The sequence below is a fragment of the Xenopus laevis genome, chromosome 7L, assembly GCF_017654675.1.
Source record: "Xenopus laevis strain J_2021 chromosome 7L, Xenopus_laevis_v10.1, whole genome shotgun sequence".
Classification (NCBI taxonomy): domain Eukaryota; kingdom Metazoa; phylum Chordata; class Amphibia; order Anura; family Pipidae; genus Xenopus; species Xenopus laevis.
The window spans coordinates 130,141,086-130,213,174 of record NC_054383.1 but is presented as its reverse complement, the minus strand read 5'-3'; the positions used below and the strand labels follow the sequence as shown (position 1 = coordinate 130,213,174).

At 40.2% G+C, this 72,089-nt stretch overlaps 3 protein-coding genes across 3 annotated transcripts; all 3 read left to right on the top strand.

Annotated features, from left to right (window-relative positions):
* The first annotated feature begins 35,308 nt into the window (after nucleotides 1-35,308).
* LOC108695952 (free fatty acid receptor 3) lies at nucleotides 35,309-36,292 on the top strand. The gene has a single exon (XM_018224899.2). The coding sequence runs from the start codon at nucleotides 35,330-35,332 to the stop codon at nucleotides 36,290-36,292; it is 963 nt and encodes a 320-aa protein (XP_018080388.2). The 5' UTR covers nucleotides 35,309-35,329.
* A 6,449-nt stretch (nucleotides 36,293-42,741) lies between these two features.
* Nucleotides 42,742-44,252, top strand: LOC108695951 (free fatty acid receptor 2). The gene is made up of 2 exons (XM_018224898.1): nucleotides 42,742-42,884; nucleotides 43,223-44,252. The coding sequence occupies exons 1-2, from the start codon at nucleotides 42,742-42,744 to the stop codon at nucleotides 44,250-44,252; spliced, it is 1,173 nt and encodes a 390-aa protein (XP_018080387.1).
* A 24,793-nt stretch (nucleotides 44,253-69,045) lies between these two features.
* Nucleotides 69,046-70,550, top strand: ffar2.L (free fatty acid receptor 2 L homeolog). Its single transcript, XM_018224897.2, has one exon. The coding sequence runs from the start codon at nucleotides 69,046-69,048 to the stop codon at nucleotides 70,003-70,005; it is 960 nt and encodes a 319-aa protein (XP_018080386.1). The 3' UTR covers nucleotides 70,006-70,550.
* The last annotated feature ends 1,539 nt before the right edge of the window (nucleotides 70,551-72,089 follow it).

Below are 72,089 nucleotides of genomic sequence, written 5' to 3'. Positions count from 1 at the left end.
ATTTATAATTAAGTCTGCTCCATCTGTAGTTACCCAGTCTGTGATTGCCGGGAGACCCTTGATCCAAGAGTTTTCAGATCAATCTGTAGAACACTATTCCCTTCTCCTAGTGCAATAGACTGATTTATTGCTGTTGCTGTAAATATACATTGTTGGTGGATTTAATCATCTACTGATGGATCATTTTGCATTTCAAAAAACCTATGTTCCATTTCCCAGTCTGATAGTGAAACTCCAATACAAGACCATCCTGCCATTGTATCACTGTGATGGGTAGTTGGGATATGCCAGCCACCATCTCTATGTGACAAATAGAGGCCCATGTACCAGCCAACAGTCTCATTTTAGTAGTTTTGGAGATTTTTGAAACCATGAAAAAGCTTGTTTTGTGTAAAGCCATGAATGCCATGAAATTCAAATATGAATACACACATAAAAAACGCTGAATGTTACCCTAAAGGTTACAAAAACTTTGAAAGCTTTGAGTTTTTCTGGCAATTACAGGTATGGGATCCATTATCCAGAAACCCGTTATCCAGAAATCTCCAAATTACGAGAAGGCCATCTCCCATAGACAAATAATTTTCAAGTATTCTAGATAACAGGTCCCGTACCTGTAGTAATGGAAAAAAAATTAGAATACCTCTTAAAGCTTGAATGGCTTAAAAAAGGTCCAGGAGGATCAGAGCAGCTCCCATTGAGGCTCATTTATCAACACTGGGCAAATTTGCACCTGGGCAGTTACCTATAGCAACCAATCAATGATTAGCTTTTTAAAGCCAGCTGCAAGTAGAACTATGAATGCAGCAATCTGATTTACATCTCTCTATCCAACTATATCCTTCAATCTCTGCAGGTGGCAGTATGATATTGGCCATTTACAGTAGCAATGTGTGGGCTGGACCGAAATTCATGGGACCCACTGATTTGGGCTAAGAATTTGGCTACTACTTTGGATTCAGATGTCCTAGAGGAAAGGTACATATCTCACAGAATGCTCTGCAAACCTTAGCAGATTTAAAAAAGGTGCTTTTTTCAGTGTGGACGAAATTGTCCCGTGTCCTGTGAAATTCGCGAAACGGGCGAAAAATCAAATTTTGACACCAGCATCAATTAGAGGTAGTCAAAATTGACTCAGGCGACAATTCCGAAATTGATTTTCAGATTCATGTTTTTTGCAGCATCAGGGTATAATAAATCTCGACAAAATTTCAAGTTTTTTTTTCCTCTAAAAATTTGTGTTTTTTAGTGAGAAAAAACTCATTTTTTTGAGATTTTAAAATTTTAATAACTAATCCCCAAGATTATTCACAAAAAAAGTGCTATAGTTATTCCAAGAAACATTTCAATTCTACATCTAAACCCCTTTTTGATGTTCCTAATGTGTTTAGCGAGGCACATTTTAGTTACCTAGTGGTCTTCCCTCTATATTGCTTACCACAGGCAACCAAGAAAGTAAACAACATTCTTCATATTGCAATTTATATGCTGTTTAACAAGGTATTCTCTTCATGGCGGTTGGTAAAGGAAAGAAGTTGTTTTCTTCCCATGTTTGGTCTTACATGCAACACAGTTACAATATGAAAAACTAAATAGACCCTTTAACCAACTAGCATTTTTTGGTTCACAATCTTTAAAACTAGGTACTGTCTGATGTTCTCAGACCTCTTATACACTAGTTGATCCTATAACAGTATCTAGATCAGAATTTAAAATATCCCAATGTTTATTTGCTCCAGTTTCCTATGTTCAATACTATACTGTGTAATAAGTCTCACATAACCCGTTCTGCTTTTTGCCCTTTCCTATCTTACCCCACATAGCCACTTCTATCATGAAAGTCTATCCTCATTTTACTACCCTGAATGATCTCCTCATCGAAGCCCCTTACACATAATTTGTGGGTCAGATTATTACATGCACTTACATAATCTGTCTGCCCTGTGCTGTTTCTTTTAATTTGACCAAATTGGCCTGCAAAAATCAAGTTGTCTTTTTTAAACCAAAAATGTGAGTTTTGGATGAAAAAATCAACTGGAAAACTTGAATTCTTGTGAAAAATACGACTCGAACCTTAATAAATAAGCCCCTAAATGTGCAGCATTTGTTTTTAGATGGGGTCAGTGAAAGGGTGCCTGAAAAGCCTGAAAGGGTCAGAAGAAGAAGGTAAATAATTGAAAAACTATAAAAACTAAAAAATGAGAGCCATTTGAAATGTTGCTAGAAATTAGCCATTCTATAACATATTAAACATTAACTTAAAGGTCACCATCCCCTTAATTAAAGGGATACTGTCATGGGAAATTTTCAAAATGAATCAGCGCTGCTCCAGCAGAATTCTGCACTGAAATCCATTTCTCAAAAGAGCAAACAGATTTTTTTATATTCAATTTTGAAATCTGACATGGGGCTAGACATTTTGTAAATTTCCCAGCTGCCCTGGTCATGTAACTTGTGCCTGCACTTCAGGAGAGAAATGCTTTCTGGCAGACTGCTGTTTTTCCTTCTCAATGTAACTGAATGTGTCTCAGTGAGACATGGGTTTTTACTATTGAGTATTGTTCTTAGATCTACCAGGCAGCTGTTATCTTGTGTTAGAGAGCTGTTATCTGGTTACCTTCCCATTGTTCTGTTGTTTGGCTGCTGGGGGGGGGGAAGGAGGGGGGTGATATCACTCCGACTTGCATTACAGCAGTAAAGAGTGATTGAAGTTTATCAGTCACATGACTTGGGGCAGCTGGGAAATTGACAATATGTCTAGCCCCATGTCAGATTTCAAAATTGAATATAAAAAAGTCTGTTTGCTCTTTTGAGAAATGGATTTCAGTGTAGAATTCTGCTGGAGCAGCACTATTAACTGATTCATTTTGAAATTTTTTTTTTTCCCATGACAGTATCCCTTTAACCACCTTTGATAACTGAGGAGCAACAGTTATGCCCTAAATATGGAAAAGTCCCATAATATGGTTTGCCAAGAAATTTAGGTTTCTGAAGGACAAAGTAAGCGTGTGGCCTATTTTTTAACAAAAGGGGCTGAGTAAATAGCTGGCTAAACTGCCTATCTGCTTGTATTAGAGGCCAGTATTTACTAAGTGCCTTCTGCATCCTTCCACTATGCTTGTTGAATGTTGAGACAATGGTAAGTTTCTGATTCTTTGATAGTTTCTGATTCTTATTAGGGAATGTAAGACTACTGAAACTTTTTGCGTGTTATAGATTCTTCTTATCTACAGTTTTCCCGTAGAACATTCCATAATTCCCACAAATTATTCCAGGCTATTCCTAACCTGGCATAGCCATGATATTCCTCAGGCCCTGGCTCATTCCCCAGGCATTCTGAGGAAGAATCAATCACTGCAGGGACCAATTTGTAAGGCAGTCTAATCCCACACCTCTTATTCTGGGCTGGTGCTCCCCTTTAGAAAGTACCAAACCAAGGTACTTCCATGCTGAGCAGGATTTTTCCATCTTGACCCAGGATCCCAGAAGTTCATGATTGGTACAAAGCAAAGGTTCTCTTCTTGCTGTAAGGATATGTCTGCCCCTTTTCAAGATGGTGCCTCCAGCTTCGTGACCAGCACCACGTCATACGCAGGCGCCCGTTTTCGTCGCGGTTACGTCCGTCGCGGGCGCCTCGCGGGCGCTCAGTTTCGACGCGTGCGTCGCGGTCGCTCTGCGGGCGTCACGCCGGCGTCCTGACGCTGGCGCTTTTTCGCGCCCTTTTCGACGCCGGCGCTATAGGTTAAAAGGTCACCTTGAACTTTGTTGCATTGCGAAGTGATCATCGCTCCTGTGTTGATTCCTAAGATATTTTCTTCAAACTTGATTTCTGTGATTCGACTCGGCCTGTTTTGACTTCTGCTGTTTGCTGCCTGCATTGACCTTGGACTCGTCTTGACCATTCTTCTGATCATCCCTGCCTGCTTTGACGTTTTGGATTTTCGGCACTCCTGCCCACTCCGCTACTGAGGTACAGTCCTGTTCCCATTTCCAGTGACTGTTACTTTCGGAGGGAGGCGTAGGTGAGGTCAGTTTTCATCAAAAACCTCTTCCATTCGGTGAGTTCTGATAGTATCACTTCGCCAAAAAGATGGAAGAGTCCGAAACTGATTCCGCCATGGATCGCCTTACTCAGCAATTGGCAGCCCTCACCCAGGTGGTTCAAGATCTCCAAGGGGGTTATCAGCAAATCCAAACCCAACTCCAGAATTTGCCTGGTCCCTCTGTTTCACCTGCTGTTGCAGCTGCTCCTCCTGAGTTTTTTGGAGCCGCGGCGGCTGTTCCTGTCATAGCTGCACCTCCTCCTGCTTCTTCGCCTGTCAAGATTAAATTGGCTACACCTGAACGATTCTCTGGAAATCGTAAAAAATTTCGGTCCTTTGTAAACAGCTGCAAATTGGAGTTCCTGTTGAACCCACATATCTATTCCGCTGAACAATCCAAGGTGGGATTCCTCATCTCCTTCCTCTCTGATGAACCTCAGACCTGGGCACACCGCCTGCTTGAGCAACATAGTCCGTTGTTGGGGAACTTCAACGACTTCGCATCAGCCATGGCCCAGCTCTATGATGATCCTAAGAGAGAGGTAACTGCAGAGGCCGGTTTGAGAGGTCTAACCCAAGGGAAAAGACCAGTGGAAGACTATATTACAGACTTTCGTAATTATGCTGCTGATACCCGTTGGGGTCCCATTGCCCTCAAACACCAGTTCCGCATTGGTCTCTCAGAGGCCATAAAAGATGAACTATCTCGTGTGGAGCCACCTGATGAATTGGAGCCCTTCATTAGACTTGTTATCCAGATTGATCGACGTATCAAGGAGAGACGTCTGGAGAGGGCTGGAGCCTTTTCCCCCAGTTGGCTTGTTCCTAAGGCCTTACCTCCTGTCAAGTCCGTACCCACATCTTTTGCAACTTCCACGGACCCAGAGCCAATGCAGATCAGTCTCATTCGTCCTCCCCTATCCACTGAGGAGAGACTCCGAAGACGGCGCCTAAACCTGTGCATGTATTGTGGAGCTGCGGGTCATCTCCTGCTTACCTGCCCACTCAAGCCTGCCAGTAAGATGGTTAAACCTGTTCTTATAAAGACTGGTGCTAATAATGGTCAATCTCTTATCTCCATTAATGTTGTTTTACAGTGGTCAAAGGGAAGTCTCCAGATTCCAGCTCTAATTGATTCCGGAGCGTGCGGATGTTTCATTGACCAAGACCTGGTTGTTCGGCATCGCATTCCTTTGTTACCTAAGACTAACCCATTGGTGGTGAGATTGGCTGATGGCTCGAACATTTCTTCTGGTCCTGTGTTGCATGAAACTGTTCTCCTGTCAATAAAAATTCAACAGCATACTGAGTCCCTGTCCTTTGATGTTGTTTCTTCCCCATTATATCCTGTGATTCTAGGATACCCGTGGCTTCGAGTTCACAACCCAATTATTGATTGGCACACTAAGCAAGTCAAGTTTTCTTCCAATTTCTGTTCTCAGCATCTTCCGTGTAAAACTTCCTTACATATGGTGTCTCAGGATGCTTGATCGTCACTGGTTCCTGAACCTTATCATGAATTCCTTGACGTGTTTGATGCAAAGGCAGCGGATATTCTTCCGCCCCATCGGATCTACGACTGCCCAATTGACTTATTACCTGGAGCAGCTATTCCTTTCGGTAGAATCTACCCCCTATCTGAGCCTGAGCTCAAAGTTCTTAAAGATTACATTGATGAGAACTTAAAGAAGGGATTCATTCGTTCTTCCACGTCGCCTGCTGGGGCTGGCATATTCTTTGTGGAAAAGAAGGATCGTTCTTTGCGACCTTGTATTGATTACAGGGACTTGAATAAAGTTACAATCAAAAATCGATATCCTCTGCCCCTAATTCCAGAACTCTTTCAAAGGCTTCGTTCAGCATGTATTTTTACCAAATGAAATAATTTCTGACCGAGGGTCACAATTTACTTCCAAATTCTGGAAATCTCTTTGCCAAGGTCTTCATATCCAGCTTTCTTTATCTTCTGCTTTTCATCCCCAAACCAATGGGCAGACTGAAAGAACCAATCAAACCTTAGAACAGTATATTCGGTGTTTTACTTCTTTCTCACAGGATGATTGGGCTTCATTATTACCGTTAGCAGAATTCTCATATAACAATGCAGTTCATGATTCAACTAAACAGTCTCCATACTTTGCAAACTTTGGGTTTCATCCTACGTCCCTTCCAGGTATTACTGAAGTTCCGGTTCCAGCTTCTCAAGAGAGACTTTTGTTTCTGAAACACAATTTTGAAATCCTTCAACAAAATATTCAAGATGCGCAACGGTCTTTTAAAAAATTTTCGGACAGAAGGCGCTTGAAGAATTCTAATTTTCAGGTCGGTGATTTGGTGTGGCTCTCTACACGTAACTTGAAATTATCTTGTCCGTCTAAAAAATTAGGACAGAAGTTCCTGGGTCCTTTTTCTGTTATTAAACAAATTAACCCAGTTGCTTTTAAATTACAATTACCTGCCAAATACAAGATCCATCCTGTATTCCATGTTTCTTTACTGAAGAAATTTATTAAGAATGTGTTTCCTAATCGGGTGAGACAACCACCGAAACCTTCAATTGTCCAAGGAGTTCAAGAATTTGTGGTTCAAAAGATTTTGGACTCTAGGATCTATAGAGGCCAACTTCAGTATCTGATCCAATGGAAAGGATATCCACCTGAAGATAACTCCTGGGAACCAATTAACAATGTCCATGCTCCTCGGTTGATCAAGACTTTTCACCTTAGATTTCCAAGTAAACCTAATCTTCAGGTCGTCCAGAGGCCGCCCGTCGAGGGGGGGCAATGTAAGGATATGTCTGCCCCTTTTCAAGATGGTGCCTCCAGTTTCGTGACCAGCACCACGTCATACGCAGGCGCCCATTTTCGTCGCGGTTACGTCCGTCGCGGGCGCCTCGCGGGCGCTCAGTTTCGACGCGGTCGCGTGCGTCGCGGTCGCGTGCGTCGCGGTCGCTCTGCGGGCGTCACGCCGGCGTCCTGACGCTGGCGCTTTTTCGCGCCCTTTTCGACGCCGGCGCTATAGGTTAAAAGGTCACCTTGAACTTTGTTGCATTGCGAAGTGATCATCGCTCCTGTGTTGATTCCTAAGCTATTTTCTTCAAACTTGATTCCTGTGATTCGACTCGGCCTGTTTTGACTTCTGCTGTTTGCTGCCTGCATTGACCTTGGACTCGTCTTGACCATTCTTCTGATCATCCCTGCCTGCTTTGACGTTTTGGATTTTCAGCACTCCTGCCCACTCCGCTACTGAGGTACAGTCCTGTTCCCATTTCCAGTGACTGTTACTTTCGGAGGGAGGCGTGGGTGAGGTCAGTTTTCATCAAAAACCTCTTCCATTCGGTGAGTTCTGATACTTGCCTCATTTCAAAAATGGTGCTGGGGAGCAAGTTTACTAATATACAATATGTGCTAAAATGCAAAAAATCTGAAAATGATTGTTCTTCCTTTCCCTTTGCCTGAATCTGACCAGCCAGTGGGTGAGTCACTGAGAGAGCAATTGATTAATGGCCTGTGGCTAAGTTGTTGTGACAGAGCAATGGAAAAGCCATAACTTACATTAGAATTCGATGTGCTCATGAACAAAGTCCATTTATTGCATTTCTTATTGGGGGTTACAAATAAATATAACAACGAGCAGATATTCAGGTTCTCTGTTTGGTTATAATTAAGGCTGGGATTTATCTTTTAAAGAAAATTAGTTTGATCCAGATTAGAGACATATTTATCAAATCTGCACTGGTTCCCATAACACAGACTCCAAAAGCTGGTGCACATCAAGAGCAAGTGGCTCCACATCAGTAGGACATATCTTGGATTTGACATTGACTTCTTTTCGGTCTGTTGCCCTACAACAATTATAAGATGAGTAATGGGGTCTCACTGAAAGTTATGGTAGCCCCTGGATTTCCCAGTGACATTTGCTGCACTTGCGTGTGATTCATCCAAAAATACTAATGGGGCACATTGCTGTCTGGCTCCAAACCAAGGAACCGATTTGGACACAAGAAAGTGAGATTCTCTAGGCAGAACAATTCTATTTTTAATAGTTATCTTTAAAATGAAATGTATTGATTTCTCATTTAAACATACAACTTGCTCTGGGGGCCATGAAAAGGAGTTTTAAAAATGTAATTGTTCATCGTTTGGTATCATGTATAACTTGAGGATTTACATATTACATATACAGGCAATTACTTCAATATATCTATGCAATGCACACTTTCCCATATGTAGTCATGAAAATATCTCTCTTATAACTCTCTTCTACCGGTAATTCACTTTCACCCACTCTTTTCAGCTTCACCCCTAATTGACTATGGATCTTGTGCCCTCTGTAAGTGCTATTATGTCCCAGTTATACCAAACTTATCAACCATATCATGTTTCAGTGTCCATTCTATATGCATATCTTTATATGATGGGGGTTCTTCGCTATCAGTCCGCTGGTTGGTGTCAGAATATGATTGTCCATTGTTTGTTGTAGTGATGAGAGAACTTTGTTGTCATGCATTAGTTTGTACTTCAATGCATTTGAAGTTAGAAGAAATGCCCATTGATAATGCATTTGGAGTGAGGAAAAATGTCGCCCATATATTTTTTTTACAAAAAACGACACAATAAAGTTGCCACAACAAAAAAGCCGCCCATATACAAAAAAGTTGCCCACAGACAATGCATTCATGAATAATGCATTTCTTAAATTTTTTGCTGTTTGGCGAATTTTCCAGCAGTTTCATGAATTTTCACCAGTGTCGGACTGGGATACCAGGGGCCCACCTGAGGGCCCACTTTCCAAACTACTATACCTCCTCTCCTCATTCAACGTCTTTATTCTCCTAGTCTCTTTTCTCTGCATACTATACTATATTCTTCCATTATTAAGCCTCTTTGTTCTCATAAAGAAATAAGGAATGACCATGAAATAGGCCAAATGGTTAGAAGCAAGAGGCCCACTGACCCCTGGGCCCACCGGGAGTGTCCCTGGTATCCCGGTGGGCCAGTCCGACACTGCTTTTCACAAATCACTAGTATTTGTGGGGGATTTTTTAATTTGGGAGCTTTATTTCTCAAAATGAATCTCATAGGGTCTAGTTATACTGTAGACATAGCCACTCTCTCCACCCATCCCAATATCTGGTTAATTTTCAACATCCCCCAAAACATGTGTAATAATGAGCCCTCTTATTAATATCAATATATTAGGGAACAGATACGCCAATGAAGAAACTATGTTATAACATGTTTCTAGCTGTGGGCTCTTTCTCAAATTTTCCTCTCATCTCCAATTGTTCCTCTCATCTCCAACATGCAGAACCTGATATATCCAGAAACAACAGGGAGGTATGATACTACTAATAGTTTTATTTTATGGCAGCACAGCTTGACATTATCCTAAATGCTCTCCCAAGGGGGAGGGTGCCAATACATTTTCCCCAAAATCTCTTCCCAGTGGGTCATATATATATGGTGCTGTTGTATGACATCTTTCCTGTTAATAACCATATACCATTATAAACCACTCAAAAAGTTCTCTATACTACCAATTTTTTCCATCTTTCTTAAACAGGGAGAGAAGCTGGGTTATCTTAGAAGTTGCCAATATTTCCCTATAAACTGGAGACATTCCTGGAGGAAGTCTGGATTTTGGAGCAGTGGGATTAGTGGAGATTCCTTGAGGATAAATCCCAGATCACCTTATTCCAGTTTTTAGTATTTATCTACATCAACATAATTCCTCTCTTCACAATTTCATTAAATGTTTTAGAAAATAATGTCCTTTGTGTTGTGATATCAAAGTTATCACCCCCCCCCTAATTTCCAGGGAAAAGGTCACTCTTAGTTTCAGCGCCAATAACTTCATCAATCTTTGTTTTTTTCTGCTTGCAAAAAAGTAAAAATGTTTGGTAGCTTAAAGCCGCCAAACTTTATTCTTTTTTTAAACCGTCATGGTAAAAAAAGAGAGTTAATGAATTTAATGGCCCAAAACCCAGAGTGAGATCATTAACTCACACAGTTTCCTTAAAGATTGCTTGAGTCCAAAAGATCAAGTAATCCTAAATAGGCCCTTAATGTGTCACTGTCAGACCCTTTCCTAACAATTTATTTTTTTCTCTCCCCCTTATCAACCTAACAGTGGCTACTTTTAGGGCAGAGACACAAGTGGAGATTTGGTGAGGTTAGTCACCCGGCGACAAATCGCCTCTTCTTCGGGCCACTTATCTCCCCGAACTGCCTTCCCGCCGGCTAGAATCTAAATCGCCGTCAGGATGGCACTCAGAGCACTTTGTTTTCCTAAGTTGCCCAAAGTTGCGAGGAAGCTTCGGATGACTTCGGAAAACGAAGTGCTCTGAGTGCCATCCCGATGGCAATTTAGATTCTAGCCGACAGGAAGGCAGTTCGGAGAGATTTGTTGCCCGAAGAAGAGGTGATTTGTCGCTGGGTGACTAAATCTCCCCAAATCTCCATGTGTCTCTCTGCCCTTAGAGAATAATGCATCTGTTTGTCTTTGTTGAACCAGCCAACGATCTTTTAGTGTCACTTTCAGAGATAATATCTCAAGCTCTTGCACAACTTTGCTCTATACAAGCTTAAATGCAGTATGTAATGGATAAATTACAGCTCTTGTTGCATAACAACCAACAAGAATTATGACAGGACGATAAAAGTTGTCATTAAAACTTCATAGAAAATGAAATTATTCATTGTTATGTCAAATGGTTTCCAATAGAAATCTACTTGTTAGGCTTGTCTCAATCAATTCTAAGGATTTTTCCTGCTTGGTCGAATAGAGAGTGTCTAAAGGGTCAGTGTCAGACCAGAACAATCACAGATGAAGCGACGCTAGGGAAGAGGAGGCACTGTCCAAATGGATGAGTTTCTCACTAATTTTACAGAAGATTCTTGCTTACAGGACTTTTTCCGCATTTATTTATTTTTCTTAGATTTATACTCCAGGTAATGATTCATTTAATAGTTTTTTATTGTTTATTTTCTCTCTGTGTTGTTATTAGATCATGTTTATTTTATTTTGACACTTCTCATACATACTGTGCTTATACATATTCTCTGTACATCGTACAAAGCTGAGCCCCTTGAATAATGCAACAGAGTTAGACAGCAGGGATGTCAACAAGAAGCCAATAGCATTTAGCAAATGGAATTTCTTTGTCTGGGTGAAAAATGGTATTAATCATATATGGCTGGATATATCTGCTTTTTGGAGGAGTGAGCTTATAGAGAACTTATATACTATACTCTCTGAAGGTTCTGCCCTAGCTGGTATTGAACCTAGGACTATAGATAGATACATATACAAGCAGAGATTAAGTATTTGGATAGATACAGTAGATAAAACAACAGATTATGATGAAGAATTATGGGGTTTCTGTTGACTGCTTCTATGATTCCCCACATAACCTTCAATGTCTGACTTCCTGGTGGGGACAAAGACAAAAGGTCCTCTGCATTTAACCCATTATAAGGACATTGAGACATTTTGTGCCTTAAGCTACTGTACTAAAAATGCAAAAAGGGATTGTTTGTATATATATTTATATACATATATTTAAACTGGCCAACTATGTCAAAGTTGTCACCTGGTCTGGCCAGTTCTACACTCACTCAAGGGGATTAATATATTGATAATGGGTTCAGAGCAGAAGACCTTTTTGGTGGAGAGCTAGACCAAATTCATGTATACTGGAAGCCAGGACTAAATTGGACTCTCCTGCTAGGCAGTTACTGCCTAAGATCCAGACACCAGCAGCCAAACATGGCAGCCTCAAACCCCATTATGCAATTGCATTAACAGACCAGGGGAGGTGGAGTCTTGTTGGGGTTTTGTGTGTCACACATTAATTTGAAACATTTGTAACATCTTGCAAAAGAGCCTGGCACTGGGCTCCATAGATACAGCATATATGGTGTCCCTTTGAATACCTCTCATGGCTTTCATGAGGAAGGTATAGTGTTAATTAATAATTACATTCAATAACAGAAATAAAGAGAAGTACATTGGGTTCGTGATTTTTTTAAGCATATCTGATTCTATTTACAGGACTGCAAGGAATGGATTCCACCATACGCATCCCCGTGGTACTATTTTTCTTTATAGTTATATTTGTGACTGGAGTTCCATCCAACATCCTGGCTTTATATACTTTCCTTGTCAAGGTGCGTCAGAAACCTACCCCAGTAGGAATCCTTCTCCTCAACCTTACGATCTCTGATCTTCTTCTCCTGTGTCTCCTCCCTTTCAAGATGGTTGAAGCTGCCTCTGATATGCACTGGCCAATGCCTTTTATTTTATGCCCCATTGTAGCCATGGCATGTTTCTGCAGCATATATCTTAGTGTCCTCTTTCTAACTGCAGTGAGTGTGGAACGGTATCTGGGGGTCACCTTCCCCATCAAGTTCAAAGTCAACAGAAACACTAGCTACACTGTTGGCGCTTGTTGTTTAATTTGGATTTGTACAGCTTTCCAAGGAAGCATCTTATTCTTTGACCTGGAATTCTTACCCAGTAATGACACAAGTGAGGGCACCTGCAATATAAACTTCTCTGAGGAGCAACTCTACATTATTCTGCCATATCGACTAGAATGCTTTATTGTCCTCTTCTGCATTCCATTCCTCATAACCACTTTTTGCTACGTTAACTTCGTCAGGGTGTTGATGTCCATGCCAAACATTGGTAGAAGGAAGAAATACAGGGCTATAGGGTTGGCTGTGGCAACTCTGTGCAATTTTGTAATTTGCTTTGCCCCCTTTAACATTTCTCATATCATAGGATTCATCCAGAGACAGAGTCCATATTGGAAGGTCTATACTTTACTGCTGAGCTCACTCAATGCAAGTCTTGATCCCATTGTGTTTTATTACTCTTCCAATGCTGTGCAGAGAGCCTTTGCCAACTGTGCCAGAGGCATCAGAATGAAGCTAACTGCCTTGTGTGCCAGTGCAAATTGCTCAGCACGTGACCAGTATGATATTGGGGTGTAAAGGAAGGGAGAGCTCAATATTTAACAATGACAAAAAAATTGTAATAATAGCTTAGTTAAAAGCTGTGATTTTAGAGGAGGAACCAAAGGAAAATCAAGAAATTTGTCATCTTTACCACCACCACCAAGTTTAAAGGGGATATCTAACCCAAAATAGCTTGCATAATGAAAGGAAATTTAATACAGGTGTGAGAACTGTTATCCAGAATGCTTGGGAACTGGGGTTTTCCGGATAACGGATTTTTCCATAATTTGGATCATCATACCTTGAGTCTGCTAGAAAATCATGTAAACATTAAATAAACCCAATGGGCTGGTTTTGCTTCCAATAAGGATAATTATATCTTATCTGGGATCAAGTTCAAGGTACTGTTTTATTATTACAGAGAAAAAGGAAATAATTTAAAAAAATTTAAGTCTATGGGAAACAGCCTCTCCATAATTCAGAGCTTTCTGGATATCCCATACCTGTATCAGGTAAGCAGGTGCTTTATTGAGTGTGATTGGTCTGACCCTCCTATAAAATCAAACTGTTGTGGTTTGATAGGTAGGTAAATAGAAAGAGATAGGGTCGGACTGGGCCAGATCCACTCCCTGTCAAGATTTGTGCAGCGTGGGGATTGCATCTGTTGGATTGGTAAGGTATGCAGAGGGGTTAGAGCGGAGGCCCAAATGGTTTGCGGTTGGGACAGAGACTCATTGCGCCCACAATTAGGAGGGTATTTGGGGGAGGGGGTGTGTTGTGGAGCTGGAAAGGGATCTGCAAGAGGGTAGCACATAGTGTTATTACAATGGGAAAGAAAATATGTTAACAAAAATGTAAGGAAAAAAGGAATGCAAAGAAAATTGCAATATTTACACATATAGCAGAATCTCCATACTATATATCATTATGTAACTTCATATATGAATTAACCTTAGAAATAAATATTTGTGGTCCCTATAATGATGTTTAGTTCTATTTTCCACTGGAGGGCAGTACAACACAGTGTATCCCTGTTGTCTCTTCCGTGATGTTGGACACAATGCTCAGGGCACTATATTCCAGGCAACTGGCATATGGGGAAATGATTCTCAAGGCATTATTATTATTATTATTATTAATATTATTATTATTAAGCTGCTACTGTATAGAAGCATCATCAAATATTTAATAATGTGAAGTGTTATATTTGTTTGTATTTGACCATATTATTATTATGTGAAGTTCCAGTTATAGTTTTGGAAATATTTTAAAAAGGCAATTGTGGTTATGCACTATGTCAGTACTTTCATCAGCTGGCATTGTTGGCGTGATTTTAAGCAGTTTATTGGATCATTTCCTGCACTGCTGTGTTGTCTTTACTACTCATCAATGAGTCTCCCTCCCACCCCCAACAAACCTAGTGAGCAAAAAAACATTGGGGCTTATATGCCAATGTAACCCCCCTGTGCCAAAAGGTTATACATCACATATTCCTTACAAATGCAGGTCCTGAGTCCCAGTTGGTAAGTTAAAGAGTCCTGGGAAGAGGCAGAGCCTCCACCTAATGGGATCCGGGAATACACCTACTGGTGGCTCCATTAGGAAACATTCAAACACACACTTTATTGTGTAACAAATATAACTTTATGCAAAATTTTAAAGGCAAAGTAAATCTTAATTTATATCAACATAAATGACACACTAACCTGGGAATCTGTGGCAGTCCATTCTGGCACCTCCTTGCCAGGCAAAGTCCCACACTACACCCTTTGGCAGACAAAGAGTCTCAGTCCCTTTTCCCTAAAAAGTACCAGTGTCCCCAGGTAGTGCTACCTGTCCAAATACCTTTCCCGCTGGACGCTTCCACATGGCAGGCACACAAAAAGCCTATATCATAACAGGAGACACTCTATATCCTTTTCTTTTTCTACCCTTCCTTGGGCACAACTCACCCTGTGGATTCACTCAGATGGGCAGAGCTGGAACAGGCATCCACAGCGATGACATCCTCAAAAGCTCCAGGCTCTCCTAGCCAAGCACAGGGTATTGATCACAACACTATCAACAGTGTGAGCACAATAAACCCTCTTTATTCCTTACAGCACAGCTCCCAGCACTCTCCATAGCGCGAGCACACAAGATGTCCATCCAAGCTCCAAACCGGCATGGTTGAGCTTACCAGGAGAACCCTGGATCAACCCGCAGGGCTATCAAACTCCTTTTGGCCCCTTACATCTTTGCAGCAGTTCTGTCCACCCTCTATCAGTGAAAACTAAAGCAGCAATCCTCCTGTGAGCACATGGCTCTCCTATATATTCAAAGTGATGCAGTAGTGACACTTTGTGACACTTCTGGTATCTGCCAGACATGCTGCACAGGGACAAGGGATCCTGCCCCTCCCAAGACTCTAGGAGACCCTATAGCTGCACAGGCAGGGAATTTCCACCATGTGTTTTAAATTTTCAGGAACAGATGGTTAATTCCACAGGAGGATTTCTGCTTTTAGTACCCTGAGCACTAAAGCATAGAAATGCTGTTTGTATTTTATACACAGAACTTACTGTACCAGATCAAAGATTCAATAACCCTATACCAGTAATGATCCAGGCCTTCAAAGTTGTCCACAGGAGGTCGCCATCTTGGATCTTGCTAGGCCATCTATTGAGATACTGCACATGCTCAGTGTGCTCTGGACTGCAGGGATTGTTAAAAATCAAAAAATGAGGTTCATCTAAAAATTTGATGTTATGGGATTACTTTTCAAATTCTGATGCTGAATGCACTGATTTCAACTCTGATGTAATGAGAATCTGAATTAATTACTATTTAGTAGTGAGTTGCGTTTGATACACATACAGTATATTGTGAGTGGGTCACTAAGCTCAGTTAAGTGACAGTGGCCCAGAACACATGCTGGGAATCTTCCCTCCTACAAGGCTGGGATGACTCTGGGCCGATACATAAACTCAAAACATAGAAGTACCATTTAGGATTAAAATCAGTATGTTTTAACCTTAATGTGGCTTTTTTACCATAATTTCAGGGTAAATGTGGTAGCATAGGGAATTACACTATAGTGAAGTAAATGAAATTGTTTGTGCATCACAAACAAGTTTGCATGTGATCTCTGTGTGCTTATTGATGAAATCTTCTGTCGGAGTTACATTCAGGTTACTCCAAGGTTCCACAGCATCAATAGGAACACTTTTGTAAAATTTAACAACAGACATAGGATGGATCCATTGGTGTTTGGTGCAACTGCATGAGTTCATATTTAGCAAAAGGACCATACAACACATGGACTGCTCCTTGTACTACTCAACTCCCGTCTTGGCTTGACTTCTCCACCTGCCTCAGTGGTTAATTCTGCTGAAGAGATGATGGAGATATTGATGGTGTTCTGTTTGGATTCCAGTTTCCTGGTTCTTACACCAGCAACCTGGTTTCTCTTTCATGTCTCTGCTTTATGGGCTGTTTGTTGAGGGAGCAATATCCGCTAACCTTTTACTTAATACTCTTGGATTTAATATTAATGAACAAGGGTTTTCCAATAATAAACCTCAACAGGATCCTCATTACTCCAGAGATAGAACTAGTAATAACCACCATACTTGCATCCTAGCTCCTTAATGTAACACGGGTGGATACACAAGTGTCTCATTGTTGTTTTCTTCAAACAAATAGTTCCCCATTCCACTCCAAAAACAAAGTGTGTATATATATTCTAATTAAAATGTTAATAATGGTGTGATGCAACAAAAATGCAAACTTTACAACAGAGGTTTAATTTATCAAGATTAGAACGGTCACAAAACTTTAGCCATTTGCAGTTGTTGCACAAATGGGCACCATTCAGTTAAGGTACCTTCATCTAAAGCTGCTGCTTTCAGTTGTGCATTCTGATGCAAAGCACCAATGCACCCCACCAGTCTGTTCAGATGAATCACACACAGCGCACCAACTGATGATGAGGGACTCTGGAGATAACGCAACCTCAAAGGCGTGGTCACTTTAAGGTCTCACATAGGCGCCATGAACTTTTCGGCTCAGACTGTCTCTGATTTGTTTCAAAGGACACACGCAGTGTCAGACTGGGACACCAGGGGCCCACCCAAAAACCTTAGACCAGGGGCCCACTTTCAGAACTAATATTCTTTATCTCCTCAATCAACCTCTATTCTGCTAGTTTGTTTTTTTTTACATACTATAATCTTATTATTATTACATCTATTTAGCCTCTTTGTTCTCATAGAATAGGGAAAGGCCATGGAATATGCCAAAAGTTTAGCAGCATGAGGGACCACTGACACCTTGGCAACTGGGAGTTTTCCTGGTATCCGGGTGGGCCAGTCCGACACTGGACACACACAATTGTGGGTGTGTTTTATTGCACTGGCCACAGTTGTGTCTGCCTCAGTTGTGCCCAGTGCATCAAAATGGATACAACAATGCTTGTGTTTGTAATGTACACGTTAGATGTAAGTTGCATTTTAAGAGCAGAGGTTGTGTCATTTACAGAGTACACATCTGACACAACTGGACACAAGTCTAGTAAACCTACTGGCACAACCTGCTGTGGGAACCATGGAGCTTCTGCCAGGTCCAGAGGGATTCCTCAGTAGGCCCAGTTGTGCACCATACATCAGAAGAGGCAACATGGATATACTATGTTAACGTGCAACCGCATGTTTGGATACAAGTATCTTAATGATTAAAGTCAATTTGTGCTCCCATTGTGTCTATTTTTGGGGTTATAAAAAGACACATGTCCTCTAAATTCAACCTTTTTACCTCAATGAAACCTGTAAACACATCAGGAAAAGATTCCCACAACTTCACAGCTCTTGTGGCAGTTGAAAGGACCTACGGGTAAATAACGCATTAGGGAGTTTATAATTCTACATAGTTATCATGTCACCCCTTAAGCGCCTCTTCTTCAGTGTGAACATCCCCAATTTGGCCAGTCTTTCCTCATAGCTAAGATTTTCCATACCTTTTACCAGCTTAGTTGCCCTTCTCTGTACCCTCTCTAATACAATAATGTCCTGACCGATGGAGACCAAAACTGTACGGCATATTATAAATGGGGCCTTACCAGTGCTTTGTGCTCCTCCATCAATTTATACCTCTATCTGATGGCGTTCTTGGCCCTTCCTGCTGCTGATTGGCATTGCTTGAAACAGTTTGTTATCCACAAATACCCCCAGGTCCTTCTCCTTTAAGGATTTGCCTAACCCAGTCCCATTAAGGGTATAAGTGGCTATATATTATAAAAGAGGAGGTGCTTAATCTTACATTTATCAACATCCTTAGCGTTCGACGGGACGATATATCTTTTCTTAGGTAAATTAAATTCCTTCATTGAAGTGACCTGAGTTTCAAGCTGGGGCCCTTCTTTGCTTCTTGTGCATTGTTTGTATTTCGGTTCAAGAAGTAAAAATCTTTTCTGGCTCCTGGAAGGAAACCACAAATAAAATAAAGGCTACAGCTCAATGGAAAATAGTCAGACGCCATCCTTATCTACATGAGACTAAAAGCTCATTTATAATAAATTTTCCACATAGGACTTTTAAGTCTGTTTCTGTGATGGTTGCTACTTTTTGTAAGAGGTGGAGGCAAATTTCTCCCATAATGCAACATAACACACTCACTCACACACTGAATGGACTTTGATCTCATTCAGCAGAATGCATGCAGAGAAGATTGTTGTGAGGTTAGTATCAACTGTAAAAGAAGTAAGGACTCATTTATCAATGGTACAGGTGTCAGTGGTGGAGACCCATAGAGGCCATCAATCAAGCACTTGTGCCCATAGAAGCTGTAGGTGCAACTGGGCTCTTCATCTTGTCTAGCCCTGTACTTATCTCCTGCTATAAGACTCCCCAGTGCTCATCAGCTTGCACATTCTAAATGAAACTAAAGATGGCCATACACATGCAGATTATAGCCTATGTCAGACGAACGATTGTCCATCTTCCAACCTGCAACTAACCATTCAGATTAATATGCATGCAGAGATATTATTGGTAGCCAATCCAAATCTTTTAACCTGTCCTGAATGAGCAATTGCCATGGTATGAAAAATGTTAGGACAATCCACACACAGGCCGAAATTTGTGTGAACCTTTGTTTTGTACAACAGTATCTTTGCGTCTATGGCCAGCTTAAAGCTAGAAGGTGTTCTGGGTATGCCCATCTGCTGCCTCCTGTCATTGACCGAAATAACAGGCAGTTTTTTTAGTCCAAAAATGCTCATTTGTACATATAAGGGATGAAGACCTCCTGTTGCAAACAGTGACGATAAACACAAGGGGGGAAGGTAGGTATTTCCTACAGAGAAATGCCAGGGGGATATTTACTTAAACTTGCATTTCTCTAATTTTTTTATAAAAACAAAATCGACCTAACTCCCATCCCCAAATTGAACTCATTTATTAAAAGATCAGCTTGAAAAAGTCAGTGCAAAAAAACATCATGACAAAATAGCGTGTCAATTTGAATCGTGCAACTTTTTGCTGCAAAAATGTGATTTTATCGAATTGTCCCACTACAACTAAATTTTTCGGATTATTGGACAAAAACCAGAGTGGATCACGATGTCAAGAAACAACTTTAGGGACATGTGCCATTGAATTCTACATGGCCTAGGTTTTAGCTGGAGTATTTTCAGATTCGGATTTTTAGCAGCTGTGGGGTGTAATAAATCTCTAAAAATAAGAGGTTTTTTTTACTCAAAAAATTCACATTTTCCCCTTTAAAAACTTGACCAGAAAAATTCAAGGTTTAATAAATAGGCCCCTACATGTGCCATTAGCAAATCCAAGACTTTGGGGGTTATTTTCTAAACTCTGAATGCAAAAAATCACAAAAAAATCGTGATTTTTTTTTTTATAGAATCAGACTTTCAAAAAATCACGAATTTTTCAGGAATTTATTAAAAGCTGAAGATGGAAAGTCTGAATCTGAAAATCGGGCATCTCAGACCTGTCAAGGTTGCATATAAGTCAATGGGAGAAGTCCCAATGATTTTTTGTGCAATACCCCGAAGTTTTCGGGTGAAAATTCAGAAAAAAATTTGAAATCCGTCAAAATTGGATTAAATAATCCAAAAAATTGTCATAATCTGATTTTTTTTCCTGCAAAGCAAAATTTTTGGGAAAATGTAATAATAAATAAGCGTAAAAAACCCCAGCGGATTTGATCAGAGTTTCAATAAGAGGTCCCTTTCTCAACATTCTGATTTTAGTGATTTAGAGGTTTTAGAAACCCCGTAAAAACTCAATTTCTCTAAAACCACCAATGCCAAGTAACGTATTTAAACAGACTACTATAAAAAGCATGAATAAATAAAAATGCAGATCTAATCTGAAAACAAAAATCTTTTTTCATGCAAATACAAATGGGAAAAAAACTGAAAAACCTCTAAAACCTTGAGTTAAAGAAAGTTTTTACAATTGGAAAAGGACCGATCCCATTGACTTCTACATGATCGTGACAGCTTCTAGATGGCAAAGTTTTATATTAGTGTTTTTGTGCTTTTTTTTCATTTAATAAATTACAAATTATTTTGCAATTTAAAGTAATTAGTATAATCCACAATTATTAATGAACACAAATGAAATACAAATGTTATTGTAATTGTAATGTTAACACCTTACCCTCCACTTAAAGTGCTGTGAGTTTCCTGGGGCTCAGATCAACAGGAAGAAGGAACAGCAGTCAGGAGGGCAGTCGATCCTGGCAGGACTGGACTGGAAATAAAAATTGGCCCTGGCATTCCTAGTACACAGAGGCCCAAACAGCCCCCCCCCCACCAGCCCACCTAATAGTCACTCTATGCCTCTATGGCATCTTACAGCAGCCCCTCTGGCATTTGCCAGAACCCACAGATTGCCAGTCTGCAATATTCAATGCAGACAGTGAAAACCCTCCACACTTAGGGGCAGATTTATCAAGGGTCGAATGTGAAAATAAGAATTTTTAAATAGTGTAAGTAAATAGTGTAAGTCGACTAGGGAATAGCTTAATTTTGATTCAAATTTTGAAATTTATCATGTATGGTCCCTTTAAGAATTCGTATTTGACTATTCGCCATCTAAAACCTGCCAAATTGGTGGTTTAGCCTATGGGAGACCTCCTACAATCAATTTGGAGTCATTTGGTGTACTTTTTTTTTTTTTAAAAAAAATTTATTCGATTCTAATTTGCAGCTTGATCCTATTCACCGTTTTTAAAAAAATTTGATTTTTTTTTTAAATAATTTTTGTTTGGTCATTTTTTTTTTGAATTTTGAGTTTATGGGTTTAGAAACTCCCATAAATTCGAAATATCAAGGGTCGAATTTCAAGTTTATGGGAGTTTCTAAAAACTCCCATCAACTCCCATAAACTCAATATTAAAAAAAAAGACCAATTGAAATTTATTAAAAAGAAAAAATGTAAAAAATGGGTGAATAGAATCGAGCTGCAAATTTGATTCAAATTCAAATAAAATTGAATTTGATCAAATTCAATTCAAGTTTTTTCACCAAAGAATATTTAAAAAAAAATAATTCTTTTTTCAAAAGTCCACCAAAGATTTCAAATTGATTGTAGGAGGTCCACCATAGCCTAAAACACAAAACCTACAGGTTTTAGACTGTGAATAGTCAAATTTTAATTCTTAAAAGGGACAGTACATAATCATTTTCAAAATTTGAATTTTGAACTTTGTTTTAAATTCAAATCGAATTTGGACTATTCCCTATTCGAATTACACTAAAATAAACTCAAAATTTAAAAATTTAATTCGACCCTTGATAAATCTGCCCCTTAACTCAGTCTCTCTTTGGGTGGTTCAGCCTATTTTGATGATTTTCCCCAGAACTAGGGATCCCACGTGGTATCTTGCTCTGTGACACTTCGCAACTCCATCATTGCAGAAGTTTCTTGCTCTGGTCATCTTCACAAGGAACCTAAATTAAGGGGCAGATTTATCAAGGGCTGAATTTAGAGTTCATGGGAGTTTGTAAAAACTCCCATAAACACTCAAGAACTCGCAATAGAAAAAAATCAAAACATTTTTAAAAATTTTTTAAAAAAATCATAATTTTCAAACGCGGGTGAATGGGATCGACCCACAAACTTGAATTTGAATCAAATTTTTTCTCCTTGATTTTCAGGAAGGCTGCAAACAACTCCAAATTGATCCCAGGACATCCCCCATAGGCTAATATAGCAATTTGGTTGGTTTAAGGTGGTGAATAGTCGAATTTAAATTCTTAAAGGGCCAGTACGTGATAAATTTCAAAAATCGAATTTTTTTAAAAACTCATTTTAACTATTCCCTAGTCGAATTCGACAAAAAAATCCAAAATACGAATTTCAAAATTCGAAATTCTAATTTTCACTTCGACCCTTGATAAATCTGCCCTTAAGTGTGAATATTTTTTTTGCTTATTGTTTCAATTAAGAAAAATCAATGGTTCTTGAGAGAAACTATGAGAATTTGAAGAAGGTGCTTTATAAGATTCCCAGTGTACAGATAAACCCTCTGAATAATGGGCATCTTATCTTTAAGCCATAACAGACTCATCAAAGAGGGTAGAGGGTTGTTTAAAGAGACAATATTATCTCTGGGTGGGAGATGGGCACTGAAAAGGGGCTAAACAGATTAGGGGTTAGTATGTGAACCACATAATTCTCCCTAAAACTCTTTAATTTTCTTTGTAGTGAACAGTGGCTGATGAAGATTGTTCATGGTATTACTGCAGGACGAGTCTGGTATCTACAACTTTCCTTGTAATAAAGCTGGTTTTGCTTAGAGGAAAGCAGGTATGTGTCAGACAAAAGGTGTTTATAGGCCAGATATACTGCATTGCTCACACACCTCTATTTGTTTAAGAGAAATTAGTCATTGCAGGAGGCATTTCTAATAATGTGCGACTGTGAGGTGAAGAAGGCCAATTTGCTTTATGCAAAATAATCTATTTGTAGTTCCTTAAAAAATGACTGTAGAAAAAACACTTTGATTAGGCACAGGTTTATAAAAGGCTGGGGGAAAATTAGCTTTTTTTCACATTTTATCACTGGTTTATCACCCATTTCAGCACTTGCCTTATAAATAGTTGGCCCTATCCACCATGGCTGATGAACGCAGAGAACCTCTGATGCCCTGTGAGAAGTTTACCTGGTAGTCTAGTGGGGGTGCGATGGAGACACCCATCGCACCCATGACAGGGACATCCGTTGCGTCAGCACCCTACTTCCTGCGTGCCAATGTGTGCTCTGTAGATCTGCCGTGTGCTCGGACATCATCACAAAAATATTTAAAGGGGCCATGGATAATAACACACTGCCCAGCATAGGTCTATTTTCATAGATCCTGGGTGTGTTTTCTAGTGTTCCTGATCTGTTCTTGACCCTGCCTGTCCCTGACCAAGTCTAGTTTGCTGCCTGTCCTGACCTTTGCCCGTGCACTGACTATTCTCTTGGAACCTGTTTTGATACTGGGATATTCGTGTGTTGACTAGTGATGGGTGAATTTGTCCCGTTTCGCTTCGGTGCGAAATTCATGAAAGGGGTGAAAAATTTTCGAAATGCAATTCGCAGGTGTCAAAAGTTACTCCGGCGACAATTCCAACATTTGACAGAGACATGTGACACACATTAAAGTGAATGGGCGTCCGTTTACTTGTAGTCAGTGTCGGAATTGGCACTGGCGTCAAAAGAACTTTGACGCCGACGAATTTTTGCCTGTGAATTTTTGCTGCATCACTAGTGTTGACCCAACTTCTGACCTGGACTACACTCTCGTCTCCCGATTGTGTACTACATTGCCTGCTTTTCCCTCAATCATGCTTCTTGTTCTCCGTTTCAGCACTACGTTCGGTTCCCTTGCCTGCCCAGAACTCTGTCCTTGGGCCTCTCACAATAAGACCTGGCAGCACCGGAGTAGCTGAGGGCTCCTCCTGAATTGAAAGGTATTTGTTATAGGTGGAAGAGCCACAACAGGGATCTTGGCATTAGTTCTGGGTTTAGGACTCTGTACGTAACACCAAGGGCCAGAAGTACAATAATGCAAATAATTGCCTGATGACAGTATTGTAATTCAATATAATTTACAGGCCAGCTCATGTTAGGGCAGCAACTATTGAACTGGCTTTAGCTGGTGACACATAGGAGTAGGCCAACTAGCTGAGCAGCTGAGGTTCCATAAAGGAGGAAGTTCCAGTTCCAGGGTCGAAAGACTATTTAGTTCTCTCTGTTCTGCTTAGATTGCTACTCATTTGATGTTGGCTACACACTGAGTAAAGGAGATGCTTAGGGCAGAGGGACAGGCCAAACACACTAGGTAACCTTGCCCTTGTCTTATTAGTAATACTGTAATTGAGACCATCTTATATATTGATGTGAAGCTCTATTAGTCACTGTGAATAAAATCTGGTCCAGATTTTTTCACTTTTCACCATTTAAAAAAAAAAGTGTCTGCCTGTAAAGGTGGAGTGAGGGTCTAAAGCAGCAATCCCCAACCTGTTTCTCACCAATCCACTGGATGTTGCTCTCAGTGGCCTCAAAGCAAGTGCTTATTTTTGAATTCCTGGCTTGGAGGAAAGTTTTGGTCATATAAAAATCAGGTGTACTGTCAAACCCCTGTGGGGTGCCAGTCCACATAGATGATAGCTACCAAGTGGCCTATCAAAGCCCTTATTTGGCACCCCAGGGTGCTTGTGTTGCTCCCCAACTCTTTTTACTTTGGAATATGGTTGACAGGTTTAAAAGTTGGGGACCCCCAGTCTAAAGGGTCAATTCCACCAAACAACAGAAAAAGTTATCAGTCCACCAGTACCCCTCATTGCAAGCTCCCTTAGTAACCAATGGAACAATTTCCAGTCAACTTGATTTTTTAAAAAACATTTTTTATCGGTTAGCTATTATGTAAAATTATAAGGTCTGAAAGTCTGTCCCTCTTCCATCTAAAGAATCACAAACCTGTGCCATCTCAGGTAGAACTAAACCCTCAGTGTCCAGAAGGGCAGAGACACACGTGGAGATTCGAGGAGATTAGTCATATGGCGACAAATCACCTCTTCTTCTTCGGAATTGCCTTGTGGAAACTTCAGGCGACTTCAGAAAACGAAGCGCTCCTAGTGCCATCCCGCTGGCGATTTAGATTCTAGCTAGCAGGGAGGCAGTTCGGGGAGATTAGTTGCCTGAAGAAGAGGAGATTTGTCTCCGGACAACAGAATCTTCTCATCTGTCTCTGCCCTAAAGGGGAGCTAAAGCTGAATGGTATTTACTCCACCTCCTTCCCTCTCCACAGAGGTACATGACAGGGCTGCCCCTTATCCCCGATATTGTTTTCCCTAGTGATAGAGGCCATACTAGCCATACTAATTAGAACCTCCCCACAGATCACAGGCCTTCGCTATAAAACTACCGAACAAAAGATATCACTATATGCTGACAACACACTCCTCTATTTATGTCACGGTGTAGCCTCTCTGCAGTATGCACTCCAAGTAATAACTGAATTTAGTACTCTGGACTTCTAATTAATTGGAGTAAATCTCAAATTCTCCCACTAGATGAACACATACCAATAATTTTACCTCCAGATTGCCCACTACAGATAGTGTCTAAATTTAAATATCTGGGAATCACTATAGACAAATCCCCTTTAACGTTCATTGAACATAACCTCCAGCCAATATTACAAGAACTATCGTCAGTCCTAACACACTGGGATAAACTCCCCCTATCTCTTATAGGTAGGATCAATATAAAAAAAACGCTATATTTACCCAAGATTACATATATACTACGTTATACACCTATAGAGATACCAAAGACATTGTTTCACCGTATAGATAAAATTATCTCCCCTTTTATATAGGCACATAAAAATCCCACACTATCACGCAGCAATCGTAACGCACCAACTTCAAAACTAGGGTTGGCAGCCCCAAACTGCTATGTGTATTACTTGGCGGCTCAGCTGTGCAATGCGCATGCCTGGCTGCACTTTGAGGCGGATAATCCAGCCACATTACTTGAAGCTTTGTACTTTGATTCAATAGAAGATCATAGAAATGTTCTGTTTAGACCAAGGAAAGATATAAAGCCTTTGATTCCAGTGTTAGTGGCCACAAAGAAAGCATGGGATCAGACACAGAAGATAGTGGACCCCCACTCGAATAATATATCACCAGAGTCCCCCTTATGGTTTAACAGCTCACTGACACACTTTTAAAACCTACCAAATGTGTCGCTATGGGCAGGGGCAGGTGTTAAGAGGCTCAAGCACCTTTTACAGGAAGGTACCTTTATGACAAGACCACAGAAAAGCGAGCACATATACCCCTATATGCATATTTTCAGATTCGCCATGCCTTTCAGATGCAATTCCAAGTAGGCCACAGAATATACAACAATCTTCACTTGAAAAATCTCTACTAAACCCATCTAAAAAGAAATGAATGTCCTGTATATATACTGTACTGCTAGGTAATATTTGTGACCCTCTCCCACGAGTGAAACTTAAATGGGAAGCTATTACAACCCCCTTGGATGAGGAGGAGTGGGGAGAGGTAGTAGACACTATGCAGGTACCCTTTGTTAGTGCAAGGGACAGACTAGTGCAAGTCAAAATTTTGCAGCAAACATACCACACCCCAGTGAAATTACACTGTATGGAGAAACTGGCCTCCCTGAACTGCTTAAAGGGATACTGTCATGGGAAGAAAAAAAAATTTCAAAATGAATCAGTTAATAGTGCTGCTCCAGCAGAATTCTGCACTGAAATCCATTTCTCAAAAGAGCAAACAGATTTTTTTATATTCAATTTTGAAATCTGACATGGGGCTAGACATTTTGTCAATTTCCCAGCTGCCCCAAGTCCTGTGCTCTGATAAACTTCAATCACTCTTTACTGCTGTACTGCAAGTTGGAGTGATATCACCCCCCTCCCTTCCCCCCACAGCAGCCAAACAAAAGAACAATGGGAAGGTAACCAGATAGCAGCTCCCTAACACAAGATAACAGCTGCCTGGAAGATCTAAGAACAGCACTCAATAGTAAAAACCCATGTCCCACTGAGACACATTCAGTTACATTGAGAAGGAAAAACAGCAGCCTGCCAGAAAGCGTTTCTCTCCTAAAGTGCAGGCACAAGTCACATGACCAGGGGCAGCTGGGAAATTGACAAAATGTCCCATGTCAGATTTCAAAATTGAATATAAAAAAATCTGTTTGCTCTTTTGAGAAATGGATGTCAGTGCAGAATTCTGCTGGAGCAGCACTATTAACTGATGTGTTTTGAAAAAAACATGTTTTCCGATGACAGGATCCCTTTAAGATGTAACAAAGAGTTGGGTACTTTTATGTATTTATTGTGGGAATGTCAAGATATACAGGGTTTCTGGTCACAAATCATAGCCTTCATGGCAGAGGAACTGTCTCTTCCAAGAATCCTAGATCCCAGAGTGTGCCTATTGGGACTGCTTCAAAATATACCAAAACACATTTTCTTCGGCACACCACTTACTTTCTTTCCATAGTGTGTATTCAACTCCTCCAGCTACTTCCAAGCCAATTTCTCATACAAAAATTCCCATAGGGAGGAAGCACAGCAGACACTTGGCTTTGCCTTTCAGAACATTTATTCCAGCAGAGTTGACCTCTTACTCCATCATGTATCCATCCATATATTAAAGCAAACTGACACACAGGCCTGTTTTGGGTGCTTTAAAGGAAAACTATACCCCCAAAATGAACACTTAAGCAACAGATAGTTCATATCATATTAAGTGGCATATTAAAGAATCTTACCAAACTGGAATATATATTTAAGTAAATCTTGCCCTTTTACATCTCTTGCCTTGAGCCACCATTTCGTGATGGTCTGTGTGCTGCCTCAGAGATCACCTGACCAGAAATACTGCAGCTCTAACTGTAACAGGAAGAAGTGTGGAAGCAAAATACACAACTCTGTCTGTTAATTGGCTCATGTGACCTAACAAGTATGGTTTGTTGGTATGTTTGTGAGTACAGTGAATCCTACGATCCCAGGGGGCGGCCCTTATTTTTTAAAATGGCAATTTTCTATTTATGATTACCCAATGGCACATACTACTAGAAAAGTATATTATTATGAAAATGGTTTATTTACATGAAGCAGGGTTTTACATATGAGTTGTTTTATGCAATATCTTTTTATAGAGACCTACATTGTTTGGGGGGTATAGTTTTCCTTTAAGTGCCAGATTTATAATCAGACCTAATACACATCACTTAAGTGCTCACAACAGTCAGGAGGACCTAGACTGAGCTGAGATATCGATTTTATAACCCAGTAAATTGGTTTGGAACAGTTACGCACCTCACTTTTTCTGTAAGTGCCAACTCTGCTGGAATAAATGTTCTAAAAGGCAAAGTCAAGTGTCTGGTGTGCTTCCTACCTATGGGAATTTTCCTATTGGGACTGGTACATTCAGTGGCTCCTTTGAACTGTACTAGGACTTTGCTAAGACTTCTTTTATTCTATGGGAAGAAGACAATAGCCATGCACTGAATGAACTCTCCGCCACCTACCATCCACCACTGGAAGAACATGGTTAATGCACAATTGGAGTTGTACAAATTGACTTACCTGTCCAGAGGAGCCTTGGACAAATTTGATAAAGTCTGGGATCCATGGACATCATCTTTAGCAACAAACTAGTTGTTATCTGTTTGCATATAACTAATATGTATTAGTCTGCCAATCTTGTTAGATTGTTTGTTTCCTTTTTTTTTCTCTTTTATGTTTTAATAAAATAAATAAAAAGATACATTTTAAAAAAAGGGGGGGAGCTAAAGCTATGTTAGAGTTTAATCGTCTTTATGTAGGAAGATCTAGAGCTTTGGGGAGGATATGATCCTTGGGTGCTAGAGGTGTTTTCTTCTATATTACTTTAATGCAGAACTTACAGTAAGCTTAACTAAAGAAGTAGACTATAAATGTTGTACATGATGTTTTGTGCTTTTGTACCAGCCCAAGGCAACCACAGCCCTTTAGCAGTAAAGATCTGTGTCTCCAAAGATGCCCCAGTAGCTCCCTATCTTCTTTTCTGCTGATTCACTGCACATGCTCTGTGCTGCTGTCACTTACTGAGCTTAGGGACCCACTCACAATATACAGTACACATAGAATAGAAATGTCACAATATAAGGCTGATTAGTAATTAATACACATAATTACTACATGGCAGCACAGAAACCAGTGCAATTAGCATCAGAATTTAATAATCAGCAAACCTGTAGCATCAGCTTATATTACAGCCAGGGAAGCTCATTTTCTGCTGGATAATTAGTGACGAGCCCTAAGCTTAGCTTCTCAACAGCCAATCAGAGCCCACTGAGCATGTGAGTGTCACAGACACTTTCCAAGATGGTGACCCCCTGTGACAAGTTTGAAGTCCTGGATCATTGCTGCTATTGACAAGCTGAAACTTTAGCCTTGTGCAATAAGTTCAGTATATAAATTATGGCATTTCAAGCCATATTCATTTTTAGGGCTTAGTTCTCCTTTAATGTATTAAACAAAAAAAATCTATCTGTTTTAAATGGCTCCAATGCGATACCCTCTCTGCCTGACTCTAGAACTGACCATACTAGTCTCTCACTGATCTCTATTTTCTCCTTTAATATATAGTGCTTTCAATGTTATTTATGTATATTATAATATTTTTCAAGGGACTAGAACAAAATGGTGTAAAACCCAGAAAAATTTTAAATCAGGGAAATGTTCTATGCATAATATATAGATGGGACCGCAAAAAAAACGTAAAAAATGTAAAATAAGGGAAAACCAAAAATCAGGGGATGTAAAACCGGTTTCACTGTATACTGTATGTATATAATTACTCGACCGTACAAAGCAGTGTCAACATTCTGTTAATTGGCCTATAGCTGCAATGTCAAGAATAGGTTTCTTAATAATCTATTTAATTTATTTTGCGATACTTATCGGAGCTACAAATAATGAGTGATTAATGCCACCTTGTAAATGACAGGAGCAAAGATTATAGACAGAACAGATGGTTACATTTAGAGAACAATAACATTTTGTATAGATATAGAGTTATAGCATCAGTAATTTCATAAAGGCACGCTATTAGGGTCAGGGCGCACGCTCAGATTTGGGGAGATTAGTAGCCCGGCGGCAAATCTCTTCTTCAGGGAACTAATCTCCCTGAACTGCCCCCCCGCCGGCTAGAATGTAAATCGCCGGCGGGATGGCACTCAGATTGATTCATTTTCTGAAGTCGCCGGAACTTTTCTCATAGGGCATCTTCGGGCGACTTCAGAAAGCAAATTGCTCCGAGTGCCATCCAGCTGCGATTTACATTCTAGCTGGTGGAAGGCAATTCGGGGAGATTAGTCGTCCCGAAGAATAGGAGATTTGTCGCCGGGTGACTAATCTCCCTGAATCTGAGCATGTGCCCGGCCCTTAAAGCCCGGATTTCTTTTTGGGCGGCCCCTAGGCCAGAGGTTCAAATACCTGCCCCCCCTCCCCTCACAAGCACTCCCTCCCCCGCAAGCACTGCCCCCTTTTCCCATCACATGCGCACGCAAGCGCACAGCGCCGAATTGCTAACCTATATGCACCAAACTTCTCAACTATGCGATCTGAGACCAGCTAATCGCACGTTCAGTTTTACTGTTCTTCTGCTGCCAGCTCTACTCGTGTTGAGGTGAATCGATGCAGCTGGGCGACATGCCACCCCTAAACATTTGGCGCCCTAGGCCCGGGCCACAAATCCGGGCCTGCGTAAAGGTGGACTTTATAGTGCCATTGAACATGGGAGCAACCCTTAGTATGCCTTAAAGGGAATTTTTACATTTTTATTAAAACAAAATAGAGGGAAGTTGTGCTCACCACTAAAATTTAAAGGTAATTAAAAAACACTTTTTTTTCAAAACGCAGTTTATACTGCTGTTCCTGCAGGCTTCTGCACTGAAATCCGTTTCTCAAAACAGATTTTTTTTTTTTATATTTTATCTTGAAATCTGACATGGGGCTAGATATGTTCTTAGTTTACCAGGTGCCCTTAGCCATGTGACTTGTGCTCTGATAAACTTCAGTCACTCTTTACTGCTGTACTGCAAGTTGGAGTGATATCACCCCCACCTCCCCCCCCAGCAACCCAGCAGAATAAAACTTATGTCAATGAGGTCACTTTTAAAGATCTAATGGGGCTACAAGCTGTGTTCATAGGCAAACTTTAATTTCCTTTTTTAAGTCAAGCCATTGTACACAACTGAACTATACAAAAATAATTGTCAATAAAAATTTCTGTAGAAAATATTGACAATATATAAAAGCTTATCTAATTCACATAGTCACCCGCAAAAGTTAATGAATATAGTATAGAAGAAGCTATAAAATGTACTACTAATGATATTATTGATCTGGTCATCAATTTAATATATGTGCGGAGTATGCAGGGAGTCACACAGCATTGCACCAAAGTACACAACAAGTCATATAAGGAAGCAATTTAATAAACCTTATTACTGGTATTTAATGACAGGCAATAGGAAGAGGTGTCTGATTCTACTCTAAAGCTAGCAGAGAACATTGCACGTTCCTCTTCACTGATCTTCATTATTCTGTTGCTGTCCAAAATCAGAGCTTTTAGGAAACAGATTTAATTTCTGCTTGGAAGACAAGGTTTATTTTTATGTTGTTTGGATGCTGCTTGACCTTGGAGCCACGCTTGCTGAACAGAATACCAGAAAAGGAATTGTTTTGTTCTACAACAAGGTATCACTGAGAAAATGAAAAACTTGTTATGGATTAATGGGAAATGCCAACTACACTGTAAAAGGTTTGAATCACATTATTGGTGGTTGGTAACAAGATTTCCTAAAGCTTCTTTATCTCTCTCACTCTTTCTATCTCTCTTGTTATAGAATAAAACATTTTACTGTCAGAGTTTATGAAGATAGATTTACTAAAGTTTCATCTTTGTCTTTTTATAGAAAAAAACAAATATTTTGCAGAGTAATTTGCAGATCACATACATTGCAAAACATGCCTTTACTCCGAGGATAAGAATTATGGAAACAGATGATATTTTTCAGGTTATTTGTTTGGTAAAACTATTTGTTTGAGATGGCACTTTCGGCTGTAGCTCAATACAGAACCTGACAGTTGGCCGAATCTAGTGGAACAATGGTACTGCATCTAATAGTCTATAAGGCTATCAATTAATAAATGTTACCCACAGTTTTAGAAACTGCTGGTGCTAAAAGAGTCTAGAGTTTCTCTACTGTTGCAAGAGATGCTGTCTAAGCTGGTGAGGTCAAAGTTGACCTCTTACTCCATCATGTATCCATCCATATATAAATATACTTCACCATTTATATTTTAAGGAAACTGCCACATAGGCCTGTTTTGGGTGCTTTATTGCCAGATTTAAATACACATCACTAAAGTGCCCACAACAGGAGGACCTAGACTGAGCTGAGATATAGGGATGTAGCGAACTGCCGATTTGGTGTTCGCGAACGCCGTTCGCGAACACCGGCAAAAAATGCGAACGTTCGCGAACAGTTCGCGAACTTCGAACACCCGCTAAAATCGTTCGATTCGAACGATCGAAGGATTTTAATCGTTCGATCGAAGGATTTTCATTCGAATCGAACGATCGAAGCCATTCGATCGAATGCTTTTCATTTGATCGAATGCTTACAATCGTTCGAACGAATGGAAATCGTTCGATTTTTAGCGGTCGAAGGAATTCGAATGGTCGAATGGTCGAACGATCGAACGCGAACTCAAAATGTGAACGTTCCCAAACGTTCGCGAACATTCGGCGGACGCGAACGGTCGAAGTTCGCGCGAACTAGTTCGCGGGAGAACAGTTCGCTACATCCCTACTGAGATATCGATTTTATAACCCAGTAAATTGGTTTGGAACAATTACGCACCTCACTTTTTCTGTTGTTGGAAAAAATGGAAGTGTATGAAAGAGGTCACAAATATACAAAATTATAGGGACAGTGGACGTTTGAATAAATGATTGTAGGTATCGTATAATTTAAATAATTGTTAAAAATAATAAACTATCTGACTTTAACTGGATCATACACTCTTCCTCTGATCCAGCAGCACCAGTTTCTACTATACAAGAGGTTTTGGATCTATTACAGTGTGCCTAAAACTTCACTGAAACAATAATTGCTGCAGATTGATGCTTAGAACAGTTCACTAGAATCAAATCCCTTGCATAGGGGTGTGAATGTCAAACCAACAAACCAAATTTTGTTACATCCATCAATCTCTAAAAACCCGGTTGCCTAAGGGGCAGATTTCAAAAAATGAAAGCCAATTAAAAGAATTTGAAAAAGAAAAGAAGAATTGCATATTTCAAATTCAAGTTTTCCAAATTCAAATTTTTGAGATTTATCAATTGAAAAAAAAAGTATTTGTTCATTAAAACCTGGCCAGCTTCTATAGAAGTCAATAGAAGATGTATTTTTCAACACAACTCAATTGTTGATAGCTTATAACTTGAATTTTATTTTCATTTTTTTTTTTTTTTAAATGGATTGAATCAATGAGATGAGATTTTTGGGGTTATTGAGTTTTTTTCCAATTCCATATCCAATAGTTTTTTTATATTTTAAATATCTTAGTGGTTGAAAAAAAAAACTTTTTTTGGGGTCTGAGCTTAGCATTATAAGAATGGGGAGGTATCACTATGATTTGTGCATCTAGGAGCCCGTAACACACCATGTGATTCAGTGGGCCAAGGTCATAGGTGAGTGAACCTGCATCTGAGGATTTCCTTCTAGGTGTCCCAGCACTATAATAGGCACAAATTATTTTTAAATTTTAAATCTGCTCACCTAGATGGGAGATAGCTAACATATGAGAAGTCCGTGGCCAAGAATTTAATTGAACCTATACCTTAATATATTGACATATTGCTACAATACCGATACAATAATATGAAAGTGGAGTGCACAGCTTCTTTATTCAAAAGCCCTCCTGTTATTCCATGTACACTTTTCATGTACCTGGATAGTATTTACTCTGCAATTCATTTCCAAAGTATGCCGTGCATGGAAATCAGTGAAGCTTATTACTAGCCATACAGCCTGTGTTTTTATAGGTGTTTCTTCAAAGCAAATGCCTAATTCACATGCCACAGGGAAAACACACTTTGCGTGGTTTCGTGTAGCAGAGATGATTTTACATCAGCCTAAGGATGGTGGCAGACATGGCTACTGGGGGACATTAGTGATCCAGTGACAAATAGCCTCTTCTTTGGACAACCAATCTCCCCTAAATGCTTTCCCATCGCTAGAATGTAAATCGTCGACTGGATGGCACTCGGACCGCTTCAGCTTTCCAAAGTTTCCTCGTGAGGCAACTTCAGGCGACTTCGGAAAACAAAGCGTTCTGAGTGCCATCCTGCCTGCGATTTACATTCTAGCTAGCGGGAAGGCATTTAGGGGAGATTAGTTGCCTGAAGAAGAGACAATTTGTCGTTGGGCGACTAATCTCCCCCAATAGCCACGTCTGCCACCACTTAGAGAATGTGAATAGATAAGGGGGTAATGAACCTGAATAGATAAGATGGAGATGGAAACCACCAGTTTAGACACCCGGAGACAAATCTCCTCAAACTGCCTCCCCTGCCTTCCCACCGGCTATGGCACCTTGTGAGGCAACTTCGGGCGACTTTGGGAAATTAATCACTCCGAGTGCCATCCCACTGGCAATTTACATTCTAGCTGGCGGGAAGGCAGGGGAGGCAGTTTTTTGAGATTAGTCGCCTGAAAAGGAGATTTGTCTCCGGGCGACTAATCTCCCTTAATTGCCGTATGTGTCTCTGCCCTTAAACTGGCGGTTTCCCCTGTTCTCACTGTTGTGCTTCTCACTTATGATTATTGGTGTCATTTCCTAAACATCCATGTTATGTTGTGGTTTTTACTCTTTCCAGATCTGTTTCTCACCTAAAGAACAACGGCTGAACTAACAAAGCAAACTACTCAAGAGGACATAATACACAGAACACAGGTAGCAACATATGGCAATTCCATATAAAATGTATGAGCAGCCCATAAAACCTTCTTAGTAAATATTTGACTTTAACTACTTCCTCATGGGCTGTTTTATTCATGACAGGGGTGAGACCTGTGAGTTTATAGGTTTCACTTAAGAGCAGAACTAACCCTGCTTTTTATTTCCTTTTCTCTGGGTAAGAACAGAAGAGCGCACACACGCAGAGAAGAAGCTGTTGCGTATTCTTTGCCTTGTTCCTCGCCCCTGGAATGAATTTGGTGGAAAATGGAGTACTTTGATGGAGCACAGTGGCTTTTTTTGATGGTGTATATTGTTACTTTTGTAGCAGGACTTCCACTTAACTTGTTGGTCTTTGTTACACTCATCAGAAAATTCAGGCAGCAGCTAGTCTCAATAGACATCTTGCTGTTTAACCTGACTGTGTCTGACCTGCTACTTTTGGCTTTCCTCCCATTCCGTATGGTGGAAGCAGCTGCTGGGATGGAATGGTTTATGCCTTATGTTTTCTGTCCCTTGTCAGTTTTTATGTATTTTAGCAGCATTTACATTACATCACTTTTCCTCATGGCTATAAGTATAGAGAGGTATATGGCTGTGGCATATCCTATCAAATACAAGCTTCTAAAAAATCCATTGTATTCAGTAGCGGGAAGTGTTGTAATTTGGATCATTGGGTCCATTCACTGCAGCATTGTCTATATTATAGAGCATTTTGTTCCTGACAACACAAATAAAACCAACGGGACTCGTTGCTATAACCAATTCTCACCAGAACAGCTAACGATTCTTTTGCCTGTTCGATTGGAGATGTTTGTGGTTCTCTTCTGTATCCCTCTACTAGTTACTGTCTTCTGCTACTTTAACTTTGTCAAAATAATTTTGGCACAGCCCCGGATTCAAAAGGAGAAGAAAAGAAGAGCCATTGGTTTGGTGGTGGCCACACTCATCAATTTCATCATTTGTTTCATGCCTTACAATTTATCACATGTCGTGGGATTCGTGGAGGGTCAGAGTCCACTCTGGAGAACGTATGTTCTTCTCCTAAGTACATTCAATTCCACAGTGGACCCTGTGATCTTCTACTTTTCTTCTGCCTCCTTTAAAAAGATGTTTTTAGAGGGCCTGCTCCAGGTAATGGACAAAATACATTTAGAAAGCTGCTGGGGCTCATGTATGGAACGTTGCAAGAAAGAAAAAGATGATACTTATGAAAGTCATGGACCATAAAGGATCACCAAAGTCATCTTATTATCCACAATTCTGTATGTAAAGGGACATTGCACTAAAATAAGTTTTTAATTTGCAATGAATGTCAGGATAACCCAAGCCTTGCAGTTGGGTCTTCTTGACTGCACTTCCAGAAGTCTCCATCACAAGTGTAAAAGTAGTTTTGAGTTAGCTACATTTATACAACCACAAGTTACTAATAGTATGAAACACAAATGCTACATTTATGGTACCCTAGCTTATGAGAACTGTTGCTGGATACTGGTTCCTGGAGATGTACAATGGCCCTAAGAGAACCTGAGTAGGGATGTAGCGAACTGTTCGCCGGCGAACTAGTTCGCGCGAACTTCGACTGTTCGCGTCCGCCGCAAGTTCGCGAACGTCGCGCGACGTTCGCCAATAGGCGTTCGCGTCAAAATCGGTCGCCCATTCGACCATTCGATCGCTAAAATCGAACGATTTTCGTTCGATTCGAACGAAAATCGTTCGATCGAACGATTAAAATCCTTCGATCGTTCGAATCGAACGATTTTCGGATGATCGAAGTTCGCGAACAGTTCGCGAACAGTTCGCAAATTATGCCGGTGTTCGCGAACGGCGTTCGCGAACACATCGGCGGCGGTTCGCTACATCCCTAAACCTGAGACATCTGATTATTTTTCCTCCTGCATCCCTAATGCTTTCTTGAAGCAAAGACCAAGACTATCATTATAACTACAGAGACATTATGAAGATGGAAACAATCTAAGAATATTAAGGATGCACCAAATCCACTGTTTTAGGATTTGGCTGAATCTCGAATCCTTTGTGAAAGATTGGCCTGAATACAAACCAAATCTGAACCCTAATTAGCATATGTAAATTAGGGAAATAAGAGGGAAAGAAAACCGAACACGCAGAGTGAAGTTAAAAAACTTTTGTCAAACCTTGGTACTAGGTTCTGGTGCTGTCCATAGCATTCAGGGCCGGATTTGAAAAAACGTCTCCCCAAGGCCGCATGTCCTGTGCCCCCCACCCCTGTGGCCAGAAGGTCCTAGCCCCAGTCTTTAGGGAGTGAAACCTCTCCCCCCCCGTGCATAAGCGAGTGTGCTCTCGAGCAGCGGAGCACTGGGAGTGATTTTTTTTTTTACTGCTCCTCTATCTTTTTATGTCTATAGAAGATACAAGTTGTTGTCATTGACCATAATGAATTGCCAATTTGTTCAAAGCTGGTTGAGTTTCTATCAAATGTTTTGTTTTTGCCTAATTTATCTTGTCTCTGAAACTCTGCTTCTACAACCACAATGTGCAATACACAATGCAATGTGGGTACCACAATAATCCAAACTATTGCCTTGCAGCTGTGGTGTGATTAAACCCAGAACTCCATCTACATAAAGTTAATATATTGTGTATGTTTGTGTGGGTTAACTCTAGTTTCCTCCCTCAGGGCAGAGATCTACATGTAGGTTACTTGATCTACTATTAAAATCCTTAGTCTACAGTATATATGTTTGGTTGCAGCCAAACAGACGAGAGGTGATAATGGATGACAACATTAATAAAGCTTTTTTCAACTGTGACTGATAACCACTGAAGCATCTCCCTAAAATGGAATTTATGCTGATCAGCAGGAAGAGCTGAGTGATGCACAATATCTGTCTGTGACACTAAATTTCAATATAGGCTTATAGGGTAGCAAGAGACAGATAGGCAGATGGTGTAGAACTGGTGGTGGGTGTCTGTTTTATTAGACCCATTCAGCTGAACCCCAGAGATATAATGGCCCATGTGGTAGTTAACATAACACACAGGAGGTGAAAGAACAGTCTAGAGGTGACTGCCAACAATAATCGTAGGGGAAGGCTGGTAGAGGTGGATGATGGTTTGGGGGCTTCTGGTAGATAGTCCACTCATAATGGAGACTCAGAGCAGCTTCATTATTTGTGTTTCTGGGATAAAATCTGTTCTCTATGCAAGGGCAGGTATTAGATCCATTACTGAGGATGATGAGAGAGATTCTGAACAGATTCATACATCGCAAGGGTGCTAGGGAAAATCTAATATCTAATGCCTAAGATAAACTTCTGGGGATATTGACGAATGCATTACAGGTGCATAATTAAGTGAATTATGGACATTTGCATTATTACACACACAAGGAACCTTTTCCTCTTCCCTTCACTGTGAGACACCTAAAGGCTCAAATTTCTGCTCTTCTCCTTGTACACTGTTTTTTCAAGAGCCCTTATCCAATTATTCGGCTTTAGCATTATGCAAATAATATTAAAATATGTAAAATCTAGACCTAGGTCTCAGTCTCATAGCTGTCACACCTGCATGAAACAACACCATCTCAAACTGGTCTTAACACAACAGAACTGACTGTTTTTGCCTTAACACGTCACTATTGTCACCTTTACTCCTTGTATTGCTCATTAACTGCAATGGCTCATCATGCAGCCTTGCTATAATCTCTGACTTCCATTGCAAAGCCTGTTAATGCTTCATGCTTATTATCCTTTATAATATTGCCAAAATGTGCCCTTTTCTCTTGGAAGTAGCAAGCAAAGTGTTCATCTACACACGCATTCTATGTTATCTAGACAACTACAGGTCCAAGGAACTTCTTCAAAATGAAACCCAAATCTTACCTCTTAAAAACTCGAGCACAGTAACTGATTTAGCCTCAGTACTTATGAGCCAAAGGCTTTTTACACAACAACTTGGACTGTAAACCCTACAGGGCAGCATTGTTGGGATTAAGACAGTCCACTACTTAATTCATGTAATTTGAACTCTCTTCTTTCAGAAGAAGGGAGCTGATGGGAGGCGTAGTTTAACTAAAGCACGAGGGCCTCTTAAAATATATGCCCAGGGCCCTGCCTCAACTAAAGAACTTCTTTGTGTGACTTTAGATGTACAAATTCCTTAAACCCTTTCTTTGTTGAACTCTTTGATCCTGCCAGACAACATGAGGCAACATGAGGCATAGCATCAAATTGGAAACCACAATGGACACATTTAGTTGTACGGGAGATGGAGATATAATTGTCTACTGCCTGAGTTCTACTTATATGAAATGACTTTGTTATGTGTATTCAAGAGAACAATGAAGCCCTGTGACTCGAAGAAAATTGTACATTTGCCTTATGCAAAACAAGGAAACACATCATACAATGGCCTTTAGTATCCAATCTTATCTACCAGGCTACCATGGCAAGTCAAAAGATATCAATATTATCATAATGTATTACTCTAGTAATAAATAGCTCATCCAACAGCATCCCCAATTTTTATTTAGAAATATCAATGCTGGGCAGTTTCTGTTACTATCTGATATGTCTGAGGGCAAGCCCAGTGGGCAGTTTTATAGATATGCTTCCAAATGTCTTTATTCACAGAAATTCATAATAAGTTTGAAACCACTGCACAACTTCCAGCTGCCCTGGGCAATCCAGCTAGCTAGAAGTCACCAGGAACATGACCAATGAATGCAGCCTGATTTGCGATTATTTGCTACGACCCCTAAGCTTAGCTTCTCAACAGCTGCTCAGAGTCCACTGAGCATGTGAGTGTCACAGACACTTTCCAAGATGGTGACCCCCTGTGATAAGTTTGAAGTCCTGGATCATTGCTGCTATTGACAAGGTGAAACTTTAGTATGGTGCAATAAATTCAGTATATAAAATGTGGCATTTTAAGCCATATTTATTTTTAGGGTTTAGTTCTCCTTTAAAGGGCTCATAAAAAGAAACTACTGCCACGGAAATACTAATTTTTATTAGTGGGTATCTATGACTTCTAAGCACCCCCTAATGTACTATTAGCATAGTAGTAAAGTATGGAAAGAAATAACCAATGATTCAATATTTATCCTAAAGCAAAAGCTTTATAAATGCCCAAATGCTCCACAAGGGCCTTACAGATTTGTCTTTAAACAGATATATGCTGACCCAAGCTGTGTGATGCAGTGATGAGAAAAATATACATGGTATTTATATGTACATAGTGCAAGTACATACTTTGTCTTCATCTAGATAAACCTCCTCCCTCTATAATTTAAACACTGCATGCACAAAATGTACAATTACTGCATTGTCAGTAGAACATATATGCCATTCTGGGACAAAACTAAAGTCAGTTGTTTCCAAAGTGCTGTAATTAACTTGTGGGGAACAGCCTGAAGGCCAGGGGAGAATGTTAATTTGCTCTCCAAATAGTCCTTAAAAATACATCTTGGAGGTCAGAAAGAGAATTGTGTCCAATGATCGCATTTTGGTGTCCTACATATTCTTGTAACTATGGCTGATTCATATATGTTTACAAACTTGTTATAAGCTAGTTCCCTAATCTGATCCATATCTCGAAAAGCTGATTGTTTGGTCCAGTTAATAACCACTTATAATACACAAAAGCCATGAATATCCTGTAAATTATATCCTTATAAACAGTTCTGATGTCATCAGTTATAAACGGTGAGTTCTGATGTCATTTCTGTCACATGACTCACCGAAACTTGTGTATTATAATAAATAAAGTACCCCCAGTTGCAAAATATGAGGATATTAGAAGTTACCTCGGAGTTTCCTGACCTGTATAAAAACACTCGGCCTTCGGCCTCGTACTTTTATATGGTCATGAAACTCCTCGGTAACTTATAATATCCTTATATTTTACAAAAGGGGGTACTTTATTCACTATATATCTGAATTGGTTCTTAATGAACACCCTACCAAAACCCTACTATAGTATATTTGCTGATGAGATTTGAGTTATCTGAACAACTAAGAGCAAATGAACGTTTCTGGGAGATGCCTCAACTATTACCATGTCATTTTTGGAAATAAAGTTCTTCCATGATGAGCTTCAGGATGATTTGGAACCTCCATTCAGGTCATAAATTCCCATATCCCCATATTGATTCCCTGAAGTAATCACTGATGAGTTCAGCTATTCCATTGAGCAAATACCTCATATAAAGATGGCAAGTAGACACCATATGGATGACACAATGATATCACCGGTCCTTGCCCTTCCTTTGTAATCATCAAATTTCTTAAATATGATTATGAGATTTTTTTTGCAGTTTTTTGGAAGTAAGGATTGTTGGCTCAGGGTTCCATGTTAGCAGCTAGAGTCACTGTGTAACATCAGTGAATAGGGCTTCTGTAGTTCTTGGACTAGTTTTCTTTGTTGACAAAGATTACAAAGCAAGGTGTGTGTTTCTGGGTAGTTGCTAAATTGCATTTCTTTCGTGGTAAATATGATTTGCATCTGTTGTTGCCGGACCCAAAATGTGTTGATCAGTTGCTATGACACCAGCTATTGGATAAACTGTGTTTCAGGTACTTCAGTGTAGTTTAAATTTTCCAACAGGCTCTAAAACCAAAACCAAGTATGTAATACAGTCCAGTCCAACGACCTCCCGGGCTGCCTAAAGGGATCACAGAAATGTCTGCATGAAAGCTAGCTGCTGTGTATATATTGGGATTTATATAATGGGCATACGTTCACCGAGGATAAGGGTCCCATCGATGACCTGCTGGATGGATTATGAAGAACAGGTAAGTGCTAACAAGAAACAATATCATCTCTGAAGATAGCTCTACCGACTGATATAAAGGAATAATAATAGGATTGAGGGATGTGGAATGCCCAACTGCTCACTTGGGTAAGATTCTACAGAATGTTACCCAAGTGAGTAGTTGGGCATTTCACATCCCTCAATCCTGATAGAATTAGATGGTACGACAAGGGAAATCAGTCCAGGACTCACAGTATGACTGGCATAACTGCAGCAGGAAAAAAAACATATCTATAAGGTTAACGACTCACAAATAAAAGATTAGATTAAAAACTGAACAAACATCCTTTGTTTGTCCTCTCACCTAATGAGACTTTAACATATTATCTATTTAATGATTAAGCTGCTCTCTTCGGCATGCAATTGTTTCCAAAGAAAAATGAAGACAAGATCAACTCCATTCTCCTATGACTCTGGGCTCTGTCTGAATGCTATTTTTCAGATGTTTTTTCCTTAATAAAAAAAATTACTTTTAAACTACATCATCTGCTACATGAATGTCCAGTTTGTGCTAGTCCGTGGTTGAAGATGGAAAACCGGGTCATTTTTCTGTTGATCTCAGCTTTTTGTACCTCTACTACTACTACTTATATTCTATTTCCCCTAAACTATTCTAAAATGTCGTTTTATGGTGGTGAATAAAATAAAAATCATTGAAAGGTACCAATTCAAGTCATCAAAATACTATAAAATATGATACTTCTGGATTTCTGGATAATACGAACCAAGCACACAGGTTTGTATCATTTGTCAGCAGAATATATGAATAATAAAAAACGTCTAGATTCTAAATGATACAAGGTCACATTGTTACGTTATCCCTAACCCCACCCCCGTCTTTAATTTTCAAGATCACAGATTTTAGAATTCAAAAAGGGCCACAATGGGGAAAATCTGCACTCCCAAAACTTTTGACAAACCCCAAGAATTTTATAAAGGTCACACCAATGATATAATTTACATCAAGTTCATTGGAGAATTCCAACAGGAAACACTGGAACTTAGGAAAGGAGCGTCAATCCAGAGGTAAATGAAGACGCAGGGGCAAGGTTACATAATTGTAGTTTCGATGACACCTTTTAAGAACACTCATCCTAAAATCCCATGTAGATAGGTAGAATCATCAGATCTGATAGATTTGCCATTTTTACTATGCAGAAAGGTTTTGGGTGGAGATCTAGTTTTTGAGAATGTTTACTCAGAAGCAGAGAAGGACCATCTTTGACATAAACAAATAATTCATCCTATACTGTTACTTTTACCCTGCATTTGTGTTTGTTTTTCTGCAGTGAGCAAGAGACTTCAGCCAGAAGAATACATTGAGAGACATCTGCTGCCTTTGTTCTCCTGTTCCTCTACACCAGAATCCATTTGCAGAGGAAAGATATGTGGCACATTGGACAATGCCTTCCTTTGACCGTGTATATTATAACTTTTGTATCTGGGTTCCCCCTAAATATCTTGGCCTTTGTTACATTCATTAGAAAATTCAGACAGAAGCTCATCTCAGTTGACATCCTGTTGTTCAACTTGACCATATCTGACCTGGTTCTCCTGGCTTTTCTCCCATTCCTCATGGCGGAAGCAGCTTCTGGGATGAAATGGCTCATGCCATATTACTTCTGCCCCTTAACCCATTGTGTTTATTACACCAGCATCTACGTTAAATCCTATTTGCTGGCAGCAATAAGTGTAGAGAGATATAGCAATAAGTGTAGAGTGGCTGTTGGTTACCCTTTCAAGTACAAGCTTTTCATGAAACCATTATATTTAATAGTTGGAAGTATCTGGATCTGGATCCTTGGCACCGCACACTGTAGTATCATTTATATAGTCGATCATCTGGCTCCTGAAGAAGCAAATAAAACCAATGTCTCCATTTGCTATAACCAGTTCTCCCCAGTCCAACTTCAGTTTCTTCTACCTATCCAATTAGAGGTGTTCTTTCTCCTCTTCTGTATCCCATTTCTGGTGACTGCCTTCTGTAGTATCAACTTTGTCCAGATTATGGTAACACAACCCCTCATCAGTAGGAAGAGAAAACTCAGAGCGATTGGGTTATTAACTGTAACAATGATAAACTTTATACTTTGTTTTATGCCTTACAATGTGTCACACGTGGTGGGATGTATTCAAGGTGGCAACCCTCCATGGAGAATGCATGCTCTTCTCTTTAGCACATTTAATGCCTTTTTAGACCCAATCATGTTTTACTTCTGTTCTGTCTCATACCAAAAGATGCATTTGGAAGGTTTGCTTTACATCATGAACAGGACAAGCTTTGTTGCCCATAGGGTCAATAACTGGCTTCAACTCTGCAAGAAGGATCATGAAGAACCTGATGGCTTGGTGTTTAGACTGCGACACAGAAAAGGTTTAGGATATGACAGTTAAGTACAACTTCCATGGATTCTAAGAAAGCAAGATATTCTGTGTGACCGAATTACAGAGTAGCAGACCAAGCCAATGACTTTGTGCCCAAGAAATAACGTAGAAGGGACCCAGACTTGTGAGCAATTACTGTATATACTCGAGTATAAGCCGAGTTTTTCAGCCCCCAAAATATGCTGAAAAACTCTACCTCGGCTTATACTCGAGTCAAGCGCAAAAATGGCTGCCGGCGTCTAAGAATAGTCGCCGGCGCCTAAGAATAGTCGCCGGCGTCCAAGAATAGTCACCGGCGTCCAAGAATAGTCTCCAAGAATATTCGCCGGCGTCCAAGAATGGCCGCCGGCATCCAAGATTGGTCGCCGGCATCCAAAAACGAGACACCGGCACCTCCAATGGGAGCAGAAACCCTCAATTTTTTGATTGAAACTTACCAGAAGCTGCTGCATTTCTCACCCTCGGCTTATACTCGAGTCAATAAGCTTTCCCAGTTTTTGGAGGTAAAATTAGGTACCTCGGCTTATACTCGGGACGGCTTATACTCGAGTATATACGGTATATTATCTCTGAAATTGTAAAGTCAACAGATCACAAACACATTTTGTAACTGGAAAGCCTGTTTATTGTCACCGAGAACAGCATTGTGGCAGGAAGCAAAGTAACCCAAATAAAATGTATTTCTTAGATATCCACACAACTAGAATATGATGAGTAACAGCAAATTTGGTTTCCTGTTCTTTGAAGGGAAATCTAATCTGCATAAAAATATGGCAGAATTTACAATGGTACGTGAGTTTTTTTTGCTCCAAAAAATATCAGGAATCCCATACTGTTGAATGCCAATAGCCTGAGATTTGGGGGTGAGTGTTTTTTGGTGCCCTGGGTAGCAGAGTAACTGTTACCCAAATGTTTCTATATATCTGTTACCTTGAAATGAGCTACGGGCGCTCAGGCTGAAGGCCAGTTAAGGGGAGATTTGGGGTACATTCTTATTTGTGCCCTGTGTACCCCTGGAACTATAGCAGGATGACATCCCAATGTTTCTATATATCTGTAACCTTGGTATGAGCTAAGGGGGCCCAGCCCGAAGGCTATTTATGGGGAGATTTGGGGTGAGTGATTATTTGTGCCCTGGGTACCCCTGGAACTATAGCAGGGTGACTGTTACCCCAATGTTTCTATATATCTGTAACCTTGTTATGAGCTAAGGGGGCCCAGCCTGAAGGCCAGTTAGGCGGAGATTTGGGGTGAGTGTTTATTTGTGCCCTGGGTACCCCTGGAACTATATAGCAGGGTGATTGTTACCCCAATGTTTCTATATATCTGTAACCTTGTTATGAGCTAAGGGGGCCCAGTCTGAAGGTCAGTTAGGGGGAGATTTGGGGTGAGTGTTTATTTGTGCCCTGGGTACCCCTGGAACTATAGCAGGGTGACTGTTCCTCCAAGGTTTCTATATATCTGTAACCTTGTTATGAGCTAAGGGGCCCAGGATGAAGGCCAGTTAGGAGGATATTTGGGGTGAGAGCTTATTTGTACCCTGGGCACCCCTGGAACTATAGCAGTGTGACTGTTACCCCAATGTCTCTACATACCTGTAACCTTGTTATGAGCTAAGGGGGCCCGCCTGAGGGCAAGTTTTGGGGATATTTGGGGTGAGTGCTTATTTGTGCCCTGGGTACCCCTGGAACTATTACAGGGTGACTGTTACCCCATTGATTTTATATATCTGTAACTTTGTTATGAGCTAAGGGGGTCCAGTCTGAAGGCCAGTTTTGGGGAGATTTGGGATGAGTGCTTATTTGTGCCCTGGGTAACCCTGGAACTATAGCAGGGTGACTGTTACCCCAATGTTTCTATATATCTGTAACCTTGTTATGAGCTAAGGGGGCCCAGCTCTATCATCTCTCTCTCTCTCTCTCTCTCTCTCTCTCTCTCTCTCTCTGTCTCTCTCTCTCTCTCTCTCTCTCTCTCTCTCTCTATCTATCTCTATTTATTCTGCCCAAGCCTTGTAATTGGCAGTCTAATCCCCATTCTTCTGCTCCAATCTATTTGTCTGTCTCTCTATCTGTATGTGTGTCTATCTCTCTCTCTCTCTCTCTTCCTTTATTTGAACCACTAGAGGGTGATATTTGATAAACTATTTAAGGGGACAGAAGTTGACTATTGCTCATTATTTACTAACCAGATGAAATGTGCAAAGTGCCAAATTGGGATGCAAATCCACGTTTCTTTTTACCCATAATAGTTGCGTCTGGAGTCATAGTAAATTATCCCTCATGTCTAGATTGCGATTCATAATAGGTCCTACTCCTAGCCTATATGGCAGAGGGGGCACTGCTCTTTCAGATCCACTGTAGAAATGCAGGGAGTTGCGTCTCAGGCTGCATCATGCATGGCAGCTGGCAAATGAAGAAAAAGCAATCTATTTTAAGATGGATTAGTACCCAAGATCTGCAAACAAGGTAGATGGTGGCTTCTTTCTTCTAATCTCGCTGCCTCCATGGATCAAGTGAAATATTTATGCCCCATATTCCCAGGAAGAAGCTGATAATACCTGAACTGTGTAGGGTCAATACAAAGTATGTTGGATAATGCTCCTCTGTTTGTTGTACAATAGGGGTGCGGCTCTTGCAATTGCACAGGCCAAATCCCTTGGGTTGTTGGGAGATAAGTGAGAGCTTTGGGCAGCATTGGACTGGGGTCTTCTGGGCCCACCAGACCTACAATCTGAAGGGCCCCTCTTGCGACATCAGTGGTCCTCGTCCTGGTTTCCGTCTCCCCTGCTCACTCAGCGACACATGCATTTTGCCTACTTTGTGCTCCTTCCTACTGCTGCAGATGGGCGGCTCGAAACAGGTGGTTGAGCGATGACAGCAACTACAGGGAGCGGGTCTCAGCTGGCAGAGCCCATAAAGGCTGGGGCCATCCTGGTTTTTTTCCCAATATTCCACTGGCCCAGTCCAACCCTGGCTTTGGGCAGGCTGCACTCCATTAAGTACTCACAGTATGTTAATGTTTGTATTGTGTGCTACAGACACAAAGCTGGAGGAAGGACCCCCTTATCTTAACCCTAAAAGTAACAAAACCATAAATTGGAGAATGCATTGCTAACCATGGTTGGGTGTGACAGATTAAAAAGTTGTGGCTTAAATACCTATTTGCTCGCCTAGACAGAATTGGGCGCCCATCTTGGAGGCTTAATACAGTGTGATTGAGACAGAATACATATTGTAATAGTCCTCCAAGATGGGGTTTATAGTACCCCAGCACTGCTAGATATTCTTTAAAACACAGCTGGATGGCTGATTGGGCTAAATGAATAAAAAAATGAATTCCATGAGAAAGGGAACGTCTAGTAGTTCCTAGCAACCAATCTGCAACCAATCTGGGGTGCAAAGTGCAATAAATGACGGTTGAAGGGCACAGAGACCTGTAGCTGCTGACATGAATACACACTTGACTCTTTTTGGCAGCAATGCATTAATTAGATATGGGAGGTGTTCCTAAATGAACCTTTAGTGGTCCGATGCAGTAATACTCAAAGCAAACATCTGATTGGTTAATCAGATTGGCCGCATCACAACATGGTTATCATTGCTACAACATCAACCTTAAGCACCTAGGAGATATATATATGTAAACAATGAGATACAAAAAAGCAAAGTGTTACAAAAGCAACAGGTTCTATGAAGCTGCACTTTTAATTGCCACTTACGAGACCTTTAAAGCTATTGGCCAGTTAGGTCTCACTCAAATGGCATTTAATTGGTAGTCAAGGCAACAGAAACAACCAAGTTGCAGATCTCATAAATCCATCAAACGCTTTCCGTTCATAGTTCCATTTAAAACCTCAGTACTCAGAAAGGATGAAGATTTGTCCACAGCGACTCTAAGAAAGAGGAACTGACTAATGAAAAACAACTATCGCCAATTACAGGAAATAAAGTTGCTAAAAATGACATTTAACAGATCTGACATCACCAGGTATGATGTGACATTGTTATCCATCTCTTCGAAAAGTTTTGAAAAACAAAATACATGGATGTTTTCCAACATTACACTCAAATGAAAGATGAATACGGTTATAATGTGGAGCAGCTGTCATTCTGCTCCCCCTCAATTAATAGGTGTCTGAGCTAATGAGGGACATTGCTGATTGGGTTTAGCAAATATGAAATCCAGATCCAATATCACCGCTGAGTGATGTCACAGCTGCAATTGTGACATTTAAGAGGCCCATTTATCAACAGTCTCATTTCAGTGGTTTTAGAAGTTTTTGAAACCACAAATCCCTTGCAATTTATTAAAAGATCCAAATATAATGAAAAAAATTCTAAAAAAATCCAAATAAAATGACGAAAAACCTCTAGATTCAAGATAGATGTTTTTCGGACAATTACTAGCAAAAAGAAACATCAGAAAACCTCTAAAAGTCTGAATGGTTAAAAATAAGGTCCAATAGGATCAGCACAGAGCCAATTGATTTCAATAGGTCCTCGATTACTTTTATTCATGGCTTTTACGCTTCATGAATCTTGTATTTTTTGGATTTAGAGAAATGCTAAAAAAAACTAATTTTCAGAGAAACAATCCGATATGTGAAGAAAAAAAAGAAAGAAATTCAAACGTTAGTAAAAAGGCCCCTAAGAGTTTCTATCAGTTTTAGGAGGATTTTAATCGGACATCCATCCAAAACCTTAGGTTTTATACACTATATGGCCAAATGTAACTGGACAACCCTTGTTATTGCTGAAGCTGTGTACTAAAGACACTTCATACAATGACATTCTTAACAATGTAGAGCTTTGTTGAACAGTTTGGGAAGGGAATGTTCCTGTTTAAGATGGGTAATAATTCAATTGTCAGGCTCTGCTGGGGCTCAAACCCAGGACCTCCTGTTTATTGGCTGCTCTCCATAAACACTGGGCCAGGAGAGCAGCCAGCAAGTGCTCATCTCCCATTTATTCTCCCTTCCACCTGTTTACCAGGCTTTTTCACATCACCCCAGCAGCCAATCAGGGTTTCCCATGCTTCCCATGCTTGAGCAATGCTCTCTGCACCTGAGCACTGTGACATGTCCCTAGCTCTCTATTCATTGCTTTGAATCTTGATCCTGCTTTTGTCCTACCTTTGTTCTTTCCCCTGTACCTACTTAGTCCTCTCCTTGTTCCTGTCCTTGTTCATGTTCACTGGTTCTTCTCCCACTCCTACTAGACCCTGATTCTTCAACTGCACCACCCTGATCTTGTGCCTAAACCTTCAGTCACCCATTTTTTACTATTGGCACAATACCAATCCTAGCCTGAAGGACTCACACCTTCATCTCTATAGAAACCCCTTACATAGTTACATAGTTACATAGTTAAATTGGGTTGAAAAAAGACAAAGTCCATCAAGTTCAACCCCTCCAAATGAAAACCCAGCATCCATACACACACCCCTCCCTACTTTTAATTAAATTCTATATACCCATACCTATATTAACTATAGAGCTTAGTATCACAATAGCCTTTGTATTATGTCTGTCCAAAAAATCATCCAAGCCATTCTTATAGTCATTAACTGAATCAGCATCACAACATCACCCGGCAGTGCATTCCACAACCTCACTGTCCTGACTGTGAAGAACTCCCTACGTTGCTTCAAATGAAAGTTCTTTTCTTCTAGTCTAAAGGGGAGGCCTCTGGTACGGTGATCCACTTTATGGGTAAAAAGGTCCCCTGCTATTTGACTATAATGTCCTCTAATGTACTTGTAAAGTGTAATCATGTCCCCTCGCAAGCGCCTTTTTTCCAGAGAAAACAACCCCAACCTTGACAGTCTACCCTCATAATTTAAGTCTTCCCTCCCTCTAACCAGTTTAGTTGCACTTAGTCTCTGCACTCTCTCCAGCTCATTTATATCCCTCTTAAGGACTGGAGTCCAAAACTGCCCCCATACTCCAGATGAGGCCTTACCAGGGACCTATAAAGAGGCATAATTATGTTTTCATCCCTTGAGTTAATGCCCTTTTTTATACAAGACAGAACTTTATTTGCTTTAGTAGCCACAGAATGACACTGCCCAGAATTAGACAACGTGTTATCTACAAAGACCCCAAGATCCTTCTCATTTAAGGAAACTCCCAACACACTGCCATTTAGTGTATAACTTGCATTTATATTATTTTTGCCAAAGTGCATAACCTGCATTTATCAACATTGAACCTCATTTTCCAGTTTGCTGCCCAGTTTTCCAACTTAGACAAATCACTCTGCAAAGTGGCAGCATCCTGCATGGAACCTATAGTTCTGCACAATTTAGTATCATCTGCAAAAATAGAAACAGTACTTTCAATGCCCACCTCCAGGTCATTAATAAACAAGTTGAAAAGCAAGGGACCTAGTACAGAGCCCTGCGGTACTCCACTAACAACACTGGTCCAATTAGAAAATGTTCCCTTTACCACCACTTTTTGTAGTCTATCTTTTAGCCAGTTCTCTATCCAGGTACAAATACTATGTTCCAGGCCAACATTCCTTAATTTAACCAGTAACCTTTTGTGTGGCACTGTATCAAATGCTTTAGCAAAGTCTAAGTAAATCACATCCACTGCCATCCCAGAATCGAGGTCTCTACTTACATTCTCATAAAAAGAAATTAAGTTAGTCTGGCAAGATCTATTACGCATAAAACCATGCTGGCACAAACTCATAGTATTATGATTTTCTATGAAGTCCAGTATCTTATCCTTTATTAACCCTTCGAAAAGCTTTCCTACCACTGACGTCAGACTAACTGGCCTATAGTTTTGAGGCTGAGAACAGGATCCTTTTTTGAATAGAGGCACCACATTAGCAATTCGCCAGTCTCTCGGCACTATGAACAAATTGGTTTCCAGAAACCGGGAGTGGAAGAACTTAACTATACTCAACCTGTGGGAAGCATTTTTAATGCCAAAGTGAGCCAGGCCTGATCCCAAACACCAGTGCCTACTTGACTGATACTGTTATGGATAGTTGGAATTAAATCCCACCAGTAACAAGTCATGAAAAAGTTTTCTAAAAGAAACAATAGCAAAGGATGTCATAGCAGCAAAAAGAGGACCACCATTAAATTAATATTCTTGGTTTAGAGATGATTGCTGGGCAGGGAGGTGTCCCCATACTTTGACCATATTGAGTATTATGATGTTACAACTGTAACCTGACCGAAACCTCCACTCCTCTCAGAGCAACCGCTTTGTTGCACCCCCCACTACTACTGCTGTTTCCCGTGTCAAACACTTCTGTCTTGCTGTTCCCTATGTTTGGAATACCATTCCTGAATCTCTCCTGAGAGAATCCTCCTTCAGTGTTTTTAAAACGAAACTCAAAGACTACCTCTGGGAGCACCTGGATAACACCTGAACTGGGAACTGGCACTTAAATGGCAGTGTCACCCACTGTAACCTACAGTGCTTTAATACCCCTCTGAATTGTGTCTGTAAGTTACCCTCCCATTTAGATTGCAAGCCCCATGGAGTAGGGTCCTCCATCCTTTTGTCTCCTTGACACTGAGCACTTAATCAGCGAAAATTCGCCAGCATCAAAAAAATTTTAACGCCCCCGACAGTTAAGACGCGACAATTAAACAGACGCCCATTGACTTTAATGTGCATCAAATGTTGCCGGCTTCGGAACTGTTGTGAATTTGTGGCAAAACAAATTTGCCCATCACTAATTTCCAGGGGTCCATGTCCATGTAAACTACTTTCAGCCATCCCATAAAGTTGTTTTTATCCCATGCATTTCCAAACCACATCTACAAAAACATCATTGCACATACCCCAGCTGCCTCTTTGTAAGAAGTGATTTTCATTGTTCCTGGCAACTATTAATTATTTGTTTATTGACAGTTTCTCTGGTATGGCCTTCCTTATCTCATCTAAGGTAGGTATGCATATTAGTCATGCACTGTACAAACAACTCATATGGGAAACAAGAACAATAATTTGTGCATACTCAAGCCAACCTGAGGGCAGTGTTTTACACAACAATCCTGTCCTTTCCAGAATTGGGAATACAGGGTGAAAATCCATACTGAATCCCACCCAGTGTAAGGAGGATGGGCTGACCCGTGCCAAATCTATGCCAGAGGAGAAAGTACCGTGTGTGTCTCTGTCCTTAGGGTTACCCAGCTGTAAGTGAAAATGAGTTGAGACTCCCATCAATACCCAATTCATCCATCAAGATGAGGCACATTTTAAGGGGTATTGTCTGCATTGTATTGATTTGAACATAGAACAGCAGAGCCTAAGGCAATATTCTTGGCCCAGCATCCTTGCTTTTCTACCCCCAGTTGCTTTTATTGCAACGGCCCTTATGCCACCACTTATTCTACCCTGTCCATCTCCACATTTTCTCTTAATCCACCTCCAGCTGCAACCAAAGCTATGCCTGAGGCATGATGCCTACCCCTAGTTCCAGTCCTAAATTGGTTGTCTGTTCCTCAGTTAATTTTTGGGTTTAGATCCCCTTTCAGTATTGTGATCCAGATACAGGACATCTGCTGACACTATTCCCCCCCTCCTCAAGGTGCCATGCACACCTTGACAGTCAGAAAGTCAGGTTGAAACCAGTCAAACCATCTGACCCAAATCTGGGAATCCATGGGAAGGTCAAGGCTCATGGTGCAAAAGGATTTTTTGGTTTCGACAGCCTGGTGCTCTAAGGTGGGACAGGCTCACTTCATTGTTCTGATTGTGAGATCCTATTCTCAAAAACAGAAGGCAACTTATTTCATATGCAATAACGTTTGCTACTATTGACTTTTTATACGTCAGTCAGTGAGCTCAACCCCCACATTGGAGAACATCTCAGCAGGTGATTAAACAAGCCCAGGTTTAATTGGAAAAACATGACTTACATGTAACCTCAAGTAGAAAGGAGATAGCATTATCAACTGGGAATAACATGATTTCCTGGCATAACCTCAGCAGAGAGTGATCCGAGGACAGAGAGGAAGTGTAAACAACTGTGGTTGTTACTCGACTTTAGTTCCCACAAATCCCTCTTCATCTCATGCCATGAACTTGTTTGGAACATGTTTGGAACTTGTTTAGAACATGTTTGGAAGGTTCTATTGCTATATATTTGGAAGGCCCTTCATTCAGAGGTGAGAGTTCTCCCATTATTTTTGGGCTTTAAAGTTACTTGTTGTCTGCCTGATGTGTTTATAACCCAATTTCAGCCATAAAACAAGGGCAACTTAAAACAAGCTCCAAATAAATGATACTGCATGCTTCATCTTGGCTTGTAGTTCAGGTAAGTGTCTTCTCTAAGGGGGGGGGGGACAATCTACAGTATAAATGAAGTTTCTTCATACCATCTCCTCAATGATTCTTACTTTCTCAATACACCTAAAGCTGCTCATATATGTACCAATAAAATCATATGAAACAGAGCATTTCACAAATTGCCCCCATGGCCCTATGCCTTCTTTTCTGCTCAAACACTGTGTTGCAGAGCTTACGCCACCATTTCCTCACATCGTCAATTCTTCTCTAGCTTCTGGAACCTTCCCTTCTTAAAAAGGCCACGCTTGACCCATCCTGTCTGTCAAATTATCATCCTGTCAAAATTCTACCACTTCTAAACTCCTAAAACATAATGTGTTCTTCCGTATTACCAACTTTCTACACACCCATGATCTGTTGGACCCTCTGCAATCTGGTTTTCGGCCTGGTCACTCTACCAAGACTGCTTTGTGCAGAGTTACAAATGATCTTCAGATTGCCAAAGCCAAAGGTCACTTCTCCATCCTTCTCCTCCTTGACCCATCATCTGCATTTGATACGGTTGTCCACTCTCTCCTGATTCAGATTCTGTATTCGCTTGGCATCTGTAACTAGGCTGCATCTTGGCTTTCTTCTTACTTTTCTAACTGATCATTCACTGTCTCCTATGCTAACAAAACCTCATCTCCAGTTCAAATAAAAAGCAGTTGCGGCTCATCAATTATTCTTATCAGCTTGTCCCACCGGTTATCCTGTTCTTGATATCCCAAATTGAGTCATTAAATAGAGTTATGTTGTTGTGGGACAAATCCAAGGCTGCAAATTTGACAGCAATTTTCTTTGTTGGGGAGTTTATTGGGGAGTAGAGATAGAGAGGTATCTCTACTCCCCAATAAAGAAAATTGCAGTCAAAGTTGCTGACTTGGATTTGTCCCACAACAACATAACTCTATTTAATGACTCATCTCCAGTTCCACTTAGGGGCAGATTTATCAAAGGTTGAGGTGAATTTTCGAATGAAAAAAATTTAAATTCCGAGCTATTTTTTGTGTACTTCGACTAGGGAATAGTCAAAATTCGATTTGAATTGGCAAAAAATTAGAAAATTCAAATATCGAAATTTAGCATGTACTGTCTCTTTAAAAATTAGACTTCGACCATTCGCCATCTAAAACCTGCCGATAAAGGGTTAGAATGGGGAATGAATATCCAAAGTCACACTACATGTTTAGGGCAAGGCCCCTTATTCGCCATCTAAAAACTGCCAAATTGCTGTTTTAGTCTATGGGGGACCTCCGAGAACCTGTTTGGAGTTAATTAGTGGACTTTGAAAAATCAACGTTTTTTTGGGGAAAAACTTTGAATCGAATTCGATTGAATGCGCTATTCCTTCGATTCGAATTCGGCCGAATACGGACCTATTCGATCGAAAACGGACCTATGTGACCCAAAAAAAACCTTAGACTTAATTTCGGTTGGTCTTTTTGAATTCGAATTTCGAATTTTTTTAATTCGAAATTCAACCCTTGATAAATTTGCCCCTAATTGTAGGGTTACTGTAAGGCTCTGTACTTGGTCTGTTGTTGTTCTCACTGTACACTCTGTCTTGGGGAGATCTCATTCGATCATTTGGCTTTAATTATCATCTGTATGCTGATGATACCCAAATATATTTATCCACCCCTTCATTAACAGCTGAAACAGAGGCTCAAATCTCTAACTGCCTCCTAGCAATCTCCAACTGGATGAACCAGCGCCACCTCAAATTCAACCTAACAAAAACTAAACTCATCATCTTCTCACCTAAGCCTACTCCCCTATTTACTATCTCTATTGATGGCTCATTAATCCTGTCAACTCAGCACACTGTCTGGGGGTAATTTTTGACTCCTCTCTCTCCTTCTCTGATCATATCAACACCACTGTCAAAACCTGTCACTTTTTCTTAAGTAATGTTGCCAAAATCTGTCCCTTTCTTTCACCTGCTACGGCCAAGACACTCATGCAAGCCCTCATCCTACCCCGACTAGATTACTGTAACCTTCTACTAACTGGATTCCCTATCTCCAATCACTCCTGAGTCTGTATTAAACACTACTACCAGAATCATCCTCCTCTCATCCAAAATGTTCGTCCCCTACTGAAGTCCTTATCATGGCTTCCTATAAACAAAGAATAACTTCATTCCACCTAACTACATCTCATCTCTTGTTTCTCTACATTTTCCTGGCTGAAACCTCCACTCCTCTCAGAGCAACTGCTTGGTTGCACCCCTCACTACTACTTCTGTTTCCCGTGTTATACCCTTATATTTGGAATACCATTCCTTAATCTCTCAGAAGAGAATCCTCCTTCAATGTTTTCAAAACGAAACTCAAAGACTACCTCTGGGAGCACCTGGATAACTCCTGAACTGGGAACTGGCACTTAAATGGCAGTGTCACCCACTGTAACCTACAGCACTTTAATACCCCACCGAATTGTGTCTGTAAGTTACCCTCCCATTTAGAATGCAAGCCCCATGGGGTAGGGTCCTCTAGCCTTTTGTTTCCTTGACACTGAGCACTTAATCTGTGAAAATTCTCCAGCAAAAATTCACCGGCATCAAAAATGTTTTGATGCCCGCGACAGTTAAGACGCGACAATTAAACAGACGCCCATTGACTTTAATGTGCATCAAATGTCGCCGGCTTCGGAACTGTTGTGAATTTGTGGCGCAGCAAAACAGGACAAATTTGCCCATCTCTAATTTCCAGGGGTCCATGTCCATGTAAACTACTTTCAGCCATCCCGTAAAGTTATTTTTATTCCAGGCATTTCCAAACCACATCTACATAAACATCATTGCACATACCCTTAGCACTTGATCTGTTTTGAAATTATATTTTATATTTATGTGAATTGTATTTCTAATAATAAACTAATTGTTACTTGTTAATGCAGTGACCCCTTGTTTTTAATACTGATTTATTGTTTTCATTATACAAATAAAACTATACATACATACATACATTTTTCAATATGAGCATGGTGGGGCAACCATAAAAAATATCATTGAACCATGGATATCGGTCAGTTCATTGGAACATGCCAGTGGATCATGTTGGTCAGAGCTTGGTGCATCAGCCTAGAAAGAAATGAAGAGGAGGCAGCAGCTTCTCCTCATCTGCAGGAGTTCCGATTGTTAAAGGGATCCTGTCATCGGAAAACATGTTTTTTTCAAAACGCATCAGTTAATAGTGCTACTCCAGCAGATTTCTGCACTGAAATCCATTTCTCAAAAGAGCAAACAGATTTTTCTATATTCAATTTTTAAATCTGACATGGGGCTAGACATATTGTCAATTTCCCAGCTGCCCCAAGTCATGTGACTAGTGCTCTGATAAACTTCAATCACTCTTTACTGCTGTACTGCAAGTTGGAGTGATATCACCCTCCTCCCTTCCCCCCCAGCAGCCAAACAAAAGAACAATGGGAAGGTAACCAGATAGCAGTTCCTTGACACAAGATAACAACTGCCTGGTAGATCTAAGAACAACACTCAATAGTAAAAACCTATGTCCCACTAAGACACATTCAGTTACATTGAGAAGGAAAAACAGCAGCCTGCCAGAAAGCATTTCTCTCCTAAAGTGCAGGCACAAGTCACATGACCAGGGGCAGCTGGGAAATTGACAATATGTCTAGCCCCATGTCAGATTTCAAAATTGAATATAAAAAAATCTGTTTGCTCTTTTGAGAAATGAATTTCAGTGCAGAATTCTGCTGGAGTAGCACTATTAACTGATGCGTTTTGAAAAAAACATGTTTTCCGATGACAGAATCCCTTTAATGTGTCTCAGTGAGACATGGGTTTTTACTATTGAGTGCTGTTCTTAGATCTACCAGGCAGCTGTTATCTTGAGTTAGGGTGCTGCTATCTGGTTACCTTCCCATTGTTCTTTTGTTTGGCTGCTGGGGGCAAAGGGAGGGGGTGATATCACTCCAACTTGCAGTACAGCAGTAAAGAGTGATTGAAGTTTATCAGAGCACAAGTCACATGACTGGGGGCAGCTGGGAAATTGACAATATGTCTAGCCCCATGTCAGATTTCAAAATTGAATATAAAAAAATCTGTTTGCTCTTTCGAGAAATGGATTTCAGAGCAAAATTCTGCTGGAGCAGCACTATTAACTGATTCATTTTGAAAAAAATGTTTTTTCCCATGACAGTATCCCTTTAAGGTTGTGTTCCCAAATTGATGTAACAATATAAAGGTGGCCAAACTGTGTGTAGGGAGTCCGGCCGTTTCCATTTATGCCACTGTTCTTATCCAGCCAGAGGAAAGTGTGTGAAGCTGGGCTGAGCAGAAATCAGTGTCAGGATGAAAATACTCCTGTAGAAGTTATAGCTTTATAATACACAAAAGCCATGAATATCTTCTAAATGATATCCTTATAAATGGTGATTAGTGATGTCATCAGTTATAAACAGTAAGTAGTCATTTTTGTCACATGACTCACTAAAACTTGTGTATTATAATAAATAAAGTACCCCTTGTTGGAAAATATGAGAATATTAGAAGTCGCCTCAGAGTTCCATGAGCTATATAAAATCACCCGGCCTCGTGGTTTTATATGGTCATGGAACTCCTTGGTGATTTATAATATCCTTATATTTTACAATAGGGGGTACTTTATTCACTATATAAATAGGGGACTGATTGTCTCACTTTTGTCACTTGCTGTGCTTTAAGTAGCAGTGCAAGTAATTCAATCATTTTATGCTTGAGATAAAAGCCGTGTTTGCTTGCCCTTACTCCCTGCCAACCCTCGTCACTCAGTATTTCCCAGATTTGTTTAATTTTGATTCTTTCTCGTGAAATATGTGATAATCTTCCGGTGAGGTTCCTGTATTTTTTTTTTTTTCTCCTTTGTTCTTCGTTCCCTTCCTCCTCTGTATATTTGCCGTCTAAAAGAAATATTGGTGCATCAGTTGGCTTCATTTCTGCTTCTCGCAGAGGATGGGGAGCCACGTGACCGGCTCTTGTGTAAGTTTGTTTAGCTGAGCGGAGGAGCAGAGAGATTGTGGTGCCAGAGTCAGCTCACAGCATCCTCCTCTAGTCTCATCTCTTATACAGCTCTCACGCTTTATAAGGTTTATTGGATAAAGGGCTCTTATCCCCTAATTACAGGCTGTACAGGACAAGAAGAAGAATTGAGATTTAAATATATATACTCACTTTATCCAAGAACCCCCTTAAAAGGAGCAGCTTGGGATGTGAAGGTGCTTTATTTTACTTTTTATTTTGGACTTGATGTGGTCCCTGGAATCCTTAGGCTCCAAAAAGATTTGGTTTTCCACTCCTGGACTGAAGGCAAAGGTGATTATAGACTCTTCATTAAACTTTATACTTTATTTTATTTTGGAAAATTTGAGTGTGTGCATAAGTATGGGTACTGATTGTCAGGTCAAGGGTAATTGTTGGGGGGGTGTCTGTTATTATAGTGCTAAATATTTAGAGACTGATACACAGGTATGGGACCTGTTATTCAGAATGATCGGGACCTTGGGCTTTCTGGATAACGGATCTTTCTGTAATTTGGATCATCATACTTTAAATCTACTAGAAAATGATGTCAACATTAAATAAACGGGTTCTGCTTACAATAAGGATTCATTATATCTTAGTTTGGGTCATGTACAAGCTACGGTTTTATTACACAGAAAAATTAAATCGTTTTTCAAAATTTGGATTACTTGGATAAAATGGGAGACGGCCGTTCTGTAATCCGGAGCTTTCTGGATAACAGGTTTCCGGATAACGTAATATTTAGAGACTAATGTGGGATGGGAAATGGTAGGGATAAATGTATTTGTATTGTTTATTCTTAAAACCCAAGCACATAATTAATAAATACACCTGATAACTGTTTCAGTATCTTTACTCCCAAGGCGTTAAAGGGGTGGTTCATCTTTAAGTCACGTTTTGGTATATTATAGAATGGCTAATTCTAAAGATTAAAGCTGCCGATATGATCCTTTAGACTGATTCGGCATCTTATCTGCCCATGTGTGGGGGCTCCCGACGGGTCCAGATATCGATCAGTCAAGTTTGATTTTTTGTACGATCCAGGACCACATCATCTAATTGACGGAGCCCATACGTAGTATTGTAATTCTATAGTTTGATCGATTCGGCCCTGCGGATTCATCCGATAATGCCCAGCCGTTAGTGGGCATATCGGGTTAAGATCCGCTCGTTTGGTGACCTTGTGAAATGAGCAGATCTTATAGTGTATGGCCACCATAAGTAACTTTTCAATTGGTCTTCTTTTTTTCTTTTTTATAGTTTTTGAATTTTTTACCTTCTTCTGCTGACTCTTTACAGCTTTCAAATGACCCCCGTGTAAAAACAAATGCTCTGTAAGGCTCCATCATGTATTATTTTTATTACTCATCTTTCTATTAAGGCCTCTCCTATTCATATTCCGATCTTCAAAACAATGCATGGTTGGGTTTTAGCAACCAGATGGCTGAAATTGCAAACTGGAGAGCTGCTGAATAAAAAGCTTAATAACTCAAAAACCACAAATAATAAAAAAATGAAAACCAATTGCAAATTGCCTAAGAATGTCACTCTCTACATCATCCTAAATGTTCATTAAAAGGCAAACAACCTGTTTAAGTAAAGGTCATTTAATACACTTGGGTCAAGGTGGAAATTGAACAAAACGGTGGCAAATCAGAATGTTTTTGTTTTTAAATTTTACACCCTATCCTAAGACAAATTGGTGTTTTTCATTTTTGTTTAGTCTTGGTCCTGTATGTTTCACTGCATCTCATCCAGATGGGAAATTATCATATGTAGAAATAGAAAGAATAGGGGTATGTGCCATAACAGTATTTCCCAAATTGCTCCATAAATTAGTGCCCCATGTACTATGTGCCCGTGACTCAGTTGACTGCAGAATTCCTCTTCTAATTCTTCTTTGTGTCTGTAGTTTATCCATTTATCTAAAGTAATGCTTTCATAAAAGACCATGAACCCAAATGATGGTCAACGAATGAACTCATGCAACGCTAAATCCTGGGAATTCAGAAAGTATCGGCACTGGGGAATCTGATTCTCGCTCACCTCAATCCAAATGTGTCTGTTAGAGGTACTATAAACCATTGCATAGAGCCTTTAATAGCCATAGTCCTACTTTATAACGGGAGTGATTTGCTGTATAAATGCAAATACACAAGTATGGAAATGTCGTCAGCTAGAACAATAAATTGACTCACTCTCCAGAATAGAACCACAAATCAATGCAGATATCTCTTAAAAATATATATATATTAAAACATTTTTATTATTTTATCAGGGTCCCTTAAAGTACTGCATCCCCACAATTCTGCATGTAGACATGCATTCCTTCTCTGTATAAATATTTATATAAGTGGGAGCAAATTACTAAGGCCAGTGTCCTTAGATATGTTGGACTTAAAAAAAAGGGAGGGGGTCAATGAAGCATCACCATTTATTTATATCCTCATATTTGTGCAATGATTTAATATCCCGAGTGTTACTAACTCTAGTCTGGAAAGGCTTGCGCTTTCCGTGAGAGATGGAGTTGTTGTAATGGACAAGACAGGGTTGCTATATTCTTGCTAAAGTAATCTGCAACTGTAGTTCTTGGGTCAGAATCACCTTTAATCTATTTGTCCTTTCTTTCTTCTCTTTCCTTCTGTCTTCCCTCTGTTTCTATATTATATAACAGTGAGTGGTATTGCAAAGGGAAAGATGTTTTACAAAGGCTCCAATACTCTTCTTGTGAAGGATTAGTCTCGCCACTTATGTGCAACTCCATATAAAGGATCATCTTCAGTTCAGGGACAATACTAGTCTCCTAGACCTCTGTCCTATTCTGTAGTCGCTACCGCTAGGTTGATTTCGCTTTGGACTGCTACTCCTCGGTGAAGCCAAATACTGCTCTTGCTATCCCCCTTATCTCCCTTGTCTTACTCAAAGATTTTATGAGTGTCCTCGCTTACAGGGTCCCAGCCCCCAAACTTCTCTAAGTATTATGGTCTCTTTAGAGTCCAAAGCTTGATACTGGGACTCCCAGCACTTCCACCCTTGGTTACGTGCTCCCTTCCAATATAGAAACGAATCCCAAGAACCCTCGGCCAACTGAGGAACCTTCCTGCTACAAGGTAGCAGAACCAGAACCACTTGGCTTCCCTACAGTTATTACAATGATAATATCTCTTTTAACTTTATGCTATGGTTTAATACCTTGAGGGTTTCCACAGAATATATTTTATAGACATACACTATACACTAGACTTTGATTGGGAAAAAAAGAACCAATTCATAACAAGACTATTGATTTGTCCGGTTACTTAGTATCTTATACTGATGAAATAAAAACAATAATAAAGCCGTTGGATGACAGGGATATGGTTGATTGACTTTTACCTTGCTGCTGGGACCTAGAGACCATAAACATCTCCCAAGATCATCTTTTGCGCACAAGGTTATTTTGGGACACTCATTTGCTTCCAAATTTACCTTGGAACCTTTTCTTCTTATTATTATTGTTATGCCTGAGTCAAATAAATTGTTTTAGACCAGGGCTACACTGGCAACTAACCTGTCCTATCTTATGTAGCCTGAAAAGTGAGTGCAGTAGTGGACCTAAAGGTGCATCAGCAGAGGAACCCTGGGATTTTGCGTCTGATATCCCAACTGAACCCACTGAGACAAGTTGCAGAGATCTATAGCACTGTGGCCTATTGCTGCTGGCTTGACCACTAGTTGAGATCAGGAGCTTAGCATTGTTCATAGCAACAGAGGTCATTTACATCTGCATTTGGGTAATCTTAAAAGCAATGGTGATGGCATGAGGGGTCACCCTCACCCAACCTTGCCCTTCCCTGAGCCTGCATAAATTAAACCTACCTTTAGTGCAGGGAGATCAGTGGCCTGGGGGAGCACCAGCAGGTCTGGGCAGGCAGGGCCCACCAGGGCGGGGCCCATCGGGTTTTTTCCTTGTTGTCCCACCAGCCCAGTTCCACCCTGCTGACACAATTCATTAAGGCATTTCCAATGCATCCATCCTGCACATCTAAGCCTATAAAGGCTGGATATCCCTGGCATTACTGCCGGCCAATAGGTGCCAACAGGTGCACCAGAATGACATCCAGTGAACCTGATGCAATTGGAGATGGTTTAAATGCATGCTCCAAAAGTAAGGTGACCCGTCTCTGAAAATGCTACACAAGCAAGAGCAATTGCATCTGTGGTGGATGCAGCTCGGAGCACTACTGGAATTATGGGGTGAAATTTAGAATTTTGGCTAAAACAATTGCAGAATTGCAAACTCTATTTATGTTGGTAAATGACTCTTAAAGTGTTGTGAGTATGTCCATCCCATGGCAATGGCTCATCAGAAAAGCCACAGGGTAGGTTGGAAACCCTTTCCAAAAAACTCAACACCCATCCCCTGTCCACATGAAGCTTTCACTGTCACCATGCGTATTATTAGTGACCGGGCTGGAAAAGCCACCGCATGACATTCTATTTACAGCTGGAGATCTAAATATGGCAGGGAAAGCCCTTCCCCAAAAATAGGATGTATATTTTTGGACACTTTCGTTCCTCAGATTATACTTGAGCAATCTTTTTTTTGTGGTAAAAGCAGTAGAGTAAATTCATTTTATTCTCCTTTTTGGCGTTTTTGGATTTATAAGGGCAGCCTGCAGAAATGTCTGGCTCCTCTGATGTCCTTCCCTCTGTATAAACAGTGTGTCCATAACTGAGAGTGCTTGTTTATGAATGCCCGAGGGTCTGTTAATGTTCATCCGAGCATTCAGCATTTAGCATTCATCAGGCTAATGTAGAATGGCTAATTCTAAGCAACTTTTTAATTGGTATTTCATTACTATAGTTCTTTAATTATTTGCCTTGTTCTTCTGACGCTTTTGACAGCTTTAAAACAGGGGTCACTGACCTCCCATCTAATAAACAAAAGGCTACACATTTAGGGGCCGATTCACAAAGGGTTGAATATCGAGGGTTAATTAACCCTCGATATTCGACTGAGAATTAAAATCCTTCGACTTCGAATATCGAAGTCGAAGGTTTTTAGCGAAAATAGTGCGATCGAACGATCGAAGAATTATTCCTTCGATGAAACGATAAAATCCTTGGAATCGAACGATTCAAAGGATTTTAATCCAACGATCGAAGGATTATCCTTTGATCAAAAAAACTTAGGAAAGCCTATGGGGTCCTTCCCCATAGGCTAACATTGAGTTCGGTAGCTTTTAGATGGCGAACTATGGGGTCGAAGTTTTTTCTTAAAGAGACAGTACTTCGACTATCGAATGGTTGAATAGTCGAACGATTTTTAGTTCGAATAGTTCGATTCGAAGTCGTAGTCGAAGGTCGTAGTAGCCCATTCGATGGTCGAAGTAGCCCAAAAAACACTTTGAAATTCGAAGTTTTTTTACTTTGAATCCGTCACTCGAAGTTAGTGAATCGGCCCCTTGTTATTGTTATTGCTTCTTTTGAATATTCATCTTTCTATTCAGTCCCTCTCCTATTCATATTCCAGTCTCTTATTCCAATCAATGCATGGTTGCTAGGGTAATTTATACCCAAGCAACCAGACTGCTGAAACTGGAGAGCTGCTGAATAAATAAAAAGCCAAATAACTCAAAAATCAGAAATAATAAAAAATGAAAAACAGCTGCAAATTGCTTCAGAATATCCCTCTCTACATCACACTAAAAGTTAATTTAAAGGTGAACAACCCCTTTTAAGATTTAAAGTAAACTGGCCCTTTAATATTGTGAAATACAATTTTAAATAAGGGTGGAGGAGTACGATATTTATTTATTTATTTATTTATTTATTTATTTATTTTCATAAATATGGTAGCCGTTAAGAGAAACTTTTTCATCACAAAAAAAACACCATTGTGTTTATTCCCAATTTTTTTCCTTGGGTTTCATGAAAATGAATAAATCCCTATTTATGTTTTAAAAACTTAGATATTTTCTCCCAGCTTTCTTGTACAGGTATGGGACCTGTTATCCAGAATGGTTGGGACCCGGTCTTTCCAGCTAACGGATATTTCCGTAATTTGGATCTTCATACCTTAAATCTACTAAAAAGTCATATAATCTTTAAATAAAGCCAATAGGCTGGTTTTGCTTCCAATAAGGATTAATTATATCTTAGTTGGGATCAAGTAGAAGTTACTGTTTTATTATTACACAGAAAAAGGAAATAATTTTTTAAAACTCGGATTATTTGGATAAAATGGAGTCTATGGTAGATGGCCTTTCCATAATTTGGATCTTTCTGGATAACAGGTTTCAGGATAATGGATCCCATACCTGTACCACATATATTGGACTATACTGTGTGTGATCTACCTGTATTCTTTGTAATGGCAATAACTTCTTTATAGTAAATGAACCCTTATACAGGTATGGGATTGGTTACCCGGAAACCCGTTATCCAGAAAGCTCCAAATTATGGAAAGGCCATCTCCCATAGGCTCCATTTTATCCAAATATCCAAATGTTTAAAAATGATTTCCTTTTTCTGTGTAATAATAAAACAGTAGCTTGTACTTGATCCCAACTTAGATATAATTAATCCTTATTGGAAGCAAAACCAGCCTATTGGGTTTATTTAATGTTCACATGATTTTCTAGTAGACTTATGGTAAATTAAAATTTCTAAATTATGTAAAAATCCATTTTCTGGAAAACCCCAGGTCCTAAGCATTCTGGATAACAGGTCCCATACCTGTATATACATAGATCTTCATACACATGGGTTTCTCGAAGGCAACAGCTGTGACAACAAAGCAGGTTGTGTCCAAGGGGAATATTATATCCTTAAGTAAGCAGCAGACTGAGTCAGATTATTATGGGACTGATACAAGTAGTACTATCTTATCATCAGTGCTGTTTGCTCTATTGTTTGCCGACATGGATCAATCTCTATTCCCACTTGCATAACAGTGTAAAGTATCAGGCTGGTTTGTGATTGCAAAGTAAACTCCAAGTGCAAAGAAAAGGCCTATCGTAGATAACATGATACCATGCGGGTAACAGAATTGTCTCACAGAGCTTATTAGTTTTTCAGATAATTTGGCTGGTTCAATGCCAGGATGGACTTACAGCAACAACATAGGAGGATGGGGCTAAGTGAAGGCCAGATGTCCCCGGATCTAATCATACAGTGATACACTATCATACAAAACAAGGATATAGCCACAGTCTTAATCCTGTAACTGATGCCAAACCAGATAGGTCGCGCCTTTGCTATCCCTTGTATCACATGTTCTGCCTTGGCCAAACCAAAGTCTAAAGGGAAACCTTGCCAAGAATGTACTGTATTTCCCCATAGCACAGAGAGATGGAATGTCCTACAGTATGCTCAGTCTCCCTGAACTACCAGAATTAGAAGGAACATTCTCCAGTAACTTGATGACCTCAAAGAATTCTACCAGAATTAAAAGGAATGTTCTTCATTATCTTGATGGCCTCAGAGGATTTTACCAGAATTAGAAGGAACTTTCACCAGTATCTTGATGGCCTCAGAGGATTCTACCAGAATTAGAAGAAACGTTCTCCAGTATCTTGATGGCCTCGGAGGATTCTACCAGAATTAGAAGGAACGTTCTCCAGTATCTTGATGGCCTCTGAGGATTCTACCAGAATTAGAAGGAACTGTCACCAGTTTCTTAATGGCCTGAGAGGATTCTACCAGAATTAGAAGAAACGTTCTCCAGTATCTTGATGGCCTCAGAGGATTCTACCAGAATTAGAAGGAACGTTCTCCAGTATCTTGATGGCCTCAGAGGATTCTACCAGAATTAGAAGAAACATTCTCCAGTATCTTGATGGCCTCAGAGTATTCTACCAGAATTAAAAGGAACGTTCTCCTGAGTTTCTTAATGGCCTGAGAGGATTCTACCAGAATTAGAAGAAACGTTCTCCAGTATCTTGATGGCCTCTGATGATTCTACCAGAATTAGAAGGAACTTTCTCCAGTATCTTGATGGCCTCAGAGGATTCTATCAGAATTAGAAGGAATGTTCTCCAGTATCTTGATGGCCTCAGAGGATTGCCACACCCACCCGATCACACACAGCCCTTCTTAATGCATGCGGTAAAGAACATACCCCACCATAATGACCTTTAAATTTGAAGTTACTAACAACTTTTGCTGCACAAGTGTCGTTTTTTAGGGTAACTGACCCTAACGGTCAATTGAAGTGCTTGCAAGATGCTCTGCCTTTTTATCTGAAGACAAACTTCCCCTTTATTGTGCAAATAAACCCTTACCCAATACATGGGTCGAGATTTTAACTTCCATTGAAGTGTTTACAGGATGTGGGCCAATCCAAGTTTAAACAGTTCAGTCCAACCAAACAAGAAAAAGAGATTTCATTAATGAAATGTAAATACTAAAAACTACTCAGAGCTCTCTTCTAAACACGCTTGCAATTTATATTGTTTTTTTGTTTTTTTACTATTTTTAAAGATATTAGCCTTTTTAAGCTGCTGATATAATGAATTTGAAACAACACTACCAGCTGTTCATTTTGTATGATTGGATACAGTCTGTATAAAATTAGTTAATGAGAAAAGGAAAGTCTAGGGATGTTGCTCTGCTCACTCTTCTCTGCTTGATAACTTAATTTTCAAAGCATTTTCAGCCAACAGTTCATTTTCGCTGACTGGAGACAGCTGGTAGAAAATTAAGTTAATGAGAAAAGGCTACAGATGTTACTCTGCTCAGCAGTGACCAGAGAAATATCAGATGACATTCCTTTTCTCAGGAAATTAATTTTCAACCGACTGTAGCCAGTAGATGATCAGTAGGTGACCAAATGAAGAAAATATATAACGTGAAGGTTATAATTTGTCATTTGATTTATGTGAATAACATTTTATTAACAGTCAGGAATTGATTAGATGACCCTCTTAACTGTAAAGTTGGTATAGAGTAAAGGGGTATATGGTGTGGATGGCTATATTACACCTGGAAGAAGACCAGCAATTTAATTTAAGTCCTCCTTTGATGAAAATCCCCCACCTGGATTCTTAGAAAGACAGGCTATAAATTATTGTTTCCTACTCAGTATTAATTTATACGTGTGCTAAATGCAAAAAAACACTCATAATGTTCCTTAGCTCAATTGGGAAATTGCCCGGCAACAATCTAATTACAATAGACACTCTACTGTCGTTCTTATCAGTATTTATAAGTAACGTATCCATTCAAATTGTCCAATTACACAGCTGGCAGTTAATTGAAGACAGTATATTGCTAAGCTCGTTCCAAGGAGCACGATGACGACCTCGGGTCAGAGTAGGCACTTGTATGATTGCTTTATGACAATTAATATAGATGAGTTTCCAAATCTGATCCCCTGACAATGGCTTCATATCCGGCCGAGCTTAGCAGTTAGCTCATTATTCAATCACTGGAAGAAGATGGATAAGGCAGGCTTTTTGTTCTCCGCTGTTCTCTACAGCCCTGCTCTTAAACCTTCCTGATATCAACATCTCATTTAGCGTTTGTGTGGATTTTATATGATGACTATTTTAGACCTAAGAATCAAAAACAAATCAATACAACACAATAGGGTAATTTTATTGGTAACTAATGCTCCAGTTACTTCTTTGTCCTATGGGCTCTCAATATGTTGAAGGGTGTAAAACAATGATGATGCATTTGGGCGTTTCAAAGCCCCACTACTCAGAACCCTATTAATAAACACTATTATGCAAATAAACATGGCTTCTTAAGCTGAATTATCAGTGCTGATACTTTTTATCAAAGTACAATGGCTTGAGGTCATATACTATACACATAATTGTTTTGTCCCTGGTCCCCTCATCCTGCCTTGTCCTGCCTGGGTCTTGTTCCTGTCCTACTTCTTCCCCCTGCTTCTCCATACTACTCCAGTCTGTCCGGCTTCACTATACTGCTCCAGTCTGTCCTGCTTTTCCATTCTGATACAGTCTGTCCTGCTTCTCCATCCTGCTCCATCTGTCCTGCTTCTTCATCCTGCTCCAGTCTGTCCTGCTTCTTCATCCTGCTCCAGTCTGTCCTGCTTCTCCATCCTGCTTCAATCTGCCCTGTCTCTTCATCCTGCTCTAGTCTGTTCTGCTTCTCCATCCTGCTCCAGTTTGTACTGCTTCTCCATCCTGCTCCAGTCGTTCCTGCTTCTCTATACTGCTCTGTCCCACTCCAGTTCCACTTAGAGTATCTTGTACTGACATTAAAACACCTGCTTCCCTTCCCCATTGGAGTTTATAATCTAAAGTCTCTATCATGCACAACAGAATCAGTAAAGCCAATTGACCTACCTATTAGTATTTAGAGCATGGGCATAAAAACCCAAGCACCTAGAGGAAATCAAAGCAGACATGATGAGACTATAAACAATCCTTAGATATAGTTTCCAGGTCTAATATGTATTTACTTTTATAAAGGTATTTTTTTTAATTCTGTAATTTATGTTTTATTCAAGGTGCATCATGGATCCTGATACCCACAGCAAGTTGGTCCTGTCTGTCTATATTTTCACTTTTCTCACAGGCCTGCCTTCCAACTTGCTGGCATTCTACACTTTCTTGATCAAGGTGCGCCGGAAGGCAACGCCAGTAGACATACTTCTTCTCAACTTGACTGTTTCTGACCTGATCCTCCTCATGTTTCTGCCTTTCAAGATGGATGAAGCAGCTTCCAATATGAGATGGAGGCTACCTCAGTTCCTCTGCCCACTCACTGGATTTTTCTACTACAGCAGCATCTACATCAGTACCATGTTCCTCACAGCTGTAAGTGTGGAGCGCTATCTCGGAGTAGCTTACCCTATCAAATACAAGCTTCACCGCAAGCCTATGTATGCCATAGTGGCAAGCATCATCATATGGCTTCTGGCCTGCGCTAACTGTAGCATTGTCTACATTGTACAATACAGACTTCCATTGAATGAGACCCTTTCTAGCAATTTCACATGCTATGAACAGTTTTCGAAAGAACAGTTGGACATCTTACTCCCGGTACGACTGGAATTAGGCTTGTTGCTCTTCTTTATCCCATTCATGGTAACAGTTTTCTGTTATGTAAACTTCATCAGAATTTTAATGTCTCTGCCCAACATAGCGGCCAAGAGAAAGCAGAGAGCCATAGGCCTTGCAGTGGCCACTCTCACCAACTTCATCATCTGTTTCTCTCCTTATAACATCTCCCACATTGTGGGCTTTATACAACATGATAGTCCGCAATGGAGGGTGGATGCTTTGCTGCTTAGCACGTTTAATGCAAGTTTGGACCCAGTTGTTTTCTACTTCTCCTCTTCGGCTGTTCAGGTCATGGCTTGTGATTGTATCGTTGGAATATCAAGAAAACTTAGGACCATCTGCCCATGTAAGTTCTCTTCTTCCTGTGATGCTTCAGTCAAACAAAATAGTGTGGATAGATCCTCAACATAAGGCTTTGGAAGCTGGAGACATCACTGTAAATGCTCTGAGCAAAAGAGATCAACTTAGCTTTGTACACAGTTTGTAAAACTGATAGGAGATGAAAATCTCAGAGGTCCCCATTGATCAAAATTCAACTTACCAGACTACTTTTAAAGATGCTGCGACATTGAACAGTAGATTCTACTAATCACATAGATATTGAATATCCTATACATTCCTGGATGGTCACATTTGGATCACGGCTATTTTTGTATGATCTTCACCAAACCATTTATTTACCCAAATGACACTGCCTGGCCTAAACCATAACTTCTAACCACATTCCATCGCCTGGCTCTGACTATTGGGTTTGTTGAAAGACGAAAAATCGGAATTTCTATATGTACAGAATTAATTTATTCTTTTTATAAAACTATAAGATTCTGTCAGATCTTAAAAATGTTACAGATGTAAATAAGGTTTTTGTGTAAATTCTGTTATAATTTTTGTATATCAATTTTTCTTGTTTTGATTGGTCAACTGTGTACCGTTATACCCTACGATAGTGCTGTCTACTTCTGTGGCCCCCACATGACTGCTTACCTTGTGTACAATTTAAAAGGTATCAGTACTGATATTAACTGGCCCTGCATTGCTTACACCTCAATTTCAGAGAGTAACCCCCTGTATTGTTCACACATGTAACACCTCTATTGTTCACATCTCAGACCCAGACTAAAACTGCCCACATTGTTCATCTGCTCACACCTCATACAAACTGCTGGAGGGGAACTAGTTAGCATTTGAAAATCATTGTTAGAGACCCCTAAAGTGTTTAATCGTGTGCTGAGGGGGCGCTGTGTTATCCACAGGAGAGGAGGCATATGAGTTCAAGGGTATGTCTTAGGGCAGAGACACACGCTCAGATTTGGGGAGATTAGTCACCCAGCGACAAATCTCCTCTTCTTCGGGGCAACTAATCTCCCCAAACTGCCTTCCCCTGCCTTCCCACTGGCTAGAATGTAAATCACCGGCTGAATGGCACTCGGATCGCTTAGTTTTCCGACGTTGCCCAAAGTTTCCTCGTGAGGCAACTTCAGCCGACTTCGTAAAACAAATCGCTCCGAGTGCCATCCCGTCGACGATTTACATTCTAGCCGGCGGGAAGACAGTTCGGGCAGATAACTTGGGTGTGGTTAAAAAAGGGGAGTGGTCAACACTGGCTTCCATTATCGGCCCTCCACCATGTAGGCCAGAAAAAAATCTGTACTACAGAAATTGGTAGCTGCCCTACAGGTATTGCTGAGCTATAGTATACTTTAAATAAATATGGAGAACACCGTGGTTACACTTTAGATCTGGAGTACCCAATATTTTCTTTACCTGTGAGAAACATTCAGAGCAAAAAAAAAGTTGGGGAACAATGCAAGCATGAAAAATATTCTTTGGGGGTGCCAAATAAGGGATGTGATTGGCCATTTGTTAGCCCCTACGTGAAATGCCAACCTACAAGAGGTTGAGTTTGGCAGTACACATGGTATTCATGCAACAAAACATTGCCTCCAAGCCTGGAATTGAAAAATAATCACCTGTTTTGAGGCCACTGGGAGAGCAACGTGTTGTTCCTGAGCCACTGGTTGGAGATCACTGCTTTAGATGTCATTAGGAGTTGGAATTTCCATGTTTTCAGCATTGTGAGTTGGCTGAAAGATATAAGGAAAGGTAGATTGAATGACTGAATTATGGGTAGAAGGAAGGATTCTTTGCCGGCAGCACATGAGAAAGAAATGGGGGCATCTTGGTATTTCAATATAGAGATGGCAGAGTAAATGGTTTCATGTTCATATTATACAGTGGCCTGTATTGTGTGTATATTTATATTGTACAATGACACGGGCTGTATTTATTAACTGATCATTTAATTGCAAACATTTCTAATTTAAAAAGTGGATTTTTTTCTTAAACATATATTTACAGTTACATGATACATTTTAATGGCTGAAATAAAGATAAACTTATTTGCATTTGTGTGCTACATGTTCCAGTTTAACAGTTTAAGACTATTACAGACTATTATCCCACTGTTACTATAGACACCATCTCTCCCTACTATA

Bases quoted from the DNA above. Each gene is read 5' to 3' on its own strand.
- LOC108695952 (XM_018224899.2), top strand. From the start codon at position 35,330: ATGGAGTACTTTGATGGAGCACAGTGGCTTTTTTTGATGGTGTATATT.
- LOC108695951 (XM_018224898.1), top strand. From the start codon at position 42,742: ATGGGGAAAATCTGCACTCCCAAAACTTTTGACAAACCCCAAGAATTT. The intron at 42,885-43,222 runs GTAAATGAAGAC...CCTCTACACCAG, and splicing joins AAAGGAGCGTCAATCCAGAG to AATCCATTTGCAGAGGAAAG.
- ffar2.L (XM_018224897.2), top strand. From the start codon at position 69,046: ATGGATCCTGATACCCACAGCAAGTTGGTCCTGTCTGTCTATATTTTC.